This window comes from Impatiens glandulifera, chromosome 2 (assembly GCF_907164915.1).
Source record: "Impatiens glandulifera chromosome 2, dImpGla2.1, whole genome shotgun sequence".
NCBI lineage: Eukaryota > Viridiplantae > Streptophyta > Magnoliopsida > Ericales > Balsaminaceae > Impatiens > Impatiens glandulifera.
The window spans coordinates 55,805,129-55,876,536 of NC_061863.1; the positions used below are offsets into that span (position 1 = coordinate 55,805,129).

The following is a 71,408-nucleotide window of genomic DNA, read 5'->3' on the forward strand; positions in this document are numbered from 1 at the left end:
TTTCTTATGAATTTAGAGTCGTTTTATTTGTTTAGGATATCTTACAACTTGAATTGTAAGGCATCTAACTTTTTCCAATGCAGGATATTTTATATGTATATTGAGTTTCATAATTTGTAGTCATCATAAAGATATGAATCTATTTCCCCCCAAAAAAAATATGAAACTACTTTCCAAGATATGATGACGACATTCAACTATCAGACTTGTTTTCTAAGAGTTATTTGAATAAATTTGAATTATTTGTAAAAAAATTGATGTTGATTTTGAGAAAGTAAATTTTTTTGATAAAAAGATTTTAAAGATAATATATATAATGATAAATAATTTATTTAAACTTAATAATTGTGCAATGATTTGTTCTAAGGGATGGTATTTCTTTTATGAATGAAATTTCAAAGTTGATTAAAATATATGTTGCTATAGTATTATTGCACATTTTATCAATAATTATTCACGTGGATTTATTTAGTTATTTATTTATTTATTTTTTTTGAAGTTGGCAAATACTTATAGTTATGCCTCACCCTCTTATATTAATATGGTCTTAGATTAACAATTTTGAGTTGGATGAGACATTTTATCATATTTTTATTCATTGTTATTTTTTATAAAAATATGAGTATTTGTTTTTTTAAAATGTTACATGTATATTAAAAATAATGAAAAAAATCGTTTAATTAACATAATATGAAGAAAAAAAATACTTAATAAGTTATTGAGCTCGTAAATTCTCGAGAAAAACGATTAAATCTCCGATATACTCTACCTACATTTTTGAACGAATCTCAGAAAGTTTCATAATAATAGTATTATGAATATACGTATCGAACGACTACGATTATTGAAAGTTTGAAAAAAAAAAATAAGTATTTGAGATTCACTAGATGAATTATTCATAAATCTATTAATTAAATTTTGTTGTGAGGTGTGAATTGGATTTGATATTACTTTATTTTAATTCATTGGAATTTAAAAGTCAGATATTGATCTGTATTTAAAGGCTATACAACTTATTGTTAGTTTATTTAATCTAAATCTTTAATCCTTAAGTCTATAATCTATATACTCTATGTCGATAAATTGAGATAAATTGTAATTGCGGAAATATACCTGGATCTTGAATGAAGAACGGTCCATTAAGTCGTTCTTCGTTATTCTCTTCTTCTTGATCTTCTCTAGATCTTGGATCTTCTTGTTCTGAATCTGGACCTGGATCGGAATGTGGATCTTCTTGTTCTATATTTGGACCTGGATCAGAATGTCTGATGTGGGTGGGGTTTAAGTCTTCCAACCCTATATCGATAGCCTTTTTTTTGTTCTTGAGAGATGAACCTAAAACCTTATTGTTCGATGAGAGAAACAAATTAGGTAGACTATCTATATGGGTTGGGGACCTAGCCCTAATATACTCATTTATTATTCGGCCCATCAACGAAATAATAAATGGTATTTTTGCTTCTACACAAATCTGACCCCATATTTATTATAGATGTCTAAATAAGCCCATAACTTTTATACTTTAATAGATCACTTTAATTAGGCTTTAATCTTTATTATGGTAACAACTAATATACAATTATTAAATAATATATGTACCCAAATATTGAAAATAATTCAAACAATCTCCCACTTGGGTCATATAATATTTCCTTCAATTATATACTATAACCTTAAGAGCTCAATATATTGTTATCATTTCTAAATACATCTATATCAATCTCGTCCATCAATTATATCAACATAGGATTAAAGTGATTTTTGTTACATTAGTTCTTAACTAAACCCTCAATAGTCACATATGTCAATACAATCAAATGACATAGATTAAACATGGGTGTGTAGTGTGGATTAACATGTAGTGTGATCTTTAACATGTCTAATACCAACTGGTCCTCCTTTATTCCTTATAGAGATCAATCTGAATAGCTTTATAATCTTGATTTCTTTAAAAACTAAATCTTTAATTTCTTTAGAGACTGATTCTTTAATGTGCACATAAATTCCAAATTTTATTTATACAAGCATCACAATACAAACTCCCACTAAAACTGTATATCATCTAAATATGCAATATCAATATGAACAATATGTTCATGAAAGACCTCAGATATCAAATATTTAGGGAACTGGTCCGTAATTTTAGAGTTTGTCCAAATATGCTCAATAGATAAGTAAACATTATGAATTCTTTATTTTCCAAATAGTTCGACTTAGTCGAACTCATATTACTCTTAAAGTAAAAGAACTGCAAATTATTGTCACGTAATATCTTTAGTGGTTTTTCTATATCATTCATAATTTGCAACCCCGTGATAAAACTTTGCAGTCAGATTCTTTAATTGGATGTCACAAAACACCTAATAAATTCTGTCATCAACTTAAAATAATTCGAGTGTCTACTTAACACTCTTCCAAAAAATTAATTCTTTAAACTAAAATGATGTGGCACGAATTTTCGACTATTTTAGTATCCAACAAAATTAGAATCAATATACCAAATGATCTCTATCCGATTCGATTTCACTATATGAGTATGTAATATTTTGTTCTTAAAATGTCACATTACTTGTTTGGTTGCTTTCTTAATGATCCAAACCAGGATCCTTCAAGTATTTATCCAACATCATAATTATACTTAATTTCTTGATTCATATAATCTTGAGCATACATTAGACTCTTGTTTAAGGAGTCTTTTGTATATATATATATATTTTTAAGCCTAACATTGAAATACTTATGAGACTAATTTTGTCTCTAAACCTTTTAGAATATCCAACAATTAACAATTCTTTAGTCCAATTTATTTTCTTTAGGCCTGTAAAGCCTAACCTTAACTAGACAACCCCAAAAAGAATTATTAGTTATTTTAATTGAAACGTTTTTCATATATAAGTTGTAGTTATTTAATTATTCTCTCCAAATAAATTTATTATATGGAGATATGTCCTAAATGTTTGTTTCTAAATAAAGAGTTTCTGAAATTGTTCCTTAATTCTTTATCTTTAATTTGAATTGTCATTGTTCACGTCGATGTTTCTTTCACAATCAATTGATTTTTAACAACTAACTCAACCATACATTAACACACTCACTTTAGATAGTAACACCTAAGTTCCAATCAAATGTGTCTGAGTACTATAGTTAAATTACTCTTAGAACAAACAAAACAAACTTAAAATATGTATTCTTTTATGCATCACTTTCTTTAGTAATTTTCTTTTAGGTGCAATATCTGCGATTCTTACAACCTCATTTCTTTATTATCGTTTAAGATATTTGCTAAGTGAACACTATTTATGTTATTTTTTGTTTCAATCTTTTATTTTCTTATACACAATTGATGTGAGTTCATATAGAGACTAAGTCTCCCTTTAGACAACTACAATTCACATCAATTAACTTAAGTGTGAATAAGAAAATCCAAATTAAATGCATGAGAATACATTAGTGCAATTCTAACTTTAATGCATTTAATTTTGAAACAAAATAAAACATATATTATGGTGTATTTCTTATGATATCTTTAGTCTAAAAATACCCTTAGCAATTTTAACCCTTTTAGATATAATTCTTAAAAATAACAATTCAAATACGCCTTAAAACTTTATCATATAAAATGAACTTAAGATGTTGACAAAAAAATCCGTATAAGTAGAAGTGTTAACTTAATTAGATAACAAAACAAATGAACAACCATACTCACAAAATTTTAATAATCACGTAAGTTCAAAATACTGGTACGTCTCATCATAAGATACCAAACGCAACATTAATATTTAAGTCTTTGGACATTAAATATTAACTTGCAAACGGTACTCTTTTGTAGTAATCAAATATTAACAATAAGTCCTGTCAAACAATTGGTTATCTTTGGATAGTCCAATTATTCACATGGCACACCGAATAATTGTTACATATTTATTACCACATGTGCATAATGTTATTCTGACCAATTATTTATCTTCCTTTGGGCCGATTAAATAACCGCATGAATTACATACACACTACCTTCTTAATTTATAAAACATATTAACCTACGCAAGAGAGCCTACTTTGGTAGGATGTTGTTTCAATTAATTGATTTAATAAATTAATAACTTATGTACATACTTTAAGTGTGTAACTCGACCAATTATTAAACTTTCTTTTGTCCGATTAATAACCGCATAGTTACAAACACAACCGTCTTAATCTTATAAAACAAATATGTTTTATAAATTAATAATTTGTACATTATTTAATTTTGTAATCCGACCAAATATTAATCTTCCTTTGGGCCGATTAACAACTGCGTAATTACAAATTTAAGTGGGCCTAAAAGTGTACCAAATTTTGAATGTGTTATTAATACAAAAAAATCTGAATATTGTTTTATTATCAAAATCGCATAAATTCAATATGCGTGTAACACAAAACAAATTATTGTGATTTTATTCATCACTCAAATACTTCTGAAATATGTAAATATATATATCTGAATATGTAGTATAACATGATTGATTATTCATTCAAATATAATAATAAAAAAATAAAAAAATAATCAATTACATTGGATAAGGATTACGCTCAAATTCTAAATTTATCAATTATTATTAGGTTAATTGATTTCATTTACGCTGAAATTCTAAATTTATCAATTATTAGAATTATTAGGTTAATTGACTTTCTTAATTCTGGATAAATAACTTATTTAGTTATTGATATTCTTTATTTATTAATATTATTAATAATAAAATAATAATATTACTTTATTTTCTTTCTTTTTATTCTTGACTTTTTCTTAATTTTTAAATACATTTATACACCGTCAATACATTAATTAAGTCATAAATAAATGTATGTATTCATCCATTTTATATTAATTCAATAAATATATTCTAATATTTAACTTTTAATATGCTAATTAATATTTATAAAATATGTTAAATAAATATAAAAATATATATTTTTCTTTACTTAATTCTGAAATTATAACCTATGATCATAGATATATATTAAAATTTTAAAATTCTAGAATTCTATAATATTTGTATATGAATGTATTAATACATTAACAATTATCTTTAACTAATTAAAATAATATTATCATTATTTTAATTCCTTAAATTAACTATAATAATTAATAAATTCCTTACATAATTATATAATTAGAATGATAATAAATTATTATTCTAAAATTCAAAATTCCTTAATTAATTCGGTTAAGGTTAAGATTCTTTATAATTATTATTAAATTCATACACAATTCTATATATATATATATATATATATATATATATATATATATATATATATATATATATATATATATATATATATATATATATATATATATAACCGAAATATATAATATATTAATTAATATCCCTTAAATTATCTAATTAATAATAAAGAGAATTCTGTAAAAAAAAATGTTTCAACTTCTTTACATTTCTCTCAATATATAATTAATTAATTCCTTAATTAATAATAATTAATCATAATTAATTATTATTTTAAAATCTATTTTTTTAATTATAATTACTAAATTCTATATATATATATATATATATATATATATATATATATATATATTTAATTATTGTTTACCATAAATTTCTCTTATTTGTAATTAATTATTTAAATATAAATATATAACTTCCTCAAATATATATAACTAAAAACATAAATTTTCCTTACTTAATTCAGTAGGTTATTAATTTGAATTATTATTTTCAAATAAATAATTAAACTCAATTCTTGAAATAAAATTTTTTTCATTTTCTTTATTCTTTATGATTCTAAAACTTATGATTTTTAAGAAATGGTTTAGGTGTTTAGAGTCTTTCTTTACTATAAGATATACATCAAAATGATTTATTGTTTATAATTCAGTAAATAAAAAAAAACATATTAGATCAAGAACATGTATAAATGTCTATTCATATTCTTTAATTAATATTTATAACCTCAAATCAAATATATATTTATATATATATATATATAATAGAATTAATTTCTTCTTAATTATCTCACCTTTTGTTCTATACATAATACTTAGTCTTATTTGACCTTTTGTTCTATACATAATACTTAGTCTTATTTGACCTTATTTGACCCTAAGTGAAAAACAAAAAAACAAAAAAGAAAGCCTATTTAACTTCCTTATCCTTAATATGAACATTCAATTCAATTTATTCAATTTATTCAATTTCTTTATTCTAATATGTTTATTCCTAATCTTGTTAACCAAATTCAACAATCTATCTTTATCCTTATTAGTTCTTATTGAATTAGACGAAGAACATATATGAATGTCTTTTCATATTTAAAAAAATATATATATTTAAAAATCTAAATCTCAATAAATCAACATAGAGAGGCTCTGATACCACTTGTTAGTTTCTTTAATCTAAATCTTTAATCCTTTGTCTATAACCTATATACTCTATGTCGATAAATTGAGATAAACTGTAACTGCGGAAATATACCTGGATCTTGAATGAAGAACGGTCCATTAAGTCGTTCTTCGTTATTCTCTTTTCTTGATCTTCTCTAGATCTTGGATCTTCTTGTTCTGAATCTGGACCTGGATCGGAATGTGGATCTTCTTGTTCTATATTTGGACCTGGATCAGAATGTCTGATGTGGGCGGGGTTTAAGTCTTCCAACCCTATATCGATAGCCTTTTTTTTTGTTCTTGAGAGATGAACCTAAAACCTTATTGTTCGATGAGAGAAACAAATTAGGTAGACTATCTATATGGGTTGGGGACCTAGCCCTAATATACCCATTTATTATTCGGCCCATCAACGAAATAATAAATGGTATTTTTGCTTCTACACAAATATGACCCCATATTTATTATAGATGTCTAAATAAGCCCATAACTTTTATACTTTAATAGATCACTTTAATTGGCTTTAATCTTTATTATGGTAACAACTAATATACAATTATTAAATAATATATGTACCCAAATATTGGAAATAATTCCAACACTTATTTCTTGTTGAAAAAGAAGAGTAAAAATAAATAAATGAGATATCGTTGCTTCATTGTTCTGCATGTTGCCAAGCTGATAGAAAGAAGAAGAATGCAAATTGGATTTTCTATCTACTTCATAGATGACTCCCTTTGAATATAAATCAGTGACCACCAAAGTAGATTGGTAAAGACGGTTTAAAAAATAAAAATAAAAAAGTCACAAATTCGATTACATCTAAAAGTATTTTAAGTTTAAACATGGTTATGATTGTGGTCATGCTAGTTCTCTCTTAATTCTCAAAAAAAAAAATATCTACTTTAGGGTTTAGGAATGAAGTGGGTATTAGGGACGTTATTCTAACTGTTTCATTCATAATTTTTTCAAAACAATTTCAAGCCCATTTCAAACTTTTTTTCAAACCTACTAAATTTCAATTCCTAGATCCGTCCCTGGGTTAAATAAACAAATAAATGTTAACAAATAAAAAAGAGTAATGATAGAGTGCGGAAATTTAGTGTTATGAATTGTGTCGGGAATGATGTGCCAACATGTGAGTGGACTTGAAAAATGAAAATTTTCTATCCTATTACATTTTAAGTCCACTAATGTTTGCCACATTAATCCCGACACCATTCATGAAAACCAAATTTCTGCTCTCATCAAATAATGTAATATACACTAATATTATGAGTTTAATGATGTCATATTTTATTATACTTATGATTAGAGATTATTTAGATAGGAATGTTATAAAATATAATAAACAACCTATTTTTATTAACAATATCATAAATGCTTTTATATTAGTAACATATCATATCATGGACTTTCATTAATTCATATCCTCAATTTTTCTTAAAAACAATAGTATGAAACAAAGAATATGGTTTTATTAATTTGAAATATTAATATTCAAGTATCATAATTCGTTGTTAAAGTGATGGTCATTGAGCACTTATATCTAACACAATAGACTTATCTTGGTTCGTCGATGTCATTTGTGTTTCAAGGAGGTGTAGATAACCCCTCTTCTTTTTTTACATTGTAAAAAGTGTGAATGATATTTAGAATCTTCTTTAGAGTATTAATGATATCATATCATTGAGTTATTCTAGCAACTATCAGTGCGTGTTGAGAAATATGGATTGAGACGGGTAGATTTGCGGATCTCAAACAATGGGGATATATATATCCCTATTAGTTTATGGTGGATAGTTTAATTGGAGAGAATGGCAGAACCTTCAAAAATCTCAAACGCCTATCATCTTGACATGACATTATATGAAGTTAGATATGTGAACTAACAGATTCAGTTGGGATCTCATTTCTCTATCGAAATATCTTCGTACACATTAATTTTATTGTTTTGTTTGATTTTATTTTCACAATTATTATGTTTAAACAACTATTAATTTCATAAATAATATTATAGTATGAACCATTAGAAAAAATAAATAATTATCCTTTATTTGGTGCAATTTTGTCAAGTGAAACACACATGTCTTAATGGTGTGAAACCACATGTCTTTAGTCTAGGAAAGACAAATAACATCCGATCTTAATTCCATTTTTAGCAAAGAAAACATGTAATTTTGATGAACTTAAATTTTATTTGTTAGCAAATGCAAAATCAGTCAAAGATAAGTCACAATTTTATAATAGCGTCTTCATAAGATAAGAAATAAATCAGCAATGATGTCACAAACAACAAATAGCAATTGTCTTTCTTTTGAGATATTATTTTTTATATTATATGTGTGAATTTTTTTGAGCATTTCGATATAGTCAAACAAGAAGAAAAGTATATAACTAGGTAATTTTATTTTTTAATATATTTTATATTTAATTTTCATTAAAAACTTTGATCTTGTGTAATATTAAAATACTTTAAAAATCCTCTATTTTTCCTTCTTTTTCAAATGAACCCTAAAACAAGAAATTCTAAAATTGAAAGCAAGGACAAAGACCAAACTCCTATATATATTAATAGGGCAATCAAATGTTATACAAACAACCAACTTAATTAAATCCAAAGTGAGAAATGGAGATTGCTCATGCAGTTGTGATAGCATGCCCAGCTCAAGGCCACATTAAGGCCATGTTGAAGATGGCGAAGCTCCTACACCACAAAGGCTTCTACATCACCTTCGTGAACACCGAGTTCAACCACAACCGTTTCCTCAAGGCCCGAGGACCCCAAGCCCTAGATGGGGTTCCCGGTTTTCGGTTCGAGACCATTCCTGATGGCATTCCACCTTCTAATGAGGACGCCACACAGGACTCGACAGCTATCTGCCAAGCCATTCGCAACAATATGCTTTCTCCATTCAGGGAGCTCTTGTCAAGACTCAACCAAAGAGGGTCTCCATGTCCTACGGTGACATCCATCCTGTCCGACATCTCTACGCCGTTCACAGTTGACGCTGCACAAGAGCTAGGGATACCCGTGGTTCTATACTCTAGTTTGGGGGCTTGTGGTTTCTTTGGAATCGATCAATATAGTGTCCTCAAGGAAAGGGGACTTACCCCACTTAAAGGTATAAACATATCAAACACCTAATTACCACACTAATATAAAAGAAGTTAATAGCGACGATTTGTATTAAAATGAACTTTTATGCAGACATGAGTGAGCTGACGGAAGAGTATTTAGACACTAAACTGGATTGGCTACCGGCCGAATTCGACAACCTTTGTCTGCGGGACCTACCATCGTTCTTCCAAACCACTGACCCGGACGACCCATTCTTCAACTTAGCCATGGAAGCAGCCGAAGCAGTACACCGAGCCTCCGCGCTAGGCATCGAAACCTACGAAGCTCTCGAGCCTAAAATTCTCAACCACCTCTCCGCCAAATTCTCAAAAGTTTTTGCCGTGGGTCCTCCTCAGTTACTCCTCAACCAAATCTCGTTGCATAACCTAGACTCCGTCGGGTACAGTTAATGTTAATGATTGTTTTTTTATATAAACTTAATAATTGATCATTATCTTTAACAACAACAACAACAGGTATAACCTCTGGCCTGAGGCAGCGGAATGTCTGGAGTGGCTGGACACGATGGGAGACAACACGGTGGTATATATCAACTTCGGTAGCATCACCCTGGTGACTCCACAGCAACTGATCGAATTCGCGTGGGGTCTAGCCAACAGCAACAAACACTTCATGTGGATAATCAGACCTGATCTGGTCATGGGAGAGTCTGCGGTTCTACCACCTGAGTTCTTCGAAGAAACTAAAGAGAGATGTTTGATCTCGAGCTGGTGTGACCAAGAACAGGTCCTCAACCACCCTGCGGTGGGAGGATTCCTGACCCACAGCGGATGGAATTCGACGATCGAGAGTCTGACGGCGGGTGTGTCGATGATTTGCTGGCCTTTCTTCGCCGATCAACAGAATAATTGTAGACATGCTTGTGAGGAGTGGAAGGTGGCTCTACAGATTGATAATGATATGAAGAGATTTGAAGTAGAGAAGCTTGTGAATGATTTAATGGATGGGGAGAAAGGGAAGGAGATGAGGAACAAGGCTTTGGAGTGGAGGAGGCTGGCATATGTTGCCACATCTCAAGATGGTTCATCCTCCATTAATTTGGACAAGTTGATTAGTGTCTTATTGGCCAAGGTCTAGGTTTCTTTGTGTTTGAGGTTTGTGAAATGTCATTGTTCCAATTTATATAGAATAATAAAGGGTTAAGTCTCAATTTTATGCATTAAGTTGGACTAAGATATAAATTTATTATTAAAGTTGTAAAATTTTATAAACTTGAAAAAAAAAAATTAAAATTTATAAAAGTTCAACTTAAATTTTTAACACTGTTAAAATTTTGTACATTTGTCCTAACATGTCATATCCACGAATTTTGTTTATAATTTTTATTGTCTGATCTTCTCCAAACAGACATTTTTTTCAAATCTGACTTTGATCATCTTTCCAATCAAAACCACCGTTTTCTCTAACGAACTCTGGTGTGTTCTCAACCCTAATCATCTCTCAAGAACATCATTCAATAAAATGTTAAGATCATACACAAAAATTAGGCGAAAAACATATGTGTGACGTCAAAGATAATATGTTTGAATGCTCCCACAAAGAAATTGGAAACTAATCTATATAAGACGTCTTGTCCTAAGTTTAAGCTTGAGTTTAAAAAAAAACTATTTACTAAATCTTTATATATCTCAATATTTTAAATTAATAATAATATTGTATTATTTATTTACTGGTTAGTAGAATAATTTTTTTTTTACATTAAGTTCAGGCTCTTAACTTTAATTTTTTTTGTTTCATATATATATATGTTCTCAACTCTCAATTATAGAGCAATATTTTTCTTGAATTTAGATCATGGTTCATATTAATTTATGCATTATTGCCATAAAATATAAAAAATAATTAGGATGAACAATAATATTTGTGGTTTTACGTCTGAAAAAGTTAACTGAAAAATAAGGGGATGAAGTTTGAGATAGTGAAAAAGAAATATAGAGGGCTGACGAGTGTTGTACATATACAAACCAAATATTATTTATATATATATTTTAAATAAAAATAATATTATTTAAATTTGTGAATTTATTTAAATTTGTAAAACTAAATTCAATCCAAATTTAATATTGACTTATATTTTTAAATCCATGTATATAAAGTTTGAAAACATATAAAAGAAAGATATAATGTATACCGATCAATTATATAATGTATACCGATCAATTATATAAATTGATAACGTCATTAAGTGAAAAGAAACATAGTTTAAAAAAAAATTGAATTTTGGATCAAATTATTAATTAAATTAAAATTTAATTAAATTTAATATTTTTTATTATTATATATTTATTTAAAAAATAAAAATATTAAAAAATCATCTAACATATTTATTTAAGTTTTTTATATTTTTTTATATTTATAATAATTTTAATTATATAATAATTAAATTTAGTAAGAATTGACATTTATCAAAAAAAATATATATATTTAATTATTTAAAAATAAATAAATTAATATAATACATAATTAGACCAATATAAAATATTTAAAATTAATATATATACATATATAAAAAAAATATTAAAATATGTGGTAAAAGAATTATTGTATAAAAGGGGAATTTGTGCTTTTAGATATTATAGTATCTTAATTTGTTTTTTATAATAATATATTATTATAATAAATAATTAGATAAATATTAAAAAATAATTAACTTAATATAATAATTCAATCAAAAATATGAGTTAATAAAAGAATTATTTATACAATGTCCTAATTTATTTATTTTATAATAATAAATTATTAAAAACCATTTAAAATTAATATATATATACATATAATTAAATAAAATATATATATATATGATAATAAAAAAATAATTATTAAAGTATTTTTATTTATTATTTTATAATAATAAATAAGTCTCAAATACATTTCTCCATAAATTTAAAACTTAACATATTTAATTAAATATACTTTTAATTTTTTAATTTAAATATTTTATTAATTTATTTTACCGTTTTTATTTTAATTTTAACAAAAAAAAAAAATTAATTTAATATTTTAAATTAATAATATATTAAATATATACATATTAATAATTTTTTTATCAATTTTAAAATATTATTTCAACTATATAATGTCTTATTTTATTTATTTATAATAATAAATAAATTTTAAAAAAATTTGAATATTTTTTAAAAATATTATAATTTATATATTTTTAAAAATATACATATATATGAACATTATAAATTAAAATAACTAATATTTATTTTATTTTATGGATTTTATATTTATATATATATTAAATAATTTTAATACTAAAAAGAAAAAAAATTGTATTATTAAAATCTCTTAATACATTGAGCATTGAGCATTCGTATATACCTTTTGACTTTTTTTTCATCCTTTATGGAAGAATTTTATGGTCTTTAAGGAGCAAGGATTCTCTAGTCCCATGTTCCCTCACATAAGGGAAAAGCAAAATCATCCATAGAAAATAAAAAGAAATTTTTTTACTTTTTCTCTTTTGCCCCTCCCATGTGAGAAAGAATCGGGAGAACATGCAAAATTGGGAGCAGAGAATCTCAATTTGCATTATTCAAGCCAACTATAATCAAGCCCTGATCCAAGTTGTCTATTTTCGTAAGTGAATTAAGTACAACAAGTAAGGTAAAAGCTTTTGGGTAGAAAATTTTGCTCTGCTACGTAGATCCATATTTATCTAAGTTCAAATTTACAAAACTATCTCTATGCTACGGTCACGAGTTGCTTAAGGCATGCTTTTACTACTCCTAAGCCCGAAGGAAACTGCTCATAAAATAGAGATCGGGTGCCTTTGCTGATGCAGTTCACGATTCATGGGGTATAGTATAAAATACCTTCATTTACCTTGTTCTCAGGAGAAGGGAGTGTCTTAGCCCACATGGCTCGATTATCACTTTGGAGGATATGCAGAAATGGTTTCAGTCCCATTTCTCGAGGACAGATCCTGGTGTGTCCATTCCCAACATTTGATTATACATTTCGGCATACATTCTTGTTTCCGCTTCATCTACTAATGGCCGCACTCCCTCATATAATAATTACTTTTAGAGAGATTCACCATAGTCTTAAATATGAAATGTTAACATTTTAACCGCTAGACCACTTATGATTGTTGAAATAATTCAAAGTTTTATGTATGTATATATATTTTTGTAAGTTACATTTTGAATAACTATATTTACGTTACATTTTGAATAACTATATATACTATATAAATTTTTTATACTCATAAAAAAAGTATAACAAAAATAATTATATCTTTCATTCTAGTATTAAATAAATAATAATATATATATATATATAACATTATTATTATATCCTAATTTTTCTCAATATTATATAAATATAGCATTTTTATTTTATTTTTAACCGAGTTTGTGGGTGGGTCAACCCACGATCCGACTCAAGTATTCATTTACTCTCACATATATATCCAAATTAACCACAACTTTCTACCCATCAAATTCAAATTAATCATATTTTTGGAGAAATGGTTTAACATCATTTTATTAAGAAATCCAAAAAGTAGGAGGGCCAAGAATCAAAACTAGACAAACTTTAGCTTTGATTATAAGATAAAAAACAAATAACCTTAGAATTTCTGAATGGTAGCAATCAAACAACAGTACAATCAAAAATGGGAGATACACTAGTAGAAAAAGGATTTTTATCGAGGGCATAAACCCTCGGAGAAAGCCAAAATGTCATTGGTGATTGTTTTCGTCGAGGGAGATAAATGCTCTTAGACGGTGTCGGTGATAGCGCTGTCAGTTAAGAAAAATAGGTTTCACCGAGAGCAATTGTGGCTTTCGTATATAATTATATATATTTTTTACTGAGAGTAGAGTCAATGCTCTCGAAGATAATAAACCTTTCTAAAAAAATAATATTCTGAAATCTTCATTTGGGTTTTGCCCTCCTTCCCTCAGATCATTCTTCCGCCAATTTCTTCTTTGCCCGCCCATTCTTAATTTTCCTCAGATCATTTGGAACTTTATAATCTTCTAAATCTCCAATCTGATCAAAATCACATAAACCTAAAATCAATCAATGTCTACAATACCAATATTATTATTAACATTTCATTTCAATCAAAGAAAAACCACGTCATAAATTAACAAATACTTCTTACCACTTCACGAATAGTTTTGGAGACATAAAAATATGTTTCAAGTCATCATGATCTACGCCGCACAGCTTCTTCATCTGCAAAATGAAGTTCAAATTAGGTTAATATACCTTAAACATTCACACTAATTAATAATAGTAGATTACTAACCAATATATATGATCTTTCACGCCTTCACAGCCTCCTCCTCCTTTACAGTATGTATCTTGTAACATCCATCTGGATCTAGATTCTTCTACTTCTTCAGATCTGGATCTGAATTCTTCTACTTTTTCATATCTAAATCTTGTGAGATTGAAGAGCCGCCAGAGAAACAATTTGGGGTCTACGTACGCGGTTTTGATGCTCGTTGTCGTAATGCTAAATGAACATCCGGCTTAGCTTGGGATCTACGTGGTTTAGTGGTTTTGATGAAGAGCTTGGAATTTAGCTTGGGAGAATGAAGAGAAAAAGAGATAGTAGAGAGGTAGAAATGAATAGAAAAAAGAGAGAGAGTAAGAGAGGAAAAAATGAACAGTTTGGACGACTATGGGCAAAATATAACTCTTATACCGAGAACAAACTTTTTCTCTCAGTTATAATCATTATTTTTACCGAGAGCACCCCCTGACCCTCAGTGATATTAATATCACCGAAAGCATTATTTCTCTCTCGACGATTATTCTCGGTAAATGTGATTTTTTTACTAGTGATATAAATATGATTGAGTTGAGGCTTGATTTTGTTTTATTTGCAACCAATTGACAATTAAATATCATTAAGGAATAATTTTATTTTAATTCATTAAATTTAAAAGTCAAATATTATGTATTTGAAGGCTATACAACTTATTTCTTGTTGAAAAAGAAGAGAAAATATAAGTAAATGAGATATTGTTGCTTCATTGTTCTGCATGTTGCCAAGTTGATCGGAGGAAGAAGAATGCAAATGGAATTTTCTATCTATTTCAAAGTTAAGATGTACATTAGGGTTGGAGTGAGTTTAAGTTCATTCCTAAAAAAAGTTAATGATTGTTTTGTATACATTAAAATTGTGACATAACCACCTAATTTTCTAAAAAAAAAAATTTATTTATTTCAATATTTATTTCTTTTATTCTTAAAAATAGACAAAAACCTAAGTTATTCTAACCATTTCATTCATAATTTTATAAAACAATTCCAAGTCCACCTCAAACTTTTTTTCAAACCTACCAAGCTTTAATTTCTAGATTCGTCTATTTGCACAACAATGAACAAATAGACAAAGAGTAATGATAGAGAACAGAAATTTGTATAATGAATGATATTGGGAATGATGTAGCAACATTTGATTGGACTTGAAAAATAAAAAATTTATCTCCTGTTAAATTTTAAGTTCACTCATGTTTTTTCAAATCAATCCCGACATAACTTATGACACCAAACTCCTATTTTCTATCAAATAATGTAATATACAATAATTTTATCAGTTTAATGATGTCATATTTTATTATACTTATGATAGGGATTATTTAGATATAAACGTTAAGTAACATATTTTTATGATCAATATCATAAATGTTTTTATATTAGTAACATATCATAGACTTTTATTAATTCATATTAAGAAAATGTTTTTCACGATTTTTCTTAAAAATAATAGTATGAAACAAAGAAGATGCATTTATTAATTTGAAATAATAATATTTAATTATCATAATTTGTTGTCAAAGTGTTGTTCATTGAGCACTTATATCTAACACAAAAGACTTATCTTGGTTCGTCGATGTCATTTGTGTTTTAAGGAGGTGTAGATAACCTCTTTTTTTTTACATTGTAAAAGTGTCATGCGTGTTGAAAAATGTGGATTGAGACGGGTAGATTTGCGGGTCTCAAACAATGGGGACATATCCATATTAGTTTATGGTGGATAGTTTGATTTGAGAGGTTCACAGAACCTTCAAAATCTCAAACGTCTATTATTTTTTTGTTGAAGGATCTTCGCACACATTGATTTTGTTATTTTGTTTGACTTTATTTCCATAATTGTTATATTTTTTTGTTGTGCTTAATTAAATGACTATCAATTTCATAAATAATATTATAATATGAACCATTGAGAAAATAATAAGTATCCTTTCTTTGGTGCAATTTTGTCAAGTGAAACACAAGTGTTTTTAATAGTTGTGTTAAACCACATGTCTTTAGTGTAGGAAAGACGAATAAAATCTTATCTTAATTCCATTTTTAGCAAAGAAAACATGTAATTTTGATGAACTTTAGCTTTATTTGTTAGCAAATGAAAAATCAATCAAAGTTAAGTCACAATTTTATATTAGTGTCTTCGTGTCTTCATCAGATAAGAAATAAGACAACGCTATGATGATGTGTAAGATTCGGTTGGGAGATGGGAGATGGTAGGGGAACCCTGTTTTGACATGATCCTTGGTTCGAAAATTAGCCTATTGTTCTTAAAGTAGATTTTGGAGGTATTCGAATAAGGAGGGACTGTCTTGTTGCCATGGTTAGAGACATTATAAGGGACGGGGAATGAAACACGCTTCTGAGGCGAATTCCGAAAGGTATAAAAATTCTCAATTCCATTAATACTGCAGATTTATGGGATTGGATGCATTGAGAAAGGTGAAAAATTAATTCAAATCTAGCTTGGGAATTTATTCGAGAGAGGGGCAGATTATGGAGTGGGTTGCCTTAGTGTGGTCTTTTAAGATCATCTCTTGTCATCAAATTATTCTCTGGCTTGCTTTTTGTAATCGGCTCTCGACAAGGGACCAAATTAGTAGTTATATGACGATCCCAAGTACATGCTGCATTTTATGTTCAGTGGAGGAAGAATTTATAGATCATTTGTTTAGTGATTGACCATTTTACGGCTAAATTATGGAGGTGGTTTACTAATGCTATGGGCTTACTGAATTTTCCCCTTCATTGAAATCAAATCAAGAAATTCATGATTGGAAAAGCTAAAGAAAACACGTTTTTTGTGAATGTCTTGAAGTGTTACTTCGGGGCGGTTGTGTATCAAACATGAATGGAAATAAACGTTAGAGTCTTCTTAAGGACTATGAAAAACGAGGTGCAAGTTTGGAACGATGTCATCTATGATGGTCAAACTCTAATACATACATGGAGGCGAATTCCTATATATCACTCCGGAGAATTGGATGCTTTTTCGAGAATGGGGTATTATATTTGAAAAAGTCACCGATTTATGTTTGTATACGGCGAGTTAATGGACTTGTGTTTTGTAGTTTGTATGTATTCATTGGTTTATTACTCTTTATTTCTTTATAATTCAAAAATTCATATCCGTTTTTTTTTTTAAAATGAAATGACAATTTTGCCGTTTATCAACAAAAATATATCAAAATAAATCAGCAATGACGTCACAAACAACAATTATCAATTGTTTTCTTTTTGACATATTATTTTTTATATTATATGTGTAAAATATTTTGAACATTAATCTGGTCAAACAAGAAGAAAAGTATATAAGTAGGTAATTTTATTTTTTAATATATTTTATATTTAATTTTTATTAAAAACTTTGATCTTGTGTATGTATTTATATTAAAGTACTTTAAAATCCTCTATTTTTCCTTCTTATTCAAATTACTCTAAAACAACAAATTCTAAAATTGAAAGCAAGGACAAATTAAGACCAAACGCCTATATATATTAATAGGGAAATCAAATGTTATACAAACAACCAACTTAATTAAATCCAAAGTGAGAAATGGAGATTGCTCATGCAGTTGTGATAGCATGCCCAGCTCAAGGCCACATTAAGGCCATGCTGAAGATGGCGAAGCTCCTACACCACAAGGGCTTCTACATCACCTTCGTGAACACCGAGTTCAACCACAACCGTTTCCTCAAGGCCCGAGGACCCCAAGCCCTAGATGGGGTTCCCGGTTTTCGGTTTGAGACAATTCCGGATGGCATTCCACCTTCTAATGAGGACGCCACACAGGACCCGGGAGCCATCTGCCAAGCCATTCGCACCAATATGCTTTCGCCATTCAGGGAGCTCTTGTCCAGACTCAACCAAAGAGGGTCTGCATGTCCTCCGGTGACTTCCATCCTGTCTGACATCTCTACGCCGTTCACAGTTGACGCTGCACTAGAGCTAGGGATACCCGTGGTTCTATACTCTAGTTTTGGTGCGTGTGGTTTCTTTGGATTGGATCAATTTCGTGTCCTCAAGGAAAGGAGTCTTACCCCACTTAAAGGTATAAACTTGTCATACAGCTTATATTAGGAGTGTAATAGCGACAGTTTGTTTTCAAGTCGTTAACTTTAACAATGGAGGTCATTAGTGAGGATATATTTATAGACGAACATTCGACAGATGACTGACAATTAATCTAACTGTCTTGCCAAACATTTTCCAGCTTAAATTTGGTGATACCTTACACAACTTATTCGTTTAGTTTTCAAAATATACTTATTAATGTATTTGCGACATGCAAAGAGATCCGTCGCTATTGTCTGAATAAGTTGTATATATGTAAAATGAACTTTTATGCAGACAAGAGTGAGCTGACGGAAGAGTATTTAGACACTAAACTGGATTGGCTACCGACCGGATTCGGCAACCTTTGTCTGCGTGACCTACCATCGTTCTTCCAAACCACTGACCCAGACGACCCATTGTTCAACTTATCCATGGAAGCAGCCGAAGCAGTACCTAGGGCCTCCGCGCTAGGCATTGAAACCTACGAAGCCCTCGAGCCTAAAATCCTAAATCATCTTTCTGCCAAATTCCCAAAAGTTTTCGCTGTGGGTCCTCTTCAGTTACTCCTCAACCAAATCTCGTTGCATAACCTAGACTCCGTCGGGTACAGTTAATGTTAATGATTGTTTTTTATTAACTTATTAATTAATCATTATCTTTAACAACAACCGACAACAACAGGTATAACCTCTGGCCTGAGGCAGCAGAATGCCTGGAGTGGCTTGACACGATGGGAGACAACACGGTGGTATATATCAACTTCGGTAGCATCACCCTGGTGACTCCACAACAACTGATCGAATTCGCGTGGGGTCTAGCCAACAGCAACAAACACTTCATGTGGATAATCAGACCTGATCTGGTCATGGGCGAGTCTGCGGTTCTACCTCCTGAGTTCTTCGAAGAAACTAAAGGGAGATGTTTGATCACGAGCTGGTGCGACCAAGAGCGGGTCCTTAACCATCCTGCGGTTGGAGGATTCCTGACCCACAGCGGATGGAATTCGACGATTGAGAGCCTGTCTGCGGGTGTGCCGATGATTTGCTGGCCTTTCTTCGCCGATCAACAGGATAATTGTAGACATGCTTGTGAGGAGTGGAAGGTGGCTCTACAGATTGATAATGATGTGAAGAGATTTGAAGTAGAGAAGCTTGTGAATGATTTAATGGAGGGGGAGAAGGGGAAGGAGATGAGAGGTAATGCTTCGGTGTGGAAGAAGCTGGCAGATGCGGCCGCAGCTCAAGATGGCTCATCCTCCATTAATTTGGACAAGTTGATTAGTGTCTTATTGGCCAAGGTTTAGGCTATTACCTTTTGTTTAAATCTTAATTATTTTGTCAACTAATAAGGTTTCTTGGTTTGTGGTCTGTGGTCTGTGATGTGTGGTTTATGGTTTTGTGATTTGTGGTTTGGTTTTGTGATTTGTGGTTTGTGAAACCTGTTCCAATTTATATAGAATAATAAAATGAGTAATATGTGTAATGCTCATGAGTATACATTTAAATATCTCTTTGCTTATAATTAGTTGTGCAATAAGACTTTTAGAATGTTTGTTCTTAAGGGCTGGTATTTGTTTTATGTTTGAAATTTCAAACATTACTAAATATGATGTTGCTCTAATATTATTGCACATTTGATCAATAATTATTCATGTGGATATTTTTTTTATTTTGGAAGCAAACAATCCTATATATATATATAGTTATGCCTTGCACATTATACATATATAATTCATAATATAAACTTAATATGAATATTTAGTTTATATTATATAGTTGTTAATTAACTTAGGTTATCTATTTCGAGTTGTATGGATATTTAGTTTATATTATATTGTTGATCTTAGGTTATCTATTTTATTATACTTTATTCATTATTATATTTTATAAAATATATGAGTATTTGTGATTCACAAGTACTAGATGAGTTGTTACTAGATCAATTAAATATAATTTTTTGTGAGGTGTAAATTTGAATTTGATTAGTCATCCTTTTGTTTTTTTTTTTTTTTTTTTTGCTTCTTCATGTCACGTACGTTAAAAGAAAATAATTGACAGAGACAAAAATAAGATTGACTTGAGGCTTGATTTTGTTTTATTTGCAACCAATTGACAATGAAATATCATTAAGGAATAATTTTATTTTAATTCATTGGATTTAAAAGTCAAATATTCTGTATTTGAAAGGCTCTATATATATAGAACTTATTTATGGTTGAAAAGGAAGAGAAAAAAATTAAATGATTGTTCTGCATTTTTCCAAGCTGATAAAAAGAATTCAAATGAGACTGTCTCTCTCCTTCATAGGTCCAACAATCAGCAAACAAATGTGAACAAATTAAAGAGGTAGTTGAAGAAAAAACAAATCATAATTATTGTTTTTTATTTTTTTTCTATAAAAACACATTTAACTAAGAGAATTGCAAAGAAAAACGCAATCAATTTGGATATTAAATATTGCCAATAAGGTCAGTTAAACAACCGCTTAGGACCAATCATTCTCATGACCCAAAATAAGAAAATAAAAATGTAAAACAGAAGAAGTAACTTTGGTATTTAATGATTCCAATTTCTTGGATGGAAATTGTGTCACAAATGAAGTGATTTACATGTATCTTATGTTGATGAACTTTGTTTATCTCTTGGTCCATTAAATTATTTTGTTTATTTGTCGTGATTATCTCTATTTTAAATTCTTAATTTTGTTTTAAATCTCATTTCTCTTCTCATGTTTTTGCTTATGTATCTATGTTTTTATCTATTTTATTTACAATTTTAAGCAAATTATAACTTTTTTTTAATTTGTGTAATAAAATGAAAATGTCTTTAAGACATCTATGTTAAACAAGAAACTCGATGATTTAAGAGGAGTGATGTGGGATGGAATTTGAGGAATGAATGAGAGAAAAAGATGTGTCATTAGCTCATTGGTTGAAAAAAAAAGTGTGAAAAAAAAATTGTTTTGTTTTTTCAACCAATCATATTGTTCTACAATTCTCTTTCACATTTCATCAAATTCTCTTCCTCAATCATTTCTCTTTATTTAATTCACGAGTTGAAAAAAATTTCATTAAAAAATAACACAAATTATTAATATTGTACCTATAATGAAAATAAATTGATGAAAAATTAAAGAAAACAATTTGAAAAATAGTAAAACCAAAAAAAATCCTAATTTTATTTACTGATCATTTGTTGCTCAAACCATTTATATTCATCTATAATAAATATTTTTAACACAATCCTGCATATTAACACGGTATTTCTAAGTATAATATTTTTGAAATAAGTGAGAAAAAATACATTTTTTATTGACAAAATTAGTTCATAGATATATTAATGTTATTTTGGATGAGAAATTACCATTGAAACCACTATGGCCGGCACCCAAATTTGGGATGGGCTAAATGTTTTTTTTTCTTATTTTTTATTTAACTTGTATGTAATATTTAAAACATATAATATTTTTTACTTAGATTAACAAAATAATCTAATCTAATTACACTATTAAAGTCATGTGTTCAAATCACCTAAGTTACTAGTTTCTAAATTTTTAATTTTTATTTTATTTTATTTTATGACATGGATCCCACTAGCCGTTCATAAGTGGAAGAATGTAAAGTCATGTATCCACTATTTTCCGTGTATAGAAAATTCTAATTTATTTTTCCTGTTGAATAATGTTAAAATATAAATTGATTAGTTTGAAAAAAATAAGGAAAATACCCATCCACATCCACTATTATCCATTAATGGAACTATTCTAATTTGTCATTCTCTCCTTTCAATTTATTTCTTTATTAGAGCTTTATTAGTCTTATTTACTATTTGTTCTTGTTGGAAAATGTAGATACTTATTATTTTCATTTGGTTGAAAAATTGTAAATCTTCTCAAATACTTGTTACACATCTTTCACAATACCATCATTTTTTACATTTATATGAGGTTTGGTTTGAAAAATCGACAAATTAGATCAGGATCTCATTATCCTTTTGGAGAATTATCTCACACATTAATTTTTGTTATTTTGTTTGAATTATATTCTACAATTAATATGATTTTTGTAGTTATATGTTTAAACATATATCTATTACAAAATATTATTTCAAATAAATAAATAATAATAATTCTCCCTTTAATTTCTTGGTGCAATTTTTTGCGCCAGATTAATAATTGTGTGAAAACCACATGTGTTCAGCCTAGAATGACAAATCAACATCTCATCTTAATTTCATTTTTAGAAAAGAAAACAGGTCATTTTGATGACCTTGAATTTTATTTTATTTTAGCAAATGCAAAATCGATGAGAGATAAGTCACAGTTTTATATTATACTAGTCTTCATAAGATAATAGATAAATAAGCAAATAACATTGCAGTCAACAAATTCTTTTGAGATATTATTTTTTATATTATGTGTTGAAATTTTGAACATTTCTAGTCAAACAAGAAGAAAATTATATAGTTGATAATTTTATTTTATAATATATTTTATATTCAATTTTCACTTAAAGAAGTGTTTAAAATGTGTATTTTTTATATTAAAATACTTTAAAATCTTTTGTCTTTCCTTTTTTTCAAATGAAACCTAAAAACATTAACAAACTCTAAAATTGAAAGTAAGGATAAAGACCAAACTCCTATATATATATCAATAGGGCAAACAAATGTTACACAAACAACAACTAAAATCCAAAGTGAGAAATGGAGATTGCTCATGCAGTTGTGATAGCATGCCCAGCTCAAGGCCACATTAAGGCCATGTTGAAGATGGCTAAGCTCCTACACCACAAGGGCTTCTACATCACCTTCGTGAACACCGAGTTCAACCACAACCGTTTCCTCAAGGCCCGAGGACCCCAAGCCCTAGATGGGGTTCCCGGTTTTCGGTTCGAGACAATTCCGGATGGCATTCCACCTTCTAATGAAGACGCCACACAGGACCCGGGAGCCATCTGTAAGGCCATTCGCACCAATATGCTTTCGCCATTCAGGGAGCTCTTGTCCAGACTCAACCAAAGAGGTTCTCCATGTCCTCCGGTGACTTCCATCCTGTCCGACATCTTTATGCCGTTCACGGTTGACGCTGCACAAGAGCTAGGGATACCCGTGGTTCTATACTCCAGTTTTGGGGCTTGTGGTTTCTTTGGATGGGACCAATATAGTGTCCTCAAGGAAAGGGGACTTACCCCACTTAAAGGTATAAACATATCAAACACCTAATTACCACACTATTATAAAAGAAGTTAATAGCGACGATTTGTATTAAAATGAACTTTTATGCAGACATGAGTGAGCTGACGGAAGAGTATTTAGACACTAAACTGGATTGGCTACCGGCCGAATTCGACAACCTTTGTCTGCGGGACCTACCATCGTTCTTCCAAACCACCGACCCGGACCACCAAATCTTCAACTTATCCATGGAAGCAGCCGAAGTAGTCCCCCGAGCCTCGGCGCTAGGAATCGAAACCTACGAAGCCCTCGAGCCTAAGATTCTAAACCACCTCTCCGCCAAACTACCAAAAGTTTTCGCCGTGGGTCCTCTTCAGTTACTCCTCAACCAAATCTCGCTGCATAACCTAGACTCCATCGGGTATGGTTAATGTTAATGATTGTTTTTTATAAATTTAATAATTGATCATTATCTTTAACAACAAAACAACAACAACAGGTATAACCTCTGGCCGGAGGCGACGGAATGTCTGGAGTGGCTGGACACGATGGGAGACAACACCGTCGTATATGTCAACTTCGGTAGCATCACCCTGGTGACTCCACAACAACTGATCGAATTCGCGTGGGGTCTAGCCAACAGCAACAAACACTTCATGTGGATCATCAGACCTGATCTGGTCATGGGCGAGTCTGCAGTTCTACCACCCGAGTTCTTCGAAGAAACTAAAGGGAGATGTTTGATCGCAAGCTGGTGCGACCAAGAACAAGTCCTCAACCACCCTGCGGTGGGAGGATTCCTAACCCACAGCGGATGGAATTCGACGATCGAGAGCCTGTCGACGGGTGTGCCGATGATTTGTTGGCCTTTCTTCTCCGATCAACAGACGAATTGTAGACATGCTTGTGAGGAGTGGAAGGTGGCTCTACAGATTGATAATGATGTGAAGAGAGTTGAAGTAGAGAAGCTTGTGAATGATTTAATGGAAGGGGAGAAGGGGAAGAAGATGAGGGACAAGGCTATGGAGTGGAAGAGGCTGGCATATGTGGCCACAGCTAAAGATGGTTCATCCTCCATTAATTTGGACAAGTTGATTAGTGTCTTATTGACCAATGTCTAGTTATTACATTTGAAACATTTAAATACAAAAAGAGCCCAAATTGAATGATTACCCTTAATAGATATACTTACAATAAAACAGAATGAATGCAAAACAAAATCTCTCATAAATGTAATATGAAAACACTAGTAAAAGAAAATCATTGGGAATCCGTAGTAGGGCTTCGATCATCATTGGGTTGTTGATGATGAAGATGAGTTTGATTTTGATAGTGAAAATGAGATTGATTTTGCCTTAAATTCAAATCTATTCTCGAATCTTCTTCTTCATCATCTCCTCTTCCTCCTCCGGGTAGCTGCTGAACCGGATGATGACCCACCATCTGAACCGGTCCAAACCCAATTCTCTGCCCCTGCTGCTGCTGCATCCACATCTCATGTTCATCATCCGCTCCCATCCCCATACCCATCCCTGCCCCACCCGCATTCATCGAAAGCATCAAAAACGCGTTTCTCCCGTTCCCTGCCCAAACCGCCGGCGCCGCCATAAACCCCGGAATCTGTACCGCAGTACCCGCTTTCGGTTCCGGATCTTGCTCTCGATACCGTTTGGACGTGTAATCATCGCCGTAACCACCGCCTCCGTGGATGAATAGCGGGGCTGATTTAGACCCGGCGCTGCGCAGGGGAAGATTAAGGGTGGAGAAATTAGCGGGTATGGTGCCGGTTCCTGTGGCGGCTATGATAGACGGCTCAGCTTGTTGAAGGAGCCACTCGATGGTTTCTCCTTCTGATTTGTGACCTAATTCACGGGTTAGCTGGAAAACCCGGGCGGCGCATAAGGCGGGCATCCGGATTCGACGGCCGCGACCGTCGACCTTTGTGTGACGGTCCTTGGAAGGTCTCTTGATTGGTTCGGATCCAGAAACGGCGTCGTCGGATCTTGGATCCATTGATTTGAATTGAATTTGGAGGAGATGATGAAATGAATTAAAAGGGGATTTTGATTTGAATTGAGAGGATGATGCGATATGAGGTGTGTGGGCTTTATTTAGTGGTTGACTGCTGTCACTTTGGAAAGTCAACGCATTTTTCTAGAGAGAGAAAATGTGGTCGCGTGACGTCATTCGAATGTCACTCAGTTTTAAACTTAAAAAAAAAAACGATCACGATGGGACTCGAACCCACAATCTCCCGCTCCGGAGGCGAGCGCCTTATCCATTAGGCCACGCGATCTATATTTTACGTTTAAACATACAATTAAATAGTTTTATTTTTATACTTTTTCTTTCTCTTCACTTTTTGATCTTCATTCATGATTGAGCCTATAGTTGACAGTGACGACAATAATGACGTTTAACAAGTCACTAATAGTCTATTTATTCAATACAATTTAAATTAAAAAATTAAAAAGTTGATATAAAGTGAAAAAGGAAAACTTACTTTTACTTCATATTTATTTTGATATGTGTCTACAATTCTTGTTGGAATTATTTGGTAAAGATATTCAAGTAGAAAGTTCTCATTTTAAGTTATTGTTTGCGTAATTTAAGGCTGACCCATTTCAAAAAAAAATTTGATGCTTCACAAAAATATATAAGTATCCCTGTTATATTGTTTGTTTATATAAATGATTATATACTATTATGTTTGGAATATAATGATACTGATTAATACTTAAGTTTGGAATTAGGAACATATTCTGTCCCATAATTTTCTATCCGAATTATCGGAGATATACCATAATTTTTTTATAAATATTAATAAACATAAATAAATATATAATATTATTAATAGTGATTCTCCAAAGTAGAATATTACATAATGATAAACTCATTTTCAGTGAAAGATGTGGAAGAACAAATTGATTTTTTTTTAAAACAAGACTTGATAATAATGAATTTCTAAAAAAAATGAAAAACTATTTGAGTTTTGTTTTAATTATAAAAAAACTCTTGGACTTTTTTAGAATTTTGAAAGATAAAAAATATTTTGACATAATTATTAAAGAGAAAAATGTAAGGATAACAATAGAAAATTAGTTAAAGAAAAAAACATAATATTGAATATAGGATTTCTTTCTAAAATTGACAGAATCACCTCTCAAACCGACCAAGCCCCACATAAGACAACTTTACTAATGTCCAAATTCAACATTAATGTCCTTTGCTGTTAACAAAAATGACAAAGTTGTGCATTACTGAGGCATGGACATATCTCACTTTTAATACAAAGACTTTCAACTACATTTCTTTAACCAAATGCAAATAAATCTCTATCCCAAAAATATAAAGATTCCTTTAGGTCCGGAATAGAACACAAGAATTCATGTCCATAATGTCATGGGTTCGAGTCGACCATTCAAAAAAAATTGAAATGCAACTACAATTTTCTATAAGAAAAAAACAGTAACCAAAAAGCCTAGTCTGAATTCTAGACTGGATGTGATACAAAATCTGAGCTTAATCACAAATCAACATTGTGAAACCAAAAGGGCTCATTTATCTTCAAACCATAAATAGACATGTAATCCAATTGGCCTAAATAACTGTCTAGAAAACCAGATGTGACTTCAAAAGGAACATATCAAAATGTAACCATCATTACAGAAAATAAACTAAGTTCCAGAGAAGATATAATACAAAGAAAAAAAACAAATGAGAAAAAACATAGTTCGGATCAAACTGAAGTAGGCGATGATTACTCACCTGCATTCATTCTTCCTTCCTAGTGATTTGTGGGGTGGCCTAGAGATGTTAAAGATAAAAAAAGACTTCTTTATTGACTCAACAAGTCCATGAAGCAGATCTCTTGATGACAGGCTTCATTTGCTTATCTTCTTCAAGAGAGATCATGCCCAAATGTGATGGATCTTCTAACATCATCTTAGCCACCAAATATCCAGCAATTGACCATGTCTGATATTTCCTAGCCTGTTTCCCAATATATCTTCCCTGTTTCCCATCGTAATATTCAGGCCAGCTGTCCTTCAATAGTCGGCTCTCAGCAAGATCAATTGCCTTCCTCGCTATTTGTGGTCGCCCCGTTTTTATGCAGGCAGCCGTTACCAACCATAGAAGAACTGAATTCAAGTACAGTTTTAATTCAGCCATTATATAACAAACCATAGAATCAATGCTTTAGGAAAGATAACAGAGGATACTATCAAAATCTGTTTTTTTTAAACTAACATATTTATACCCTCTAGTGTTTTTTTCCTTAAATAACCTATTTATAGCCTCCATCAAACTGGGTTATTTGAAAATATACACAAGAAAATATCATATTATTTCCACTTCATGCACAATTTTCTTGTATTTCCCATTTATACCTTTTTATGTCCACCAATGGAACTCCTTGAGTTCCTATTTTGGATAGGATGTAATTTGGTCAATATTCAGTATTTACCTAAACTATGTTTTAAAATAAGACTCATTTAAAAGCTTTTAATCACAAAATCTAAAACAGAATGAATAAAACAATACAAGAGTATAGCATAAACACTAAACAGAGTGAATCAAGACAAAACCTGGCCATGATCCTCCATTATGGTAGCTCCATCGGGTATTCTTGGGATCACAGCCTGTTACAATTCGCCATTCATGGCTTTCAATTGCAGGATAGCATATCTTCAGAGGCATCTCTCCAACAAGCTCCTCCCATCGTTCTTCAATGAGATCCATAATTGCAGCCGATTGTTCAGGAGTTGCCAACGAGGACAAAATAGCAATGCAATTTCCTAAAGCGAACCACCTAAAATCCATCCTAGCAGGACTGACGTTACCAATAAAATAACCACCGCGCATTGGCATGAAATCGAAAACCCAATCCGGGATTGAATCTGGAATAACATTAAATTTATTTACTGCTGTGTGCGAATACTCCTCTGTTTTGTAGCGGTATATGTCATTCAATTGTTGAAAATCAATCCAGAAATAGCCTCTCATATGATAGCTCAAGGCATGCAGGCGCTTCACTATTCTCTCAACAAAGTCTTTCCCTTCAGCGTCATGCTTCATCATTTGCAGCGCTGAACGCAATGCCATGAAGAAAAGTGCTTGAATTTCAATGGGATAACCATAAACACCCTGAAGATAAGAATGTTGAATCATTAATCACAAACGACAAAGTTTGGTACAAATCTTAACAGGGAAAAGAAAACAAGTAACTGCAGCTAACAAAGAACAGTTATAGTTTGGAACAAAGTCCAAATTATGATCAAAATAATCATTGAGAAGCCGTCAAAAGGAGTCGTATACATTTCAGGCAGCTAAAGTCCAAATAGAAGAGTACAAATCATGTATCCAGCATAAATAGTAAATACCTAAATAAGTATAATAAAGGCAAGCGTTCACACAATGGGAAGATTGTTGTGTTATATATTCTAGTGTTAAAATGAAACAAAGAGAAGAAAAAGGAAGTTCCTTTGGGATGATCTTAGCCCTTTGAATAATCAGATTTAGAACTAGGATTATATTCCTTTATTGGTGTATTACTAGGTTATGATTCCTGTTAGATTAGACAATGATTTAAATCAGTAAATAGATAGGAGAGGACATATATTTTCAAGATGCAAGTGTTAATAGTCCTTGGTTTTGTTTGTTTCAATTTTGCGCATTTCTAACATATACAAGAGGACCATGTCTACGTGGTTGAGAGATTAACATTGGTTGAAACACAACGAGACCTTGGGATGGTAAATGATTAAATAGAATCAGACTTGTTTTACACAAAAAGTGAGTGAGATAAGTTGGAAGGTAATGATGATGAAGCTGTGTGAACAAAGGTATCGGTTTGATCCATTAAAAATATACAGAATCTATGTCAAAACATGAGATAGCCGGAGCATATCATTTCTAATTTAGATTCAATATACTGTTTCAAAAAATAACTTTGAAGTGTAGTATATAGTGTGCATGCATGACTGTTTCACAAGATATCTTACCATCCTTCGATCAATCATGCTGCACCCATCAGCACAAAGCAGAGTTGGAAATGTATCAAAACCCTCTGACAAGCACAAAGTCAATATGAGCCTCATTCCCTTTTGACATTCAGCTGTTTCTGATAAAGTTAAATCTCCTGTTGACTTAGTGTATGCACGAAGCAGGATAATCCACCAAAATCCAGAGTCAACGGGAGCAACTCTTCCAATTGCACTTTCACCAAAATCTGCCATTATGGTATCTGTTTTACGAACAGGGTCATGAAGTACTTTGAAACTAGCTGGCATTACCCCCTCGCCAAGTTTAAATCTGTCTACTCTCTTCTCCCATCCTTGGAGCTGAAGAGTCTTTAATAAGAAGTTCTTCACTATGTCAGGTTCACCATTCATCAGAAAAGCCAGAGCACTGGGAACAAAATCTCGGACAAAAACCTGCACCAAAGTACCCAAAAATTAAGGTTGCATAAATTTTTTATCTGAAAAATCGATCCAGATTCAAAAAAAGAAAATTAAATTTACCTGATCATAGTTAAGGACCTCCTCCGATGCATGATCATAAGCAGCAATGGTACCGACAGGTTGGCCACGGAAATGTACCATAGATCGTCGAAGGGCATCCCAAGCTTCAGCAACCATAGGATGTGGATCAAAAGAGTTACGAGCCGACGAAGCAGGGGTATCAAATCCCGATCTTCCTCCAGGTGAACAAGCAGTCTCGTGGTTATCAAGTGTTCTAGACAAACCAATTGATAACTCACTCAAAGACCTTTCATCAAAAGATCTCTGCCTCTCAATGTTTAGCCTCGGTTTATCAAGAAGCTTCGAGATATCAAGATCATCCATTTCAGGAATTGAGCAATAAGAAGCAACTTTTCTCATTCCATACTCCATCTTCCCACAGCCACAATATCCTGTGTCTAAAAAGACTCAAACAATATAAGCAGGTGAAGAAATAACAGACCTTTAAAGCAAAGCAACAAGATAAATTATACAGAAAACCTGAAAGATTAGCCAATACATAAATATATTAATTTTACTTCACTTATAAGACATGAACATTATATAACTCACAACAGATTGTGGGTCCTGCAACAAAATCACATAAATAGGTTTGAATTCTTATTGAAGCTCACTTCCCTATTTGGTAATGAACAGTTCATTTACATTAATTATTCATCTCATTCTAGGTCTAATAACTGATTAGTTCAAATTTATTGAAAAGTACTCATTCCGCCGAAAACAGATAAATTTTTTTCCATTTCTCATGCATGTGTGTTAAGTAAGCTTCAATACACAACATTAACGCGACCTAAAAGAAGGAAGAATGATTTATCTATCTTCTAAACCAACGATCACGATCTCATAAGAAGCGTATCGGAAACCAAATATGTATAATGGAAGATCGATAAACAAGAGAATGTAGCATAATACAGTGTGACAAGACGTAGAAAAGCCAGATCTAGAAGTCCGTTGCCGGAAATTGAAAGAAATTGAAAGAAATCGAATTGAACAGAGAAGGAAATAGAGATTAGAGAAGTGTGATTAAGAATAGACCTCGGAGAGCTTAAATAGGGGAAGGAGAATGATCTCCGGCGAGATGAAGATCGGAAGGACGGCGATTCAACGGGAGATTTCGCCGGAAAATGGAGAATGAGAGAATTCTCGGATAATGGAAGAAAGGAAGAAAAGAATACATGTTAGCTGAAGCTTGTATATATATAGGAGAGAGAAAGAGACGGAGACTTTTTAGAGAGAGAAAAGTGGGTTGTTGAAAAGACCGCCTTCAGGCTTCAAGTAGTCTTCTTTGAGTTCTCACCATCACGGTAAAATGTAAGCCGGTTCTATAAAGGTAAATAAAATTGTAATTTTATTTAAAATAAATTTTTCATTTTTAAAATGTTAATTGTAATGAAAAATTTTATTATATTGATTTTTATTCAATGTAAGATTGGACTATCATTATCTATTTTTAAATTTGGATAATTCTTTTTTCTTTTCTTTTTTTTCTTTTTTTTGGTTAAAGAATCACTTTTTAATGAATTAATTAGCTTTTGTATGAAAATTAAAATAAAAGATTTATTTAACAAAATTTTATCATTATCTATATAAAGAAATCACTTTTTTATATAATTTTTACTTTATCTGTCTACTTTTTATTTTTTTTAAAATATTTAGTTTAAGCACATTTTTGTATTAAACGTAAATAAAAAAATTACTTTAATAATTTTTAAAAGTAATTATAATAATAATTACATAATACCACCTACTAAAGATATTCTTAAATTTAATTTATAAAAATCTTTTGAAGTGATTTAATAATTGGTATGAGATTTTTTTTATTTGCTCTTCATTCCATTTTTTTAGATTTAATTTGGTTTTATTTTAGTTAGAAAATCATTCCTTATTTGTTATTCAAATTTTATATATTGTTTTAAAAGTTTTATCTTGATGGTTTTGTTGCAATGTTCATTTAGAGTTTATATATATACAGTGTAACAATTAAAGTTACTTATTTTAAAATTTGTTTTAACACTGATAATGAAAGATTTAGTTGATATTGGTGATGAGTTTGAATTCTTGAATATTAAAACTACATCTCTTTTTTGGGATATTGTCTTTGGTTTCATATACAGATAAAACCAAATATGAAATAGGGAAGAACATCGATATTGACATATTTGGGTTGATGCTCACATTGTGATATCGAATATCTATATTATTTTATATGTAGGTTTCATTTCCCGGTTTAAAATATTTTATATTTTTTTACAAGTTTTGTTTGAATGTGTGATTTAATTGAAGTTGTATTTGTAATTTAACCAATATTGTCAAGTCTAATTTCATACTTGAAGTGTTAAAATTGGGATTAATGAAAAAATATCTAATTAGTTTTAGAAAATAATTTATTTTTGGCATAATATACATTAAAGTGTGATTTTTTTAATATAAAAAATGTTTTTTAATGGTATATATAATTATAATTTTGTTTATGGATTACCATTTTTTTGTTTATTTAATATAAATATATTATTATTTAATTAAATGTAATTTTGAAGAAATGAAAAAATATAAATTATTTTGAACCATAATTTATATCATAAAATGTGATAATAAATAAACTCACAATATTAAAATCTCATTTGATAAAATAATATAATTAAATTTCAAATTAATCATAAACTGAATTTATTGCTACATCACAAGCTATATTTTTTAAGTTTTAATATTGAGCAAAATCTTGTATTAAACTAAAATAAATAAGAAATTTTAACATAAAAATAAAGTATGATTTTTTTTCTTTAAAAGTGAACAAAAAAATTATATTAAATACCCTTCATTTAGCATAATTTGTTGTCTTACAAGAAAAAAAATTATTTATTGAAAAGAAAATTAAGAGAAAATAATTAGTGACTCTTTTTATATATAGACTGTTTTTCAAATTAATTTTGACAAATAATTTCAACCTTACTTGTAATGCTTTAAACAAATATATTAAAAAGAAGAAGAAAGAAGTAAATGCTAATATGAAAAAAACAAAAAAAAATGGTCGGTTCAAAATATAGCTGAACTTATTGAAATTAAGAAGATTCTCGTGCGATTAACACGAAAAATAATATATTGGTTAAAAAGTTATAATTATTTTATTAGGCTGTGAGTTAAAACATACCTATAGTATTTTTAATTTTATTTTTAATCGTTTTAAGTTTATGGGCGGGGTCAACCCAGAATCCGACCCAAATATCAATTTACTCTCACGTATATATCCAAATTAACCACAGCTCTCGACCCGGCAATCCGGACATTTTCAAAATTAAGCATCATTATATATATATAGATTAGTTAGTTAAAAATGTGTCGCGTTCATCAAGTTTAGTGTTGAATTTAAAATATAAAATGTTATTAGTCTAGCTGGTTAAAGAGTTGTACATATTTGTTACGTTGCGAGTTCGAAACATACCTTTAGCATTTTTAATTTTATTTTTAACCGTTTTAAGTTTATGAGCAGGTATTAACCACAGCTTTCGACCCGGCAATCCGGACATTTTCAAAATTAAGCATCATTATATATATATATATATATATATTAGTTAGTTAAAAATGTCTCGCGTTCATCAAATTTAGTGTTGAATTTAAAATATAAAATATTATTAGCCTAGCTGGTTAAAGAGTTGTACTTGTTTTGTTAGGTTGTGAGTTCGGAAAATATCTATAGCATTTTTAATTTTATTTTTAATCGTTTTAAGTTTATGGGCGGGTCAACCCAGAATCCGATCCAAATATCTATTTACTCTCACATATATATCTAAATTAACCACAACTTTCGACCCGGCAATTCGGAAACTTTCAAAATTAAATATCATTATATATATATATATATATTATATAAATATATAATATTTAAAATATGGTTAATGGTTGCATGAGTAGTGATGGTGGAATTAAATATTGAGTTACCATTTCAGAAGGCTGACATATTTATTACTTTATATTTACTATTAAGTGTCAGGCCTATTTGTTATTTGTCGTTATACAAAAATATTATTTTATTACAATTATAATTATTTTTAAAAATTAATAAAATAAAAGGTAAAATTTATATTATTTATATTTATGTAAAAAATATAATTGAAATAAAGAAACTTGGATTTTGTAAAAAAAAAAAATATTCAAAAAGATATATAATTACATGAAAATTATTTATACAACTTTAATATTTAATTATCTTTATCATTATTCAAATATTCACTGCACAATTATCTTTATTAATTTAAACATGAAGCATGAATGTGGACGAATCTACTCACCAACCTTCAATTTTTAAAAGGTTTGTCAAATAATATTATTTTAACCCAAAATTGATTTGAGCAATCTAATAATATATTAGTAGAAATTGTTTAATAACTTTTAATTAAAAATTACACACCTTTCCACCACTCATTATCATTAAAATAATTTAAAAAACGAAACTAAAAATGATCTAGATACTATCAAAGAAATGAAAATAAATCTTTCAATCAACTATATACTTTGAAAAGTTAATTTTCTGAAATTATTTTTAATATTTAATACATTTAGGACCTATTTAGGTGTAAGTAAGCAAATGGGATTCTTTGTGCCAAAAAAATCACATTTTCAACATTCTCTGTAATAAGACACAGAAAAAAAACAAATAGGCACATGTCATATTTGGTAGTGAACCATTTATGAAAAAATAAAAAAGTATTTAGTACATTTATTAGGGTACCCCAATCACAAGTACAACTTGTCAACTATCAAACAAAAATTAATATTAAAATAGTTGGATAGACAAAATCTTATTAAGAGATTTATGGATTTAAATTCAATTTTCACTGAGAATAATTTAAATATATATATTAGTCAAGTCGAATAAACTTGGGTAAGGACAAATACATCTATTTTTTTAATTTTTTAGCAAATTATGAAAATCATTAAATCCTAATTCAAGATTGCTTTTGCAATCAAAGCCAAATAGTCATTTGCTTGTGCAAACAAAGCCAAGTTAAGGAGAAATACAAAGATTCCTTTTTGCATATGCTAATTGATAACCACCTTACTAAACTTTTCAATTTTTTCTATGCTTAGTTTATTTTGGAATGAATAACTTGACATTCTTTTAATTTAAAGGGTTATTAATAAAAAATAAATTTGAGACTTTGATCCCTTAGGTAAAAAAATTAAGACTTAAGCTATAATGGTAGGATGAATTATTATTATTATTTGAAATGTTCATTTTATAATTGATTTAATATATAAAAATAATTTATAGTGTATTTGGTAACCTTGAATTTGGTATTGAAATTGATATGGTTCAAATTCAATTCTTAAGTTTGGTAAAACTTTAATATTAAGAATTAAAATTAAAATTAAAATTAAAATTAAAATTTAAGTGGAATTCAATTTAGTGTAAATTTATAGTTCTCACTCTCATTTTTCTTAATTCGGAATTGTAATTCTAAATTTTATTTTATGTTTTTTAAATAAAATAACTTATTATTTTATCACTTAAAACATAATTAAAGTATTCAATCAAATTTTATTTTTTTTGAATTTTAGAATATTAAAATATCATACTTATATTTTTTTTAATTTTAGAATATTAAAATATCAAACTGATATTATTTTTTCTTTTTAATTTAGTAAGTTAACATATTGAACTTGCGGTATTTAGAGTGGCATCTCGGTGATATGGAAGACTTTTCGTGAACAATGCAGATTTTCGGTAGGCGATGGTTCTTCGATTAGTTTTTGGGATGACGTTTGGTGTAGCGCTAAAAGCCTCTGCTTTTTGTTTCCAACTCTTGCCTCAATCGCTATTTGTAGAGATGCTACAGTTAAGGACATGTTTGATATGAGCTCTAATGGTTTTTCTATGAGAATCAGATATAGGAGAAGACTTAATGCTGATGAGAGTTAGCTTTACATGATAAAGTGTTGAACTTGGTGAGGCGCAAAGAGGTGAATCCGTCTTCGCATGATATTATGCGTTGGCAAGATATTGATACCTTTAAGGTTAGTTATTGTTACTCCTTAATTGTTGAGAATGCACCTTACAATTTTATTTGGGAGAAGTTATGGGAGTCTAAGCTCCCATCGAAGATCTCTTTCTTTGGATGGAGTGTAATGCATGGAGGGATTTTAACGGATGATAGATGCATGAAAAAAGGGTGTATTATGGTGAGTCGTTGTCGAATGTGTCATAAAGAGGTGGAGTCAGCGCCTCACTTGTTCTTACATTGTGATGGAGTGCTGGCGATTTGGAGTTTTTTATGGAATATGACTGGTATTCAATGGGTTATGCCAAAATCTATTGTTAGTTGTTGGGAAGTTTGGATAGAGACGGTGAGTTCGGTTGGGCTGACTCGTTGGACCACTATTCCATTTATCTTTTGGCGGACCATTTGTCTTGAAAGGAACCGGAGAACGTTTAGTAACCGTAGCAGATCAATGCGTCTAATCCATAATTCTATTATTATGTCAATCGGTGAGGTTTCTTTGGGAAAACCAGTTGATGCGGTCGGAGAACTCATTGATCTTATTGAAGATCTCCGTGTTCGTTAAAGTTTGTTATTTTGTCATACCCTTTGATCATTTGTGAATATATTTATGTCACGTTGTTTGTTTGTTTTTATTTTTGTTTTTTATCTTTCTTTCTTTTCTTGTTATGCTTTAGTAGTTGGGCTTAAACGACTCTCATTTATATAATTTGCATATGGACCTTTTTCAAAAAAAAAAAAATATATATATATATATATATATATATATATTTAATTTAAGAAGTTAATTGGTTAAATCGATATTTTATTTTTGAATTTAGAAAATTAATATGTCGAACTAATAATTTTATTTTTAATATATGAAGTTAAAATATTAAAACGATATATTTTTAATAAAAAACAAAACATACAAAATTCTCTTAACACTTGAGCTATAATAATTGGTTGTGTCAAATTAATATTTTAATAAAATAGATAATATATATTAAAAATATTTTTATATATATATTTTTTTAAATAAAAAATTAGAATTGAATTACACTACTATAATTTTCGTAAGAATTGAATTGTAATTTAATTCCAATTCTTATCGAATTTGAATTAAAATTTTAATTTCATTTCTAATTTTATTTTTAATTTTAATTTCAAACATTTTATTGAACAAACATACCTTCAGCTAAAAAATAATAAAAATAAAAATTAAAGCACAATAACACTATTATAAATTACATTGATGTCATGAAAATCAATATTGGCCCTTGTTAACGAAATTGTTTTAGGCCTTGTTTTCATAAAAGTTTTTGAAAATTGTAGAGTTATTTGAAAATTAATAATTAGTATTTTTTGAATAAAAATATCTAAATGATATTAATATATAATAATAAAATAAAAATTAATAATTTAAAATATTTTAGTTAATAAACTGATATAATAATAAAAAAAAGAAGGTAAAAATATATTTTTTTAATGCCAAACTAAGTAAGAATGAACCTTTTAAAGATTCTTTTCTTATTCTTAAAACTTTTGTATTCATTATTTTTTAATGTATCTTTCTAAGATTCACTGAATTCTTAAACCTTTTAAACTTTTAGCAAAAAAACAGGCAATAATTGAAGAATCAATTGAAAGAGAGAATACAAACAACTGCCATCTTTAGGAGGGGCTCCACTTTTGCAATATAACATGTCCTATATAATCTCTACAAGAAAGTGAATATATGTTGGAACCACACTAAACCAACTTCAAACTCCAAAAGTAAATCTTATGCATTTCTAGGCTTTAGCATCTCGCCCATTTCTTCTACTAACTTCCTCACACAACCGACAAGGCAACGAGTCAAAACTGGCAGCACGCGCCTTTCTATAGTTACCCATAACACCGCATCTTCTCCAAGCATGATATTCGGCATAAGCCACAGGATTATCAGCAAGTGCCTTCACATAAGAAGCTAGATCCTCCATCGACTCAAATTTGCTCCCATCTATGATCGAATTGGGAGGGACAAAGTCCCACACATTCTTTGCTCCAAAGTATATAGGGATTGCACCCGAGTCCAAAGCGTAAAACAACTTCTCAGTCACATAGCTTTCAGTAACCGTGTTCTCAATCCCAAGCACAAACTTATAATGAGACATGGAGCAATGTAGATGGTCCCACCATTTTGGGGATGCCCCGCGCTCTTTGATACATTCTGGGTAGAGCGAAAGTGCCATATTCGTCCCACCAACATTGTTCAAGCATTTTCCAAATGAGTGGTGCGGAAGCAAATTTAGTATAGTTCTAGCAATGTTGTCTCTTCGTGGAAGACATCGTGATGAGGACCAATAAACAAGCTTATCCTGGAAATTTTATAAATAAACCTATTCATCATGATATTAAGAAGCCAATAAACAAGGCAATATAATTTGAGACCAGGGTTTATATTTCATGAACCCCATTTCAATTAAGGTGTAGAAAACAGAACTTACACTGTTCTTGGAAGGGGATAGCTGATAGTTTCGATTATTATGGAAGAGTCCGCCTGCATAAGTTGACTGGACATCATCGTCGGCGTGATAGCTTATAAATATATCCTCAAAACCAGATTTCTTTCGGCCAGGCTCAAGATCCATGTATACACGTAGAGGTTCTCCTTTTCGTCTCTGTCCACATTAAAGCCAACAACAATGAAGTTATGAAACTATGGAAAGTGCGCACCCATTTAACCCAATTTGAAGAGTCTCTTAACTGAAATTAGGATGAACCCTATTTAACCAAATCATACTTATAAAAAGGAATCATTTTGGTTATAACTCACACATTTAATTGGTCATCATACCAAACTCTCCTTAAAATAAACAGAAAGTGTATATACCAATCCAACTTGGCTTGACCCTCGATAATTCATATTTCATTTTATTTCCCATTTAAATTGAAGCCAAAGATTGACATCATTTATAAACATCATTTATCTCAAATTTCTCATCCATGTATGGATCTAGATGGAATCACATTAAAAAAAAGGAGGTGTATTTGAATTTAGTCATGGGAGGTTTCAGGTATATCCGCAACCAGATTCAGAAACAAAAGTGTTTCCAAAAGAAAAATCGCTATAAGCCTAGATAAGGAACTCGAACCTGATCAGATGCCGTAAAGAAAACTACTTATGCAAAATGACATGAGTATTGGTTAAATACAAAAGTTGCACTTATGTAAATATTATGTTATCCAGTTTGGGATCAGGGCGAGGTAATACCCATCTCTGACCCAAAGTAGACAAGTTTTCATACTTTTATTCCCTACCGAAGTTCAATACCCATATTTTATTGACAAGGGTATTTGCACATATTCGGTTACGAATATCTTGTACTATCACTAGTCTTGATTCTCCATTGCTATTACTATGAATAGGAACTAGTTATATATGCAAAATTTAACCAAAGATATTACATAAATTCATTTGTCATCCCAAAAAGGAAATTACTCAATGAGCAAAGTATTGGGAAGTTAAATTCATTTGTCATCCAAATCCAAATCCAAACAATCAATTAAGAATGATTCAATAGGCAAAGAATTGAGAATTACTAATAAGACAGCAATCTTTTCTGCATGATTGTGATACAAAATAAATATTAAGCCATTGAAGGGCCAATCTGTAACAGTCGCCCATTAGTCGAGGAATATAATTAGTAAGATATTGTTAGGTATTTCTTATCATATTATTATGTATGTCGAAGACAATACTATTTCTTTCTCATTCTATAATATTCTCTGGTTTTCATTTCTTTTCTTCTATAAACCCTAATTTATCATATTTCTTGTATAAACTCTCTGACAGTGACACATGGCTCGAAGACTAGAGCAATGAGAACATAGTTACACTTAATGCTAACAGTTTGTATTGAATAGAGTTGTCGCAAATACGGCTTCTAATAATATAAACATCGTAAATATCAGGTCTTGAACACATGACTTTGAAAGTTGTTCATTGAACAACTGAAACTATGAAGCCGTATTGAATTGGTACATTTTTTTTTTCTGCAGAAGTTGATTTCATGTTCACATAAAAAGGCATGGAATCAATAGAAACTGGTACATACTATATGCTGTCTAGCCTTTCCATCTAAATCGACTTCCTAAATCACCATAATTGAAAGTAAAACCATCATTCCTTGCAGGTAGAGAACTAGTACATCAATAATCAAAACCAGTTATTGATTTTGATTCATAAAAAATATCAACTTTGATCTCAACCTTCTTGCATTGATCTCTGAAAATTAATCAAGACTTCAAGATAACACATATTTTCAGGTTTGGAGGATTGATAGACCAAAAACATTCTTGGGAAAGAACTCAATCAAAAAACCTAAAATGGGTTTAAGTTTTTAGTATTAATCATAGAGAAAACAAAACATATATGATCCTAACAAGACTACAATATGAATTTAACAAGAATTAGCTAGGTTTGTTTGATTTAGATAAAAACATTCTAAATCTGGGTCAGATTCTTCAAACAAGTTCTGCAATAGTTTACTCAAAAGTACCTGAAGAGGAGGTGTAGTGGTCTCAAATAACAGAGCATCCGGCTTATCGGCAAGAACAGATGATTTGGTCCATAAACAGCTCAACCCACAACGGCAAGAGTATAGATTGTCCAAATTATCAGGAATCCATGTCCAACCTTTAACCAAAATATTCACATGATTCATTTTCAAGTCATTGCAAACCAATTGTCCATCTGCATCTTGCAAAGAAGACGACCTTGACTGATTTTCCGAGTGCAGTTTGTGTTTCTCTCTAAACGTAGAACAACCAACCTGGGAATCCCACTTCCTGAATGCCCCAAGAAGGTCCGTGAAGGGATCCGGCGAAGAATCGGAGTAGAACAATGTATAATTGTAGTCAGTAGCAGCAAGGATCGGCGAAGATAAAGAAGGAAGTTGGAGGAATCCAGAGAAGAAGAGAATGAGAAATGCGAATCCCAACATGATCGCGATTGCTGCTGTATTAAGTGATCTCAGCGACATGGTTGATTCATCAGATTCTCAAAGGGTCTTCCTCTCTCCAGAGGGGAGAAGAAGAAGAAGGTGGAAACAGTGAACTCAACAAGAGAGACCAGGGGAAGGTTTTTCCCCTGTAAGATAAATTTTAATTCATATAGCATTTTGTATATTAAAAATTGGGTTCAATATTATGTATTTTCGGTTTTTAAATCGAATTTTAAATCACACGTCTTGATATCTCTAATTATTCTTTGTCAAAATAATTTAAGACTGTTACTCATTATTTTAAATCTTAACTCAAATTCGAATTGGTTAGATTGCATTTGAAATTATTTGAATTCGATTTGTTTTTTTAATTAGCTTATAAAATATTGAAGAACTCGATAGGAATAACTCGTATAACCTGAAAATCGAATCGATGAACTTCAGTTATATACAACATTTTGAAAAAAGATAAAAATTTCATTAGGTATAAGAGCTTTTGACAAGCTTACAATAATCATGATTTTTTAATAATAAAATACTAATTTTAAATATATTTATTGAGACTATTTTTTATTCTAAAATATTTATATTTATATATTTGTGAAAATTATAAAAATTTATGATATACAAAATAAATAATTATGAATTTTTCCAAAATTCAAAAGTTTTAGTTTAGACAATATCTAAAATAAATCTATCAATGCAAATAGTTAGTTTCCCAAAATAATATTGTTTTCCTAAATTAACATGTTTAATCTTTTACAAACTAACTTATTATTAATTATTTAAATTAGTTACCTATTTTTATCAATATTATAATTTATTATTAAATAGATTCTAAATTTAATTATTTATATTTTTACATATTTAAATTATTATTTTTATAAAATATAATATACTAAATGTTACAGTTAATTTTTTAATTAATATTTTTTCAATAAATGAATAATTTAAAATATCTTAACAACTATAATCTAATAACTTTATGATTTCATTTTTTTCTTCAGCTAATGACGGTTATTCTCTCTCCTCAATCCTCTCTATATTCCTCCTTATTATTAATAATCTTGCAAAAAAAAAAGGGTAAGATAATAATAATAATTAGTATCATTAAGATCATATATAATAGTCCCGTATTCAAATCATATATAATAACCAATTGTTAGAGGATATTTCAAAATTATTATTAATTTTTGTTGGACCTGAGATTTCAAGGTCTGAGGCGAACAAAAAATTTTGTGTCCTCAAAACTTAATATTTATATATATATTTTTTTTATCAATTTAAATATAATAATATTTATAACATGAATTCTAGAAATAAAATATCATCAAAACAATATGTCATAAGTAAATACTAAAAAAACAAAGAAGATTCAAACAAAATATAAAATTCATGTTCCAAACTAGTACATAGTCACTTGAATATTACTCGTCTTGCATTTTTTGAAGCAAAAAGTATTGATCAAGTTTGCATAATCAACTTTCTCAATAATTTTTTTTATCGATAGATAACATAGCTAACTTATTTAGTTTTTCTTGCGATATAATTGATCGAAGATAAGTTTTAATCAATTTCAATTTGAAAAAACTCATTTCCGCGGATGCAACAGTAACTGGTATAGTCAGCAAAACTTGATATGCGATATAGGAATTTAGATAACAACCATCCATTGTTTTCAAATAATTCAGCACATCAATCGCTCTTCTTGATTCTCCGGGTAATGAATGTCTTAACAATTTTAGTTCTAGAAATAAATATAATCCATCAACATCGGAGTGCCTATCATGTGTTAAAGAATTTTGAAGATTTACACATGAGCTCAAGAGACCATCATCATCAATAGACTTCAACTTCTCCAAACTAAATAAAACCCAAAGATTTCTTCGTACTTTTGAAATTGCTCAAACCGAGTTTGAAGTGAAGAAAGAGCTTGATCAATTATAAATAAGAAGTAATTAACTCGAAAAGATTCTTTAGGAGATTGAGTTGCCTCTTCACTGTTGCCAAGTTATTTTTTGCAATTCTTTGCACAACTGCAATTATTCTCTTCAATACTTGTTTCCAATGTTCTCTCTTTGTTAATTGCTACTTGCACACTTTCATTAATTGTCCTTTTCTTTTGAAGTCTTCTTTCTAATTCAATCTAACTAGTCATACAATCAATATAATCTTTACTAGTTTCATGAAGATTGAGGCATCAACTGATATTCTTCCAATCTTTGTATCCTTCGTCAGCCAGATAACCAAGTTTCGCCATGGTTCTCTGAGTTTTGAATAACTTGCAACAAAAACAGAAGATTTTGTCCATAGAAATATAGTACACTAATCATCTTCTGTCACTTTTCTCATCATTTGTCAATTGTCTCTTATAATGTGATGAATTGAAATGTCTTCTAGTGTTATCAAGAAGAAACAAAATATCATCATATCTTTTAGGACCTCTTTTAACCAAAAATTCCATAATATTTTGCATTTTGTCCCAATTTGCTAGATCATCAACATTTAAAGGAAACAAAATCTTTTGATTTATATCTCCATCGGACCATCAGTGTCACTTTTAGGCATACTTACATCGTTCTCATTTTCAGACTGTTTTGGGTCTTCATTGCGAAGTTTATTCAATTCACCATGTTCCCGATCATTCAACTTATCATCGATGTCATTCTGGTTCACTTACTCTACTATTTGATCGCTTGTGAAATACTTATTAAGGCTTCCTACTTGACTTTGAATTAAAGCATATTCCTTTCGTTTTTTCTTGACTTTGAATTAAAGCGTCTTCCTTTTGTTTTTTCTTTTTTTTTTGTCCCAGACAATTGTTTTCTTATAGGAGGCATGCTTGATAAAACTCTAAATGCTAATCTGTATTAAAAATTTATAGATTAACCAGCATTCTATGAATCTATGATTAACCACAATGTTGCACTTCCGCTATGCAATAATGCAAAATACAGATTGTAAATCTACCATTCCACTAGACAAGTCCTCAACAACAAAAATTAATCAAGTAAATCGAATCAAAATTTCACCAAAATCGGAGGAAGAACTCTAGTGGGCAGTGGCGCAGTGCCGAGAAATAAAGCTGGAACGAGCGAAAAAGGCCCAAGATCTCGGGGAAGGAGACGGCCGAGTTTCCTGCTCCGATTCCGGCAAGCTGGAGGACGGGCTTGGGGTTTGGGGGAAGTGTTTCCTTTACTTTTTCCAGAATGCTTGTTCTTATTTTTTTTCCTTTTTCCTTGATTTTGTTGATAAATGAGAATCGTGCTATTCTTTTCTCCAAGTAAGATAGTGTTTTTTATTTTTATATTTTTGCATACAAATTAAGTTAGAGTTTATCATTGATAGGTTATCAGTTATTATTTATGGACTTTTTAAAAATAAATCCATAAACATATCATTATAATTTATTTACTTTTTGAAAATTTTGGTGTCCAAAAATATTTGAGCCTTAGACAATTGTCTCCCTTATAATAATTATAATAACCTATTATTGTTAGTATTTATCTTAGTTCAACTACATTTGTTCAAATACATTTGCTTTGACCAAGTTTATTTTGTTTAGAGTAAATTTTTACATTATTTATTATTATTATTATTATTATTATTATTAAAACTAGTATAACACCCTATATCAACCTATTATTATTTATTTGTAATAGATTAAAAAGTTATTAATTTTATAATATAAAATATAATTAAATGTAATATTTATAATTTCATAAATATTAATATATATATATATATAAAGATTAAAAAAATAAATATTATTAAAATTATAATTATTATATTATGAGTACTCTTATATTATATACTGTAAGATAATATTTTTAATATATATAATATATAATATAAATAATTAAATTTAAAATGTATTTAATAATAAATTATAATATTAATAAAAATATTAAAATACAATTAATTTAATTTGAATAATAAATTATACTGATTATGACTTTTATACCAAATAAAAAAATGTTAACCTATAAACCCACTATTGATTGATTTGCTCACTGATCAACAAATATAAAAATTGAGCTCAATCAAACATTGTTTATGTCGATATTTGAGCTATTCACGGATTGACGCTTTTTAAAAAAGTTAGAGAGGGAATGATATTGATTTTGAGAAAGTGATAATTATTTTTGGTAAAAATATTTTTATATATGAATAAAATAAAATAAAAATAAAAATAAAAATTTAAAATATATAATATTTTAGTATTTTGATTAATGAAATGAATAATTTAATTATTTTGAAATGATCAAAAGAGAATCGACTTATCAGTTTAAAATGATTTCATTCTTGACTTATTATAATATATATTTTCATTTTTCCATATTTTAGGTTATTATTAATATATTTTTATCTTTTAAATTTTACAAACAAAAATTTTGAAAAACCGACAAAAACATTAAATTGATTCTTTCGGATAAAAATTTACCTAGCCAAACCGCTTACACCAATAAGTACGGCCGTTTTATTTGGTTTCATAGTAAAAAAAAAAAACTAATAAAAAAAAGTCGAAATCTTTGGTGAAGTGGTTTCGAGATATTAGGAATAGAGCGAGAGTATTGGGAAGATATGAAGTATGAGCATTCCTTCAAGTTATCGTCTTTTAACTTCCCTTCTTATAATAACCTCTCGCTTTCCCTCTAATAAGGTTAAAGTTAAACCCTTTCTTCTACCTCCAATTCGCTACACATCTACATCTCCACTCAGGCCTACAACACCAGGGTTTAATTTCAATCGCCTTTACGGAACGATGTTGAAAACGGAAACCCAATCGGCGATTTCGCCATCGCTTTGCTCGCCGCCTCTGTCTGTCCAGGTCAGAGATAATATTCATCTGACGGAGAAGGAGGAAGATATATTTGAATGCTTGCGGAAAGTTCTTCTCCATTTCAGTCTTAAGACACAGCTTCGAGTTGCAGGTGGATGGGTTCGCGACAAGGTACTATTTTTATGAAAGAATATATAATTGTTATTACTGGGTTGTTGTTGTTATAACTTTCCTTTTTCTCTTTGATCCGAGTTTTTTTTAAAAAGAAACTGAAATTTCATTTTGATTTCACATTGCAGCTATTGGATAAAGAATGCTATGATATAGATATTGCTATTGATGATATGCTGGGAAGGGAATTCTGTGAGAAAGTTAATGAATACTTGTCAGTAATTGGGGAAGAAGCACACACCATTGGTGTTATTCAATGGTATGTAATGACCCTGTTTTCAGTTCCATTCTTGGTTGCTTTGAAGTAATTTTTTTAATCTTCTGAAACCTTTTGTTTTTTCAGCAATCCGGATCAGTCAAAACACTTGGAAACAGCCAGGATGCGCCTATCTGATATGTGGATTGATTTTGTTAACTTACGAGCTGAAGACTATAGTGAGAATAGCCGCATTCCTACAATGGTAATTGTCGCTTCATTGGTCATTGACTTTGTGTTTTGCCCAAACGGGTTTGGTTCGCTAGATTGACTCTGGAAGTTGACTCTGGAAGTTTAGTAGAAATTGTTTTATGGTTGACATCTGAGAAAGATTTATTTTACAATTCACTTTTATTTGATTTAGATTGTATGCCTTAAGTTTGCTCAGTCTTTTTTTTCTTTCTTTCAAATATATGTACGAACTGTAAGGATAAGTTGCCAGGTGGAACACAAGTAATTGATTGTGTGGAATCCTGTCCATGAATGGCTAGAAGGATGCAACTAACTTCATGAACATCATTAATCATTGTCACAAAACTCCAGGTTATACAATTGGAAGTCTCATGAGAAACAATTATAGTTTAGAGTGGAAGGAAGAAATCTTTTTAGTATTCAAATAGTTTTGTTTTTGGAGGCTTTTGAGATGCTTGGGGGTAGATATGATAATTTCTTGATGAATCCAAAACTTCTTAAGTTGTTTAAGTAAATCATCTAAATGCTGAAGGAATTAATTTTCCTTCAATTACTTGTGATGAAAACCCCATGACAGAACATCAGTTTATCAGTGTCATTGTGCAATAAGAGAAAACGTCAATAACTTGGGTATCTTCTGAAAAAAAGTGAAAATATGTAGTAGTATATGCTGACTTCACTTCCATACCTCTACATAGCCTGGTATCTTATCGTTCAAATATTGAGAATCATGACACCGATGAATTTGGTGCAACATATATATGCCAAATTTGCATCATATTATGTTATCAAGTAAGCCTAGTTGTGATGTCCTTATAGGTACAATCCTACTAATGACAATCATATACAAAATGACTTTTAACTCCTGTTTAATCTTTCTTCTGCCTTCTTATGATAAATAAACTAACTATTTCCTTCTGTCCTTGTTAACATCTTCCTTATCTTTCATCCAATGGAAATTTAATTGTGGCCTTGATGCAGAGATTTGGTAGTGCTAAAGAGGATGCATATAGAAGAGATTTAACCATCAACAGGTGATCCTTTTAAATATAGCTTTTCATATAAGTCGTCCATGTCCTAAAAAAGGTGCTAAAAGGAACAAGACTTATTTTTGTCATATTTTCTTTGTCATTGAGCCTGTTTGAGAACATGTATTTTGTCACAATCTTTGGCACAATGGCAATTGAAAATAACCAAAGTTCAAATCAAAAGTGATTTTTTTTATTTCATTATGTATAAGATTAGTTTTCGAATGTTGATCCAGATTATAATCTAATTTTTTCTTTCATATGGTTAAAGGTCATGTTACAAATTAATTTTTGGATCATGATTCATATTTTTATTTCTAGATTATTGGCCAACATAACAATGTAAATTTTCCGGATCATGGTACGGATAATAAAACGCGATAAGAAATAGACTCATAATCTTCGTGTTTTCTTCTTATGGTCTTTTCGCTTTTCTTTGGCACAATTGTTCTGCTCAGATTTTTGATCTTTGTGTTTTTGCAATTTTATTTTCATTGTGCATCTGCTGAAAATTCTTCAGTGAATCAAATGATAAACTAAAATGCAGTACTGAAGCTTATATCTATTTATTTGACAGCCTATTCTACAATATCAATACTAGATCAGTTGAAGATCTTACCGAGAGAGGTTAGTAAGAATCATGATCATTCTCTGTTTAGAATCATAAAACTGATGCATAAATTCTATTATTGCATTACTCTTGATTCATTGTGCATTTGTGCTACTTTGCAGGCATTGCTGACCTGAAATCTGGAAGGATAGTTACTCCTTTACCTCCTAAAGAGACCTTTTTGGATGATCCCCTTCGTGTTCTTCGAGCTATTCGTTTTGGTATTACTCTCAACCAAATAATTTCTTTTGATTCAGTATTTTGAAGTGAGAAGCTCCTTTAGACAACACTTACTATTGTTGTTTCTCATTTCTTATTAGACCACACTAGTTTATTGAACCTTCCTAGCTTGTTACTGATCCCCTTATGCATGCAAACTTTCTTCATTCATTGTTAGATTTTGTATGGTAAAAATCTAAATCCTTTTTTAAAAAGTTAATCCCTTGTCCATGCTTCTTGTTCTATGGTAGTATTGTATACGGTAAACTAGTTATTTGACTGGTGAAGCCTCTGTCCAAATTACTTCTTCTGGCATGTCATAAAAGCTTTGTCTATGTCAATTAGTCTGAATACAATTTTACTAGTACAGACTTATCACTTCAATCTATTGCTTAAACTATGACTAATTCACATGAATAGGAGTATGGTACTGTGGCTGTTAGAGCCACAGTTTATTCTGCAGGGTTTGAAATCTGTTTTTGTAAGAAACATAATTATTTCAGAGTTTTTCCTCTAAAATAATCTGCTTACACATTAATATTTCAGCTGTTTATGCATAAAAATAAAAGCAATTACAAACTCTAAAACAAACCCTACATCCACTTCTCCCAAAAGAAAAACCTAGAAAACTTGTCAGATAGAATGGAGATAAGATCCCAATATGTCCTATTACATGCGTCACATCCAAACAACATACAAGTGCATGCAACCACATACAAGCCCACACCACTTTCAACCAAAATAAAACCCAAATATTTACAACCTATCTGCACTGTCAGAAATGTTTGACCCACACCCTCCAACTATTTTTGTGGCAGGCAGCCAGGCATAATGCTCATGTCCTATTGGAAAGTCATCAAAAGTTAAAATTAATTTTATTTTTTTGTTTGGCATAAGCTTTTTGGCTTTAATTGGTAAAATATTATTTTTATCATTTTCTGAATTATAGTGTGGTTTCTGGCTTCATTTCCAGATTATTTTTTAGATCATTGTGATTTTTGACAAATACATGTAAATTTTCCATATCATGATTTGCGATTCAGATGAAAAGAATGCATAACAAATAAGCTCATATATTATCTTCTAATCTTACTTTTGTTAGAATTGTATTCGTATTAGGACTAAGATTTTGCTTGCCTGATTTTATCTACTTCAGCTGCAAGGTTTGAATTCAAGCTAGAAGATGACCTTAAAACAGCTGCTTCTGACAATGATGTTAAGACCGCCATTTCAGAAAAGATAAGCCGAGAACGCATTGGTCATGAGGTAAACTTGTCATAAACTTTGTTATCTTTGGCTTAATTAAATAAAAATATCATTAAAATCGACAATAACCACATCAAAGATCAGTAACAACACTTGATTTTTTTTTTTCTATATAGATTGATCTCATGGTCTCCGGAAACCAACCTGTTACTGCAATGTCACACATATCAGATTTACAACTATTCTCTGTAGTCTTCACCCTCCCATCCTTAATCGAGCCTTCATTGTTAGAGGACTGCAGCAAAGTCTGTGTTGCATACATGACCGCTGCATGGAAGCTGGAGCAGTTACTCGGCTGTTCTAATTTCAACAACGAGCATAAGAGGTTGAGTTTATACGCTGCACTATTCTTGCCATATAGACATACCATATATCTAGATAACAAAGGAAAAAGGGTTCCTGTTGTCAATCACATTTTCCGCAACTCTCTAAAGCTCAAGGCAAACGATGCTGAAACAGTTATGAAGGTTCACATCGCAGCAGAGGAATTCATCTCCTTAATTCCTTCAATCACGTCTGAGAAAAACATGGACGTTGATATTTCCGAGAATGTGAGTGAGACGCTAGAGATCCCAACCGCTTCCAAATTGCGTGTTTCAGTTGGGAAATTGTTACGAGAAATTAAAGATTTCTGGAGAGTGGCATTATTGACCTCCTTGTTATTGCATCCGACTGATATTATCAGTTCGAATGAAGAATCGTCGATTAAGAAACGTGGGGAAGTGTTTAAGAAGGTTGAGAATGAAATTATGAAGATGGGTTTGGAAAAAGTGTGGGAAATGAAGCCATTGCTGGATGGGAAGGAGATTATGAGCATTTTGCAGGTGAAAACGGGAGGGCCGGTTGTGAAAGAGTGGCAAGTGAAGTTGCTTGAGTGGCAGCTTGCGTTTCCATTGCGGAATGCTGATGATTGTCGCGAATGGATGAGGTTAGCTTATAATGCTAAACGAGCGAGGATCGAATAAATGAATTGATAGTTTATGAAAAAGGAAGAGGATATACAAACTTGATGATTTTGGTTTAGGTCTAAAGCACTTATTATTTATATTTGTAATTTTGTACACTTAGAACTAGCATTGGTTTACCTACTTGATGTAGTTTAGTGACACTAACCACCCTTAAGTTTTTCATGTTTTATTTTATTTTTTTGTTTGGTAACCTTCTATTTGAATGGTATTATTGAGGAATGAGTTAATATATATATATACCCAACAAAGAATGAGTTAATATATATATATATATACCCAACAAAGGATGATCGAGAATAATGATCTTGCAAGGGAAATTCTATCATGGGATATAAATGTGGTTAATGACCAATGTAAAAAATTAAAATTACATAGGTTATTATATGTAATATATTTAATTTTTACTAAATATTCTAATTTAAGTATAGAAAATATTTATGAGAGAATTGATTAGCCTAGTTACAACTTTATTTGTTAAATCTCACTCAATTATATATGTTTAAAGAAAAATAAAAATTCAAGACAATTTTTTTTTTTTTTGACAATTTAACATTGAAATTGAGATACAACTCAATTTTCTTAAAATAACATATAGTTTAATTATAATGACCTATTTGAAAACTATTGTATTTCTAAAAATGAATCATGATTTGAATTAGACTAAGAAAGTACTTATTAATTTATCGAATCATATTGATAATTTTCTTAATATATTTAAAATATTGTTATATTCAACTAATCTCATTGATAATCTAACCTAGATTATCATGAAATTTATACATTTTTTAATAAGATTTTATTTAATCATCACTAATTTAGTTGAACTACACTATAATATGAACACAACTTTTTGTTTAAATTAACACACTAATTAAAGAATAAAGACACTTAGTACTTGTGTTTTAAAAAAATATACATTTACCCCGTGTTTAAAATATACTCAAAAATTGTTTTTCTCCTTATCATTTACGTAAATACAGTAAGTCAAAATAATAATTTTTTTTTTTAATAAAACTCGACTTCTAATTTTTATCAATCGTTTAAGTGCTTAGAGCATCTCCAGCGCATGACCTGTGCCCGCATAGGACAGCGTGAAAAAAGACAGGTCATTGATTTTTTTCATTTTTTGCATTGTAGGTAAAAACAAAAAGAGGGCAATGCCCTCTATGCCGGTCATGCTCTCTTCTGACTTTTTCATCATTATATAATATAATATAATATATAATATAGGAATATTAGTTATATATTTAATTATAATATTTTTTCCTACTATTTTTAAGTAACATTATAATAATATTAAATAAATATATATTCTAAAGTTTTACTATAAGATAGGAATATTAATTATATATTAAATTATAATAATATTAATTATATATTTAATTATAAAAATATTATAATATTTTATTATAATATAGAAATATTAATTATATATTCTCAAATTTTCCGATAATATACTATAATATAGGAATATATGTTATATATTCTTAAATTTATTCGTTTTTAATATTATAATATATTTTAAATTATAAAAATATTTTATATTTTTTATTAATTATATTAATATATTTTAAGGGTGAAATTTTAAATTCTCCTATAATATATATAATACAGGAATATTACTTATATATTTAATTAATAAATATATTTTTTAAATAAATTAATATATTTTTTATTAATTATATTAACACGTGAGTTTAAAATCTCAAATTTTCCTATAATATAGCTATAATATAGGAATGTTAGTTATAATATTCCTATATTATAAATTAGTTATTTATTTAAAATATTATAAATAAAATTTATTATTTAGATAAGAGGGCGGAAGCATTGGAGTGTTTTGGCCAACTATAATGTGTGCCCGCTTTCTGCTGACGTGGAATATTGATTTCACAAAATAAGAGGGCAGAGGTAGGGTTGTAAACGAATCGAATCGGAGCGAATATTACTGTATTCGATTCGTATTCGTGAAACTATTCGAATATTCGTATTCGTATTCGAAATTTTTTCGAATAATTAATGTGATTCGTATTCGATTTGAAATTGATATTCGTATTATTCGATTCGATTCGATTTTTTTTAAAACATATTTTATACAATTTATTCGAAAATTTGAAAATTAATATTTTTACATAATATATAACAATATTCAATAAAATTACCTAATAAAAATTAAATAGTAATGTTCAAATTACGATTTCAATATTCAACTCCCAATAAAATGCAATGCAAGTCATTAATTAAAACTTCCGCATAACATAAACAATAGTTATTAAAAGAACATTTCATTAAAGTAGTTTGTAAATCAATAACAAATATGTAATTAGAGCTTAAAATGTTAAAAATATATATCTATATTCTAAATGATATACAATATTTAATAGTCATATTAGATATGGGTTACAGCTGGTTAAGAAATACATGGCCGGAGAAGAAAATGACTCACCAGAGAAATCATTGGAGTAGTGTCGAGTGAATAAGACGACGAGCGGAGAAGAGAACTACATGGAGGCGGCGGCGGCGACCGAAGTAACGTCGACTAGAGAAGAGAAGAGATGAGATGGAGGAGGTGGTAGGTTTTGAGTGATTAGCAGCATAATGACTAAAATGTGGGTTTCAAGTTTTCAACCGAAAAATGTGTATATGTACTAGGATTTTAGAATAAATAATATTTATAAAATTAAAATTAATAAAACGGTATATATATATAATCGAATATTTAATCGAATATTAGCGAATGCCGAATCGAATATCTTGATTTTGTATTCGTATTCGTTTATTAGTCGAATCGAATCGAATATTTTTATTTGAATTCGAATCACAAAATTACGAATACGAATATCAAAATTCGAATACGAATACCGAATCGAATCAAAAGTATTTGATTCATTTACAACCCTGGTCTTGTGCGCTGCTGATGCTCTTATGTCTCACTAAATTTTCGGTGATCATTACTGACGTCATATATGACGTGCTAAATTGCTAAATTTAAGTAATTAGTGATTAAAATTTTTTAAAATGCTATTCTAAAATAAATAATCATTTGATATTTATTATTATTATTTATTCGTTTGGTTCTTTTATGTGTCGTTTTATCTTCTCTAATCTTAAACTTTAAAATTCTTTACTATAACCTTATTTTCACAAATTAAAAACTAGCGACATCAATCATATTTCTCAAGTAGCGACTGCAATAGTTGTGTCCCTATTAAGATATTTACTCAAGTAAACGTTTAAGGTTTTGGAAATAATTTTTTTTAATAATTATTTTATTAAAGTTATCATGTTAACGTTTGTCACAAAATAATTTTTTTTTTTTTTAGGTATTCTTTAAAACATGGGAGGTAAGATTATATTTTCTAAATGATAATCTTCTAATTTAAAAATTAAAATTAAAAATAAAATTTTTGTTATAAAATTATATTATGAATAATTTCAAAGAGAAACAATTAATATGAAGGCATCATCAATTTACTAAATAATGATATTCTTCTTTTATTAACATTTTGCTGAATCAGTTTTTAGTTTACAGTGTTAACTGTAGGTATTCAGTCCATCCATCGACGACATCATCATATCAGCATTCTAGAAACAAATCTCAGTTAGTTCGTAACAACGTTAATCATCATGCGTTTGTTCGCACTCTCGATCTTCCTCTCCCTTCCTTGTTTGATTTGTTCCAGCCAATTCATCGTTGATGGAACTGTTTTGGAGCTCACTGATTCCAATTTCGACGAAGCCATCTCCTCCTTCGATTACATCTTCGTCGATTTCTATGCCCCCTGGTGCGGTCACTGCAAACGTCTCTCTCCCGAGGTCTCAATCTCTCTGCGTTTTCATTCAACTTAGATGTATTTGCTTTCTGATCATAAGATTATCAACATTTATTTATGTATTGCAGTTAGATAAGGCTGCTCCCGTTCTTGCAAAACTCAAGAAACCCATCTTAATAGCAAAAGTAAATGCTGACAAATATTCTCGACTTGCCACTAAATATGATATTGAGTATGATTCTGTTCATCTCTTTGTATCTTTTTGTTATGAACAAGTTGCTTTCTATACTGAACCTTTCACTTAACTTTCTCAGTGGGTTTCCATCGCTGAAGATATTTATGAAAGGAGTTCCTACAAATTATTATGGCTCAAGGGAAGCTGATTTACTTGTTCGATTCTTGAAGAAGTTTGTGGCTCCTGATGTTGCGATTCTCAGTTCTGATACCAATATTAGGGAATTTGTTGAAGATGCTGGTTTTAACATTCCTATATTTATTGGTTATGGTTTAAATGAATCAGTGATAACAAATATGGCAGTCAAATATAAGAAAAAAGCTTGGTTTTCTGTGGCTAAAGGTTTCTCAGAGGAAGTCATGGTGTTGCATGACTTTGATAAGGTTCCTTCTTTAATATCTCTGCATCCTACCTATGATGAAAGAAGCGTTTTTTATGGCCCTTTTGAAGGTTAGTCATAGAACTGTTGCAACGTGGCAAATCCTAATATATTCATGCTTCTGCAATTTTCGTTATGGTTTTGAATTCATGATTTAACTCTTTTTTTCGCAGCTTTATAATGGCTTCTCTAAAGCTCTCTGAAAATTTGTCTGATGAAAGTGATGAACTGAAAATGTCATGTAATGTGGAATTGTTGAAGTGATTGAGATAATAATTGTAAGCATGGCTAATGTAAACATATGACTGGAACAATTGAAATTCAGTCTTAAATGACCTAGGTTATCTGAACAGTTGGAATTCAGTCTTGAGCCTAACTTACCTTTTCTTGTTATCATGCTCTTGATCACATGTGATTAGATTTGTTACTTTTTATGTGGAAATATGAACAATCTTTAGTGTAGTCACTCAAGTCATTTTGTTAGAAAGAACTGAATGAGAAGGAAAACTAAAGTGAAAGATTAAACTTTTTTTGATCTATTTGGTCTGATGAATAAATTAGCAAGTAAAACACGAGGAAAGTTTGTTTCCAAGAACAAAACAAAACTAGCATACAGATCTTAAAAAGAATAGGGAAACCAACTCTCTTGATGAATAACAAACTAACCTGGTTCAAATTTTCTGGCAAATGATAAGGTTTTCTTCTTTATAGCCAGTTCTTGATTATGAATGGTATTCATTATTGGAGAATTTTCTATTTTTCTATCTATCAAAGTTCTTGGAAGTTAAAAAAAATCTCTTTTATATTTAATATGCTCTTTTGTTCTCTCTGACACAGTGGCTTGCTCTACCTGTTCCAATCCTTCTCTTTTAGATGATTTTTATTTTGAATATATTGCAGAACCATTCTTGGAGGATTTTGTAAGGCAGAATATGTTCCCTGTTGTTGTTCCCATAAATGGCGAGACACTAAAGCAGTTGAAAGATGATGAGAGAAAAATTGTCCTAACAATTATGGATGATACAAAAGAGGAGAAATCCAAACGACTAACGGAAACCCTCAAGGCAGCTGCTTCTGCCAACCGGGACTTCATCTTTGGTTATGTAGGAGTCAAACAGTATCATGAATTTGCTCAGTCTTTTGAAGTTACCAAGAACACTAAATTGCCAAAGATGGTTGTGTGGGATGGAAATGAGGTTTATTTCTCAGTAAGTTCAAGTGATCTTCCTATTTTAAACTGCTATTTTGTCACAATCACGATCTCATTGAAAAATTTCTACTTCAGTTGGTATTTATATTTGTTTTCTAAATCATCATTCAAATTACTTTTTAGATTATTTTTCACAAAAACATAACAAATTTATGTTTTTCTAGATCATAATGAAGACGAAAAAACTTGATATTAAAAAGGTCCATTATATTTCATATCATGATCAACTAACTTGATCTTTTGAAAAAGTATATTATGATGGTGTGCTTGGGAGCATATGAATGAGATTTGGGTTGTTAACAGGTTGTAGGTTCAGAAAGCATTGATGAAGATGACGAACGATCTCAAGTCTCACGGTTTCTTGAAGGATACAGTGAAGGAAATGTAACAAAGAAACAGATTAGCGGGCCATCATTTATCATGAGTAACATGAGCTGGGTGGTTGGAATTGCAATAGTTTACATTTTTGGTTCTGCAGTTTTGATTATCATGCTTATTAAAACCATCAAGAAAGAGGATCAGGCTCTTAAAGATGGAACCACACGTGAACAAGCAGACCATCTTATGAGAAACACTACTAATTCCGAGGAGGAAATTCGAAGCAATGAAATCCCTTCTCGATCTGGAGAGAAGGAAGATTAACCTGCCTTTGTGGGTGGCCTGTTTTGGGAACTGACTCATTTACTAGAGAGAACTACATAGAAACCTAATCTTAATTCCTATTTTTTATTTCTTTGATTGAATGTTTTGAGGGATTACAAGAACTTCTATTTAATTTATTCTAGTGTTTATTATCTCTGATTTCTTTACAATTTCAGTTGGTAGATCCATTTCATCAGAGAGGAGTATGGAGGATTCCTTATTTTCTTCACTGAGGTAAGTAAGGCTCTCCTTAACTCCTTTATAGGATGACATTTCCCTTGGGTTTTTTTTCCTTCTTCAACTTACATCAGTAATAGTAGGTAGTCAGTTGAATATAAAGAGAATGTCTTTCTTTGCCCAACCTATTTAAAAAAGCTTTCTGTTTGAAAATGCAATATAAGCACAAGTACAAAATAGGTGGTCAGTTGTTCATTAGTCTCTTCACATAGATATCGTCAAATAGCTTTTAATAGGCATACTCTTCTTAATGAGCTCGGAGATCTTCAAAAAGATCAATGAGTTCACCGACCTTTTCTACCGGTTTTTTTAAAAAAATCTCCACTATTATCATAATAATAGCGTTATGGAGTAAATACTTCGATCGACCATGATCACTGAAAGTCCTCGGGATAGGGACTCATCGACTCAATCCAACCGAACTCGCGATTTCTATCAAACATACCAGACAACCGACGATTGACTCAGGCATCATCCACTCAATGCCAATAATGTTCTAAGTAGGCTCAAAATCGCAGTCACTCTTTTGCAATGCAAAAACAAGTGAGGTGTCGTCTCCACCTCTTCGCAACACATTCTGCAACGACTAATCATAAATTCATAATACACATAGTTTTCATACATCTATCATCCGTCAAATCCCTCAATACATGACACTCCATTCAAAAAATAAGATTTTAAAGAATTTAGAATCTCACAATTTCTCCCATAGGAATCTTATTGGCTTAGAATTTTACACAACTAAAATTTATGATTTGATCGATTTGGGTTCGGTGAGGGCTAAAAAAAAGTCCAAATTTCATGAGTCACTTAATCTTCTAAACTATTTGTAGTGTATCCAGCTACTTACACCTTTCATACAAAAATTTCTAGTTCAAGATTTCAGGATTAAAATGCCAAATTTTCTACCAATGTTTGGTTTCTAGTAATTTCTTCTGAAGTACTAAGTTTTTGGTCATGAGTAGTTATGAGTAGGTTAAGCCTTCATGATTGAATTGCCTTTTACTTTCACTTTCAAGTGATTTCCTTCACACACTATCTAGACAGACAAATGAAATCATTCAATGTATGAGTGTAAGTAAGAGTTTTTGCATAAGCTGACTAAGCAATCCACAATACACTTAATTCTTTTACATTTTTTTTTATTGAAGGTGCAATGTACCATGTTAAATAAGTATAATGCAATGCATATAAGGCAATTTACATGCAAAAAAAAAAAAAAAACTTATACACTGAATATCCAAAAGTGATTTTTGGAAAAGTAGCCTCCCTACTAGTGAGTTCTCCAAAACCATTTTCTTAATAATGCCTTATTAAAGATTTTGACTTATTAAAGAGATGGTATTGCAACAAAGACTTGTTAGATTGAAAAGATTTCAAATAAGCCAATACAACAAAAAATCATTCTCCTAGTTATTTTGTTTTTCAAATAGATTTCTACTTTTTACAAATTTCAATGCTTATTAAAATCACCATGAATAAGCACATTTTAACTTGATCATGATCAAATTATTTTAAAAGCATGATAACTATGTATTGAAGATCATTAACCTTAAACATTGAAATTCCCATGTTGGATACAGTCAATGACCTCTTTAAATTTTTTGATAACAAAACAACATACTAGTGAGAATAATAAACAAAACAAAAAAAAACTGTCACAACTTTCAACTCTGAAGCTGCCTCCTGAACACTAAAATACAAGAAAATTTATGTATGTACACCTATAAATTTTAGCAAAATTCCTAAATCAAGAAAAGTAAGCCAATTTGACGAAAATCAAAACCCGGGAAGTGATTGTGCAGAATCATAGGGTGAAAAACTGGCAGCAGATCCACTATAATGAAGTGCGTTGTTATTATGGCGTCGGTTAGAAGATGGAATGTAACTTGAATGGAGTCCGACTGAGCTAGGATAATAAGAAGGCGGGGACAAATATCGTGAATTAAGAGATGACAAAGAAGGAGAATAGACAACAGAAGAATGTGGAGAGGCTAGCGATCTGTAAGAAGAATGAGGAATGGGTGAGGCTGAATGAATTTGCAGAACCGGATAGATTTGAATGGATGGAGTAGATACGAGTGAGGATCGGAAAGAAGAGGAAGATGATGACGGAATTGATACTGGGCCGGAGGAAAGCAATGGGGTACGCTCCGATGGCGGTGGATCCCACGAGCTTGTTCTCGCGTCGCGCTTGCAAACGGGGCAGAAGGTTCTCCATGTCGTTAGCCACTTATCTACACAAGAAGCATGAAATTCTGCAAAAGAAAGTTGAATTAGAATCTATTGGCATCACTAAAATCATCTATAAAAATACAATGTTATTTTCAAATTACTTGGTTTCGAAATAGGCTAATTCTATCTTTATTCTTGATTTAAATAAATATAAAATACTTACTATGGCGACAAGGCAGAATCCTTAGCTTCTCTCCAACAGTATAGTCTTCAAGACATATGGCACATGTCATAGAAGTGCAACGATCATCTAAAACGGATGTAAATATTAGGCTAGGCATTGCTTTCACTAGATGACTGCTCATCCCATGAAACTCTCGAACTTGTGAAGCTCGAAGAGGTCTTTGGCGTCTTATTCTGTGTCTTCTGACAAAGAAACAAGTAGCCAATACAGCAGACATTGCTAGTAAGGAAATGAAAGATATAGCCATTATGGACCAAGCCGAGTTCTCAAAGTTTGGAACAATCCAAACTTTCAAATTCCTATCACCACCCGCATATTTGACAAGTATTTCACCAGACACCTTCGATATAAACATCGCTCGGATTTTTATTCCAGCCGAGTTTCCTGCCACTGTCATTTGTAACAGGGATAAATTAGACAAGATGACTCCCCTTCCAAAAAGTTGCTAAGAATTCAACAAAACTTCATCATTATAACACACCCCCATAGTTGATCAAATCATTCATATAATCAACTAAAATACCCTCATGTTAATTTTTAGACATTATAAAGTATCAAATAAAAACATATTAAATAACCCACTTTTTCATCAAACAATTTTTTTTGTTTTTCAAAAACAAGCTCTGAAATGGAAGAAGAAATTAATATTTCGAGAAAAGGGGTTATTACTTGCAACAAGATCACCATCCACATTGTCAAATATAATTGCCGCTTTGAAGCCTGCTTGCTGAGCTTTTCTTACTTTACCTTCAAAACTGCATACTCCCCTGACAATCAATGCAAATGAGAGTAAGGTGTCTTTCCCTGTCCCATTAACTTTGTTAGTCAAGTTGGAACAAGCATCCAAAGGCTCTGCTAAATACAGTTTGCCATATTCTCCCGAACCTTTCACAGATGGAGCTGAAATTGGCAAAGGGAACAACTATCAGGAACCAAATTATCCTCCTTCATTAATATCATCGAATTATAAGCTGTCTAGACAGACTTAAACATCTTAAGTTTCACAAGAGATTTAACTAGCAAAGTTACAATGATCTAGAAAAATAAGAATAATCTCATATCTTCTACAAATGTCTTCTTAGATATCGATTATTAGTTCTTGTAGAAGTTTCTTTATTGATTTACCCAAATGTAATATGAAATCAGGAATCCGAAATAAACATTTACCACTTTCATCATCATCATCATCTTTAAATCTTATCAAATGAGCTAGACAAAAGTTGGGTTCAAACACTTAACAAATCAATCCATTAAAATTCAACACAACTTGACTAAGCAATTAAAATCCCTTAATAAATTGACACAACTCCAATCATATATTCATCAATCTCTGTATAATTGAAAATCAATGGTAGCTCCTATTCTAAACAGGGTATAAGTACTGATAAAGCCTCTCAATTTGAAAAATTAAAATAAAAAAAAATCGGAAACAGAGTGATTAACTAGATGGGTCAATCAATGATTAACAAATAACTCACCAAAGATTGCTTCGTAGTCCTCAAAGGTGCGAGTCACATTGGGGCCGATGATAACGACGTTACCAAAAGCTACTTGGGCAGACGTTAAAGAGAGGAAGCAGAAAAGAAGTAGAGAAATCATGACCTTCATGATTCGAGCCAAAAATCCAATAATTTTGGAATTAGAAAGAGACGCGCCTTGAAAAGCTAACGCATATGTGAATCGAAAAGGGAGAGTTTTAGATGTTGATAAATGGAAACATCAACTTCCATATCCCAGACCCAGACCCTTGAATCCTCGGCGCTTCTCTATCTCGGTCAATCAAATTTAGGGTTTTTATTTCTGGGGATCCGAAAGATTGCAAGATAAAGGAGGAAATCAATTTGCTTTTCAAACTGTAATCTAAACCCAACTTTTTCGTTTCCTTTTCAAAATATTAGGACCTTTTTTGATCTGCCTTATTTAAGATTGTTTTTAATTTATTCATTATATATTATTTTAAAACTAATTTCATTCAACGGTTATTTACAAAATATTAGGACCTTTTTTGATCTGCGTTTTTAATTAATTCATTATATATTATTTAAAAACTAATTTCATTCAACGGTTATTTACAAATAATTGTTCAAATATTCTTTTGAGCTGGTTTGATCTTGTTTTTTTTTTTTTTAAATTACTTTAAATTCAGATATCACATTTTTATTTTTATTTTTAATTATTTATTCAAAAACATTAAAATACTTTTTCTTTACTTTTATAAAATTTAAATACAAAAAAATATTCATTCAATTAATTAAAAATTCAAATATTTTTTTTTATAAAATATAATTTTTAAATACAATAAAATCACTCAAATAAATATCATACAAACAAGTCCTAAAACTTAATATATTTTATATAATAAATTAAGGGATAATATGAATAGAGTTTACATTTAATTTAATTTAATTAAGTTTTAAATATCTCTTTATAATTTTTTTTATATACTCATAGTATCCTTTGCTAACATGTTAATAAAAAAAAGATTTTTTTTATTACTATAATACCCCTCTCTTGTGAAGAGAAACCTAGTGAACACCCTCAAATGGTAATAGATAATCTTATCTCCTTTATATATGATTTTCTTTGAAATTATTCCTTTTATATTTATTTTTGTTTAGAAATAATTTCTTGTAAGTAGTACAAAATGAATAACTTAATTCAAATTATAAATAATTCTTATTTTATAGTTGAAATTTGAACATGCTTGATACCTAATTTTAAATCATTGATTACTTAAGATTTTAACTAGGTTGTGTTTGTTAGATCTGAATTAAAACTTATTTTGACTAAAAAAATTATTTTGTATTCAAATAAAATTATATTATTCTCACTATGGGGATAGTCGTCATTTTGGTTCTAAGTCATGTATAGCCCGGTCAATTCAACTATACGAATTTTGTATTACAAAGCAATTACCTAGACGATCCTCTAATTACTTTGATCGCTTACTTTTAGCTTTTAAATTAATTTTTAAAATAAATCGCCCCTTCAACTTCTAGAAAGGTCACTAATAGCCATTCCATCAACTTTTTGGTTAAACGACTTAAACTTTAAATATTATTTTTATATATTATCCTTAATTATTATTTTTTTATTTATATATAAATTTTACATCTCTTATATATATAATATTTATATATATATATATATATATATATATATATATATATATATATATTCGAGATTTATATAATCAAATATATATATTATTTATTTTTATCTATATCTATAAAACAAAGTTTAAAAATAAATTATATATAATATATATATATATATATAAATAATTTATATATATTATTTTTAATCATTAATTTATATATTTTAAAAAATAATTTAAGGATTGAGAATGATGTTGACCTTCCAACTACTCAATTACTTTTAACACTCAAATTATTTTTAAAAATATATTATATAAATATTATATATTTATATAAATTAATGATTAAAGATAATATATATAAATTATATAAATTATTTTAAACCTTTTATATATATATATATATGAATAAATAAAAATAAATAATATATATTTTATTTATATGTAAAAGAGATTTAATAATTATATAAATATAAAAATTAATAATAAAAGATATATATAAATATTATGTATAAATAAGAGATTTAATAATAATATATATATAAATATAAAAATATTGACAGAAGATAATATATAAAAATAATATTTTAAGATTAAGCCGTTATATTTAACCAAAAAGTTGATAAAAAGGCCATTCACGACAACCTTTCTAAAAAGTTGAAAAAGCGGTTTATTTTAAAAATTAGTTTGAGGGCTAAAAGTAAGCAATTGGAGTAATTAGAGGGTCGCTCATGATATTTTATATCTCATAATGTCTATCATATTATTTACATTTGTCGTACATCTTTATCTTCTTCAACATTAATATTTTTTAGAGAAATGATTAGGTGAGAGAATTTGGTGAGGGAATTTGGTGAGGGAATGACGTGGTATAATTCGATGAAAAAATCAAATAATTTCTCTATTTTATCTCTTTCCTCCCACTTTTACATTTTCCAACCAATGAAGGTGATGACACGTCATTCCCTCACCAAATTCCCTCACTCTATCACTCCTCTATTTTTTAATCCTGCAGGTTAATCACGTAGGCAGACCTTGAAAATTGGTAGCCTAATGAAAATATTTTATTTTAATAAAAAATTAATTTTAATATAAAATGAGATATAAAAGGTTAATATATTATAATACGAAAAAATAGATTAAAAAGGAGATAAAAAAAATTATATATATATATATATATATATATATATATAATATGATAAGAGAAAAAAAAAGAAAAAACTAAGACTAATAATATAATATATAATTAATAGTATTATTAAATATTAAAAAATGAAGTCCTTATAAAAGTGGGGGCCTATGCATTTGCATAGTTTGCCTTACTTCAGGACCGGCCCTATAAGCACATAGCTCACAAACGCAATTAACCATTTAATTAGACGCATAATTTACCGTTTGACAGACTCGAATCTCTAACCTTAGGGAGACTAAAGATATCCACATATTGTTGTCGATACGCTAGATGAGGGGATTAATATTTTTTATAATTTAGATTTTTGGGGTACAACACAAACACACAATATCTAAATATGGAGGAGACGAATAAGTAACAACATCGTCGTCTTAGTCTCTAATATTTGCATAGTTTGCCTTACCTCAGGGCCGGTCCTGTAAGCATATAGCTCACAAACGCAATTAACCATTTAATCAGACGCATAATTTGTCGTTTGACGGGCTCGAATCCCTGACCTTAGGGAGACTGAAGATATCCACATATTGTTGTCGATACGCTAGATGAGGGGATTAATATTTTTATAACTTAGATTTTTGAGGTACAACACAAACACACAATATCTAAATATGGAGAAGACGAATAAGTAACATCGTCGTCTTAGTCTCTAACATCGTTGTGTGAAAATAAAACCTAGTAAATGCGTCGTTTGAGAATTGAGTTGAAGAAGTCATTTAAGACGAAAATGAAAACTTTGTCCACAATATGATTTAAAAAATTTTGATATATCACGTATAAGAGAAATTTGTGTCTATTTTAAACACAAATTAACGTGTTTATAATATTTTAGATATTTAAATTTTTTTTAAAAATATAGTAAAAAACAATTTCAAACAAAAATAAATGTATAAGATTACATTAAACAATATCATATATGAAGATATTTAAAACTTAGTTGGAAGTATAAGATGTAATATCCCGTAAATTAATGTAGATTACCGAAATTGTAATGACCTATTTGACTTAAATTGACCTATTTCTTTTATAATTCCCCATACTCATTTTCACCTTGCTCCATTAAATAAGTGTGAACATTTAGTGACTCTAAAAACACTAGTATTTAGCCCGTGCATTTGCACGAAGAATAATATAAAAAACCGTGAAAAAAATTACGGATAACATTTTTAATTTTATTTTTAACCGTTTTAAGTTTATGGGTGATTCAACCCACAATCCGACCCAAATATCTATTTACTCAACATCATTATATATTAGTTAGTTAAAAGATTGAACTTATATTAATATTAAAACGTCCCGCGTTTATTAAATTTTGTGTTGAATTTAAAATATAAAGTCTTATTAGCCTAGTTGGTTAAAGAGTTGTACTTGTTTTGTTAGGTTGCAAGTTCGAAACATACCTCTAATATTTTTAATTTTATTTTTAACCGTTTTACCACAATCTGACTCAAGTATCCAAATTAACCACAGCTCTCGACCCTGCAATCCAGACACTTTAAAAATTAAGCATCATTATATATATATAGATTTAAGTTTATGGGTGATTCAACCCACAATCCGACCCAAGTATCTATTTACTCAACATCATTATATATTAGTTAGTTAAAAGATTGAACTTATATTAATATTAAAACGTCCCGCGTTTATTAAATTTTGTGTTGAATTTAAAATATAAAGTCTTATTAGCCTAGTTGGTTAAAGAGTTGTACTTGTTTTGTTAGGTTGCAAGTTTGAAACATACCTTTAATATTTTTAATTTTATTTTTAACCGTTTTACCACAATCTGACTCAAGTATCCAAATTAACCACAACTCTCGACCCTGCAATCCAGACACTTTAAAAATTAAGCATCATTATATATATATAGATTAGTTAGTTAAAAAGTTGAACTTATATTAATGTTAAAACGTCCCGCGTTTATCAAATTTGGTGTTGAATTTAAAATATAAAGTGTTAGTAGCCTAGTTGGTTAGAGAGTTATACTTGTTTTGTTAGGTTGCAAGTTTGAAACATACCTCTAGCATTTTTAATTTTATTTTTAACCGTTTTAAATATAAAGGCGGGTCAACCCAGAATCCGACTCAAGTATCCAAATTAACCACAGCTCTCGACCCTACAATCTGGACATTTTAAAAATTAAGCATCATTATATATATATATATATATATATATATAGATTAGTTAGTTAAAAAGTTGAACTTATATTAATGTTAAAACGTCCCGCGTTTATCAAATTTGGTGTTGAATTTAAAATATAAAGTTTTATTAGCCTAGTTGGTTAAAGAGTTATACTTGTTTTGTTAGGTTGCAAGTTCGAAACATACCTCTAGCATTTTTAACTTTATTTTTAACCGTTTTAAATTTAAAGGCGGGTCAACCCAGAATCTGACCCAAGTATCCAAATTAACCACAGCTCTCGACCCGGCAATCCGGACACTTTAAAAATTAAGCATCATTATATATATAATCCAACCCAAGTATCTATTTACTTAACATCATTATATATTAGTTAGTTAAAAAGTTGAACTTATATTAATATTAAAACGTCCCGCGTTTATCAAATTTGATGTTGAATTTAAAATATAAAATCTTAGTAGCATAGTTGGTTAAAGAGTTGTATTTATTTTGTTAGGTTGCAAGTTCAAAACATACCTCTAACATTTTTAATTTTATTTTTAACCGTTTTACCACAATCCGACCCAAGTATCCAAATTAACCACAGCTCTCGGTCCGGCAATCCGAACACTTTAAAAATTAAGCATCATTATATATATATAGATTCCTCAGTATCTTTTTTAAAAAAAGTATTTATGGGAACTATAAGTATTTTGTAATTTTATTTTTATTTTTTTATGGGCTTTATTTTATTATTTTTTATTATTAATGGGTTGAAGCCCAAAACCTGACTAACATAATTCTTAAAATTCTAAATTTTTAATTGAAAAAAGAAAATATCTAAATATTTATTTTTAAATGAGAAATGCACCAAGTAAAATTCTCAAATATTAATATTAGTTGAAGGAGTAAAACAAATACTCTAATCACTAAGTTAAACTAAATTGACATTTTTAATCATTACATATTTGATCATTTATTGTGAAACATGGATTGAGGGACTAAAAATGTGAAACTTAGAAGATGGTCTTTATCCCTATAATTTTTTGTTGGATTATCTAGTTGGAAAGAAATCAGAAAACTTTTAATAACGAAAGTACGTAGTCCGTTAAGAATTATTCGCAATGTTATTCTCATGACGATGACGGAGATTAGATCCGGAAAAAATGTGGATTTGTGTGAAAATCTTATTGTTTTTATTGAAGATTTAATTAATTATTCTAATGTATTTAATTTTTATATAATTTTTTCATTTCATAATTTTTTAGTTGTACTTAAATGATTTTTTATTAAATAGATCATTTAAAAAAAACATATTCCATCGCCTATTCTATTGAGATACTTTTCGGGATCAATAAGTAGTTAATGGGGTCAGTATAAAGATAGGCTTAACCATGACAGATATGCGCTTAGGGCTTAAGTAGGTTTTAATCCATCCCCCAAAAAAATTTGTTTGCTTATCTAACTCAAACTACGTTTTTTACTCGTTTTATCATAACTTTTTCTTTATTTTTTTTAAACCCACCCTAATTTATTTTTTCAAACTCACTTAACTCTAATTCTTAGATCTGTTATGGGTTTAACTATAGTAATGTATTAAATCTCAATTGAATTTGACCTCGAATAAATATTGACATTCCTATCCTAACAAAGAATATCCAACAAGTTCACATGGGAACTGGCCACACCTATGAAGATAACCTCTAACTTATCATTGCTGACTTTCAGACGACCAAAATTAAAACAATATGAGAAAACATCTTATGGCCCTTACCCCTTTAGCTCCAATCATACATAGAATCTCATCTACAAATAAAATAAAAGATGAGATACAATTATAATCAATGTCGGTCCCGAGAATCAGGAATCAGACTGTTCTAATCTCTTTATAGAAAAACGTGAAAAAAATTAGTTGCTTTAATTGAGTTTAAAAAAAAAGTTTTTGTTAAGCCATAACTAAATAAAAAAATATAATTTTCATTCTAAATCAAATATTATGTTCAAAATATTAATATATATAAGTAAAATTAATTTTTTTTTATTAGATACTGTCTTAGGATTAACCCGTGCTAGAGTTACCCAAGTCGATCTTGATTACAACGTCACTTATTAAAAAACAAATATTACAAATGCAAAGAAAAATTATGGATAATGAATCACTTGAACGGCTGAATTCAACTTAAAAAAAAATTGAGATAATAAATCCTTGAACTCAAAGCTCTTGGCAGTTGACACTAATTAAGGTGTATATCAATGAAATCTATGCAGTATAACACCTAGATAAATAAATACATAATAATGAAAAAAAACAATTAAGTATATTATAATTTAATTGTTTTTTTGGTAAGGGGTACATCATAATAATTCAACACCACCACGTCAGCAACATTTATCCAAAAGACATTATTATTATTATTATAGCTGCTTAATTATATATTACATCAGTTTAATTAATTAAGATACTCAAAAATAGAGAAGCAGCCAATGATTCATTGACACCATTAACATGCTTACAAAATTAATTAAGCATGAAGAATAAGCAACATAGCTTGACTAATCATTTAATGTGAACAAATTTAGTGCTTATTTTTTTTATTTGATTAATAAAATTCAATAATTAAGTAAAGTTCAAAATATTTTGCTGAAATAATTAGCAGTTAACTCTATCATATACTAAACATTTAGGCATTGTTTTCTTTCAATTTTTTTTTAAAAATTCATCCAAAATTAATTTTTTAATCAATCATTTCTCAACCATACATCATTCATTTCATTAATCAAAATACTAAAATACTATCAATTTTAAATTATTATTATTTTTTTTATTCATATATATCAATACCCTTTAGGTCTTTTACCAAAAATAATCATCATTTTCTTAAAATCATCACAAATTATTATTTTTTTCCCTCTCTAGGTTTTTTTAAAAACTCAAATCCGAACAAGCCCTTAAATATTTGAAATTAGTCTTGGTTTGGGGGCAAAACTTAAACAATTATTTGAGAAAGAATTAGTTATAATTTCTTTTTAAAAGATTCAATATAATTAATGAGATGAAAGTTGTATAATCATAAATAATGACATTATCATGACAGGAGAGAAAAAAATAAAAATAAAAATAACAAAATATGAAAATAAAAACAAAAGCACAACCAAATTGCCTCACTATCAAACTCGTAAATTAAAAAAAAAAAATTAAAAAAAATTATAATTATAAATTCATGACTTTACCATCATTATATACATTTTTCTTTTCAATTTTTTTTATTGATTTTATTATTTGTTTAATTTTTATAAAGGAAAATATACCATTAAAGAGATCTGCCAAGTTCTAAAAAATATATATATATACAAGATGTTAATATAAATTATCACATATTAAGTACTGTGAAAATATGATAATAAACTCAATTTACAATAGTGATAGATTAATTAACAAAAGTTTTGCTTAAAAAAAATAAAGATTTTGGATTCGATATCTACTAAAAACCCATTAGGCCAAACAAAAGAGCTTTAAGTTATGAGAGTTGGAATGTATATTTTTTCTTTTTAAAAATACATTTACAAAAATTGATAGTTAGCTCAAAATACTAATAGTCCTCAAAATAAAGACAATCAAAAAATGTATACATACAAACTAAAGACAACATTTAACATAGAAATGATACTACTAAAAACCAATAGTTCCACAAAACCTACCTTAGAAACCAAAAAAAAAACAAAACAATAATTAATACCCTTACATGAGAAACTAGACCAATCGAAAATGCAATGACCACTCTATCGATCTCTCCAACATCCTACATAAATTTGTACCTAGTGTCCACTATATGTATGAGTGAGACGATTGTACGTAGAAGAACAAACACGTGATGGTATTAATTCTAAACCTAACATATATGTGTTCATTATGTAAGGACTTGAAAATTCTTAATGCCATAGAGAGAAAGGACTTGTGTCTAACGTAGAAAATGCTCAACCAATAACAAGTTGATTTTACAAGTTGGATAACTTACTTTTCAATTTTATAAAATCAATTTTATCAAACTTCTCATCCTCTAAGTTTAGGTAATAGATTATCACATGTCGTATATTGAAATAGGTCCATTAAAGAACGCGTGTGATATACATATCAACAGATATATTTCAAAGACATGATACACAAAGAATTTTAAATTTCTTCATGGGAGCAAATTTCTTACCCCACCAAATTATTAAACCAAATAAGACAAATAAAGTTCAATCAATTTGCCTACCATATATCTATTCAACCAATTGTGTATTCACATTTGCCACTACACATGCTTAATAAATTGCTAGTAACTTAAAAGCATAAACAAGCTAGCTAGCATGAGAGAATGAATAAAGTTAATTATACCTAGGCTAGAATCTCAAGTAATTAGAAGTGTATGGATAAGTTTGTAGGGTCTTTGGCCAAAGGCAGGATATGAAATGACAAGACTACCTTGTTTCATTTCAGCACCAACAGACAAATGAGATCATAAATTCAGGAACCCCTCATGTTTATTTTATACATAATATGGCTATCAATTATCCACATGAGCATAATGGGGCAAGACAAACATCAAAATCATGAGTGATTATAAAAAAATCTAGCAATTAATAATGGAGTCAGTAATTAAAATCACTTGAAGTATCGTTAATTAGAAGTGTGTCATCATAGTCAAGGACCAGAGAAATTAGAGTTGGAAGAACTTGAACTGAATCTAAATAAAGATTGGGGGTTAAGCTTAATGTAAAGAAAAAATTCCAAAAAATATGTTATTGTGATAATCGATCGAATCTAGGAAATGTATTTACCAACTCGTTTTATAAAAGTTCAGCTTTAGAGCTTAAACCTAATATTGTGTTTATGTGATGTTGTTTTTGTTAAAAATTGGATGATATTAATTAGTATGAATGTAAATAAAGATATAAACTAGTGAAGTGATTATACTGATGATCGATTTTTATTAATATGAATGTAAATAAAGATACAAACTATATATTGAAGTTTGTAAAGATTTTGTTTCTGAATATTGTATAGAAAAAGTTAAATGTAGAATATATAAAAGTTCAAGACACATAATTAGGCATATA

The 71,408-nt window shown here is 29.6% G+C and overlaps 9 protein-coding genes and 1 non-coding gene across 11 annotated transcripts; 5 read left to right on the forward strand and 5 right to left on the reverse strand.

The window, feature by feature from the left end:
* Positions 1–9,001: 9,001 nt before the first annotated feature.
* On the forward strand, positions 9,002–10,601 carry LOC124924986 (7-deoxyloganetin glucosyltransferase-like). Its single transcript, XM_047464966.1, has 3 exons — positions 9,002–9,507; positions 9,594–9,903; positions 9,980–10,601. Exons 1-3 carry the CDS (start codon positions 9,012–9,014, stop codon positions 10,599–10,601), a joined length of 1,428 nt encoding a protein of 475 aa, XP_047320922.1. The 5' UTR covers positions 9,002–9,011.
* A 7,738-nt stretch (positions 10,602–18,339) lies between these two features.
* LOC124927574 (7-deoxyloganetin glucosyltransferase-like) lies at positions 18,340–20,222 on the forward strand. The gene is made up of 3 exons (XM_047468017.1): positions 18,340–18,853; positions 19,153–19,462; positions 19,540–20,222. The coding sequence occupies exons 1-3, from the start codon at positions 18,358–18,360 to the stop codon at positions 20,159–20,161; spliced, it is 1,428 nt and encodes a 475-aa protein (XP_047323973.1). The 5' UTR covers positions 18,340–18,357; the 3' UTR covers positions 20,162–20,222.
* A 3,324-nt stretch (positions 20,223–23,546) lies between these two features.
* On the forward strand, positions 23,547–25,173 carry LOC124923781 (7-deoxyloganetin glucosyltransferase-like). The gene is made up of 3 exons (XM_047463752.1): positions 23,547–24,057; positions 24,144–24,453; positions 24,532–25,173. Exons 1-3 carry the CDS (start codon positions 23,562–23,564, stop codon positions 25,151–25,153), a joined length of 1,428 nt encoding a protein of 475 aa, XP_047319708.1. The 5' UTR covers positions 23,547–23,561; the 3' UTR covers positions 25,154–25,173.
* Positions 25,121–26,099, reverse strand: LOC124923779 (transcription factor TCP23-like). Its single transcript, XM_047463751.1, has one exon. The coding sequence runs from the start codon at positions 26,043–26,045 to the stop codon at positions 25,293–25,295; it is 753 nt and encodes a 250-aa protein (XP_047319707.1). The 5' UTR covers positions 26,046–26,099; the 3' UTR covers positions 25,121–25,292.
* A 156-nt stretch (positions 26,100–26,255) lies between these two features.
* TRNAR-CCG lies at positions 26,256–26,328 on the reverse strand. The gene has a single exon. It is a non-coding gene; the product is annotated as a tRNA-Arg (tRNA).
* Positions 26,329–27,661: 1,333 nt separating this feature from the next.
* LOC124927046 (probable alkaline/neutral invertase D) lies at positions 27,662–31,740 on the reverse strand. Of its 2 annotated transcripts, none has more exons than XM_047467387.1 (5): positions 31,592–31,740; positions 30,557–30,948; positions 30,038–30,469; positions 28,622–29,180; positions 27,662–28,174 (listed from the first exon to the last, which is right to left on the reverse strand). In XM_047467387.1, exons 2-5 carry the CDS (start codon positions 30,926–30,928, stop codon positions 27,879–27,881), a joined length of 1,659 nt encoding a protein of 552 aa, XP_047323343.1. In that variant the 5' UTR covers positions 30,929–30,948; positions 31,592–31,740; the 3' UTR covers positions 27,662–27,878. The 2 variants fall into 2 exon arrangements, with proteins under 2 accessions (XP_047323343.1, XP_047323342.1); XM_047467386.1 differs by having other exon boundaries at positions 30,557–30,954; positions 31,592–31,736.
* A 6,411-nt stretch (positions 31,741–38,151) lies between these two features.
* Positions 38,152–41,624, reverse strand: LOC124927103 (alpha-(1,4)-fucosyltransferase). Its single transcript, XM_047467451.1, has 3 exons — positions 41,076–41,624; positions 39,021–39,194; positions 38,152–38,891 (listed from the first exon to the last, which is right to left on the reverse strand). The coding sequence occupies exons 1-3, from the start codon at positions 41,556–41,558 to the stop codon at positions 38,325–38,327; spliced, it is 1,224 nt and encodes a 407-aa protein (XP_047323407.1). The 5' UTR covers positions 41,559–41,624; the 3' UTR covers positions 38,152–38,324.
* Positions 41,625–46,095: 4,471 nt separating this feature from the next.
* Positions 46,096–51,207, forward strand: LOC124926370 (tRNA nucleotidyltransferase cca2). Its single transcript, XM_047466579.1, has 8 exons — positions 46,096–46,473; positions 46,602–46,732; positions 46,817–46,934; positions 47,903–47,955; positions 48,527–48,576; positions 48,682–48,780; positions 49,935–50,044; positions 50,161–51,207. Exons 1-8 carry the CDS (start codon positions 46,111–46,113, stop codon positions 51,007–51,009), a joined length of 1,773 nt encoding a protein of 590 aa, XP_047322535.1. The 5' UTR covers positions 46,096–46,110; the 3' UTR covers positions 51,010–51,207.
* A 3,345-nt stretch (positions 51,208–54,552) lies between these two features.
* LOC124926016 (protein disulfide-isomerase 5-2-like) lies at positions 54,553–57,416 on the forward strand. The gene is made up of 5 exons (XM_047466170.1): positions 54,553–54,828; positions 54,914–55,017; positions 55,100–55,470; positions 56,300–56,607; positions 56,913–57,416. Exons 1-5 carry the CDS (start codon positions 54,640–54,642, stop codon positions 57,249–57,251), a joined length of 1,311 nt encoding a protein of 436 aa, XP_047322126.1. The 5' UTR covers positions 54,553–54,639; the 3' UTR covers positions 57,252–57,416.
* Positions 57,417–59,066: 1,650 nt separating this feature from the next.
* Positions 59,067–61,789, reverse strand: LOC124927363 (receptor homology region, transmembrane domain- and RING domain-containing protein 2-like). The gene is made up of 4 exons (XM_047467769.1): positions 61,386–61,789; positions 60,577–60,807; positions 59,887–60,297; positions 59,067–59,746 (listed from the first exon to the last, which is right to left on the reverse strand). Exons 1-4 carry the CDS (start codon positions 61,513–61,515, stop codon positions 59,268–59,270), a joined length of 1,251 nt encoding a protein of 416 aa, XP_047323725.1. The 5' UTR covers positions 61,516–61,789; the 3' UTR covers positions 59,067–59,267.
* Positions 61,790–71,408: the final 9,619 nt, after the last annotated feature.

What these genes read in the sequence shown, in the direction of transcription:
- LOC124927046 (XM_047467387.1), bottom strand. Translation starts at nt 30,928, where the DNA reads ATGGAGTATGGAATGAGAAAAGTTGCTTCTTATTGCTCAATTCCTGAA. An exon ending in GCATGATTGATCGAAGGATG is followed by an intron (nt 29,181 to 30,037) that starts GTAAGATATCTT and finishes TCTTATCTTCAG; the next exon opens with GGTGTTTATGGTTATCCCAT. An exon ending in TAATGGAGGATCATGGCCAG is followed by an intron (nt 28,175 to 28,621) that starts GTTTTGTCTTGA and finishes ACTTGAATTCAG; the next exon opens with TTCTTCTATGGTTGGTAACG.
- LOC124927103 (XM_047467451.1), bottom strand. Translation starts at nt 41,558, where the DNA reads ATGTCGCTGAGATCACTTAATACAGCAGCAATCGCGATCATGTTGGGA. An exon ending in CCACTACACCTCCTCTTCAG is followed by an intron (nt 39,195 to 41,075) that starts GTACTTTTGAGT and finishes TAATGTGGACAG; the next exon opens with AGACGAAAAGGAGAACCTCT. An exon ending in TATCCCCTTCCAAGAACAGT is followed by an intron (nt 38,892 to 39,020) that starts GTAAGTTCTGTT and finishes TAAAATTTCCAG; the next exon opens with GATAAGCTTGTTTATTGGTC.
- LOC124923779 (XM_047463751.1), bottom strand. Translation starts at nt 26,045, where the DNA reads ATGGATCCAAGATCCGACGACGCCGTTTCTGGATCCGAACCAATCAAG.
- LOC124924986 (XM_047464966.1), top strand. Translation starts at nt 9,012, where the DNA reads ATGGAGATTGCTCATGCAGTTGTGATAGCATGCCCAGCTCAAGGCCAC. An exon ending in GGGACTTACCCCACTTAAAG is followed by an intron (nt 9,508 to 9,593) that starts GTATAAACATAT and finishes ACTTTTATGCAG; the next exon opens with ACATGAGTGAGCTGACGGAA. An exon ending in CATAACCTAGACTCCGTCGG is followed by an intron (nt 9,904 to 9,979) that starts GTACAGTTAATG and finishes CAACAACAACAG; the next exon opens with GTATAACCTCTGGCCTGAGG.
- LOC124927363 (XM_047467769.1), bottom strand. Translation starts at nt 61,515, where the DNA reads ATGAAGGTCATGATTTCTCTACTTCTTTTCTGCTTCCTCTCTTTAACG. An exon ending in GGACTACGAAGCAATCTTTG is followed by an intron (nt 60,808 to 61,385) that starts GTGAGTTATTTG and finishes TGCCAATTTCAG; the next exon opens with CTCCATCTGTGAAAGGTTCG. An exon ending in GATTCTGCCTTGTCGCCATA is followed by an intron (nt 59,747 to 59,886) that starts GTAAGTATTTTA and finishes TTTCTTTTGCAG; the next exon opens with AATTTCATGCTTCTTGTGTA.
- LOC124927574 (XM_047468017.1), top strand. Translation starts at nt 18,358, where the DNA reads ATGGAGATTGCTCATGCAGTTGTGATAGCATGCCCAGCTCAAGGCCAC. An exon ending in GAGTCTTACCCCACTTAAAG is followed by an intron (nt 18,854 to 19,152) that starts GTATAAACTTGT and finishes ACTTTTATGCAG; the next exon opens with ACAAGAGTGAGCTGACGGAA. An exon ending in CATAACCTAGACTCCGTCGG is followed by an intron (nt 19,463 to 19,539) that starts GTACAGTTAATG and finishes CGACAACAACAG; the next exon opens with GTATAACCTCTGGCCTGAGG.
- LOC124923781 (XM_047463752.1), top strand. Translation starts at nt 23,562, where the DNA reads ATGGAGATTGCTCATGCAGTTGTGATAGCATGCCCAGCTCAAGGCCAC. An exon ending in GGGACTTACCCCACTTAAAG is followed by an intron (nt 24,058 to 24,143) that starts GTATAAACATAT and finishes ACTTTTATGCAG; the next exon opens with ACATGAGTGAGCTGACGGAA. An exon ending in CATAACCTAGACTCCATCGG is followed by an intron (nt 24,454 to 24,531) that starts GTATGGTTAATG and finishes CAACAACAACAG; the next exon opens with GTATAACCTCTGGCCGGAGG.
- LOC124926370 (XM_047466579.1), top strand. Translation starts at nt 46,111, where the DNA reads ATGAGCATTCCTTCAAGTTATCGTCTTTTAACTTCCCTTCTTATAATA. An exon ending in GTGGATGGGTTCGCGACAAG is followed by an intron (nt 46,474 to 46,601) that starts GTACTATTTTTA and finishes TTCACATTGCAG; the next exon opens with CTATTGGATAAAGAATGCTA. An exon ending in GAGAACGCATTGGTCATGAG is followed by an intron (nt 50,045 to 50,160) that starts GTAAACTTGTCA and finishes TTTTCTATATAG; the next exon opens with ATTGATCTCATGGTCTCCGG.
- LOC124926016 (XM_047466170.1), top strand. Translation starts at nt 54,640, where the DNA reads ATGCGTTTGTTCGCACTCTCGATCTTCCTCTCCCTTCCTTGTTTGATT. An exon ending in GCAAACGTCTCTCTCCCGAG is followed by an intron (nt 54,829 to 54,913) that starts GTCTCAATCTCT and finishes TATGTATTGCAG; the next exon opens with TTAGATAAGGCTGCTCCCGT. An exon ending in GCCACTAAATATGATATTGA is followed by an intron (nt 55,018 to 55,099) that starts GTATGATTCTGT and finishes TAACTTTCTCAG; the next exon opens with TGGGTTTCCATCGCTGAAGA.